The sequence below is a fragment of the Anabrus simplex genome, chromosome X (assembly GCF_040414725.1).
Source record: "Anabrus simplex isolate iqAnaSimp1 chromosome X, ASM4041472v1, whole genome shotgun sequence".
Classification (NCBI taxonomy): domain Eukaryota; kingdom Metazoa; phylum Arthropoda; class Insecta; order Orthoptera; family Tettigoniidae; genus Anabrus; species Anabrus simplex.
In genome coordinates this window covers 174,084,385-174,156,473 of record NC_090279.1, presented here as the reverse complement: position 1 = coordinate 174,156,473, position 72,089 = coordinate 174,084,385, and the positions used below count along the sequence as shown (strand labels likewise).

The following is a 72,089-nucleotide window of genomic DNA, read 5'->3' as shown; positions in this document are numbered from 1 at the left end:
CATCTTAAGGTTATTCCTGTAGCCACCTATGGATTAGAAAATATATGGATATATCTTGGAAAGAGGAAACTACATAGTATAGAGAAGGTGAAAGCATTCTATTTAAAGAAAGTACTTTGCCTGTCAAAGTACACTCCATCACGCCTCGTATACCAACTGTCGAGGGAATTATTCTTTGTGGAAGAGCTGCGTTTGAAACTACTGCTCCCGGCCACTCCAGCGTATAAGGAACTCCTATAAGAGCTTCAACAAAAGAGAGACAGCATATGGTGGGACTTTTACCAGTGTGATGCGATGATCAACCGCAACTGGAATCAGGGAGGCTATGAGCTGAGACACGTTGTGACCAGACTCTCAGTCCATGGGTTTCACCAACGCCTGTGTATTAAAGCGAGCTTTCATGAGCCAAGTCCGGACTGCAGGTGCAAAAGTTGTGGCGAACTTTGTGAACGCTATCACGTACTTAAGTGTAAACTGAGACTAGAATTCTTTACAAAATTCTGTACAGACGACTGCTCATAAGAATTATTATTATTATTATTATTATTATTATTATTATTATTATTATTATTATTATTTTCCATGCACATTTGTGCGCAATAAAACATTTATTATTATAAGTAAGCTCCAGGATGGAAGGCATATCTGCTGGTATAATTAGGAATATTCACTTATGTTTCCCACACATGTTTGTTGTTCTACTTAACAAATGAATCGATCTATATTTCTTTCCTACTTCATGGAAACTTGCAATAATTAAAATAATTTCCAAAGGTAGTTGCTTATTGTTATGTCCTCTTAAATCCTTCAGATCTGTTTGCCTACTCCCAATCCTAGCGAAAATTGTCGAGAAAGTGATAATTGAGAAACTTATAATTGATCGAGTTATGTATCATCATGGTCACTTAAGCCAAAAGCAATGTAGTCTCACGCCTCAAAGATATACTGAAAATGCTGTACTATATGTGGTTGATTGTATCGAAAACGTATTACAATTAGGAAGATAGCTATATCGATATATTTGGATATAACGCTTGGTTTTGACAATGCTTGGTGGCCTAAAGTTATATCCCACTTGAAAGAGAAAAGTGCGCAAGTAATTTGTATAGATTAATACAAGCCTACTCAATAATGGAAAAGTGAAACGTCTGAATGGAACTGCGATCTCTGAAAGAAAATGCCTACAAGGATCAGCTGGCAGCCCTGGTTTATGGAACATCTTACATGACGAACTTCTACAGTTACCTCTTCCGACGGGGTGTAATATTATTGTTTAAGCACATGATTCCCTTCCTTTAGTTGAATCTGTTAATGTACAGGATTTAAATTATCTAGCAAATTCAGCTATAAGCACCTTATCTTAGTGGGGCTCTGTAAAAAAAACTTCAATTCAGTCCTTCAACTAAAGCCATGATTGTCATAAGGAGAAGAGCAATTGAATGAAATGGAATTGTTATTAATAGTCAAAGAATAACACTAGATGATCAACTTCTATATTTAGGTGTGTGATTCATAAACAGGCGACTTTCAGGGCACATCTGAATTGATAAAAATTGGATTAAAATTGAAATCAAGCAAACTTTTACAAGGACTTGCGATTGCTTGTAGACATTCTTGTGGACGTAACTCTGAGGTTCTACAAATAATACTGTATACCAAAGAGGGTTTGCTCTAAGAATTTTCTGTGTATATCTCACTACATCTACGGATACAGATCTTGTAGTTGCTGGAATAGTACCCCTTTTCTTAAAAAGAATTGGCAAAGCCGAGCTGTCGTTACTGAAGGAAAAGAAAGTATTACCTTTGCCAATTTCCAATATAATTTTAGAGCACAAGTGTCCATTTTAGAAATCCGCTTATCCTAACCAATTAAAAAAAAATATGCGTAAAAATTGCTTTAACACCGATGACGGTACGGTATAATCTGATAGCTCCCACATACCAAGTTCTGATGGAACATACGGTGTTGGCTGTCCTTTTGTAGTCTATGAGAATGATGCTGAAACATTTGCAGCTCAGTATAAACATTCTCCCAACTGCTCAATTTTTCAGACAGAAATCTAGGCTTCAAAATGTGCATTATAATGCCGCGAAACAAATAAAAAAAAGAATACGAATATTCAGCAATTCACAAGGTGCGTTGAACTCATATGATTTAAATCCAACTGCTGTCAATATCAGAGCAATAGCTCAGGAGTGTTCTCACATCTGTATATCTTGGATTAAGGGTCACTCTGGGTTTATCGAAAATGATAAAAAGCAGAGTCATTAGCAAAATCAGCCGCTACGTCTTTTTTGGGTATTGCATACCCTAAAACTCCAAGATCCTATGTTCAAAGACAAATCAAGCACTATTTTACATTTCTGGAATATTTCAAATTCGACTATTGTGTAAGGCATTAGTGCCGAAATTTACTTTCACACAATTTTTAACTGGTCATGGAAAATATCTGGAAAGCTTTAGAATTAACGTTACGGACGGCTACGTACGTTTTTGTGGATCAATCAAGCAGTGAATCATTTGATATTTGAGTGTCTAGTGTTTGAAATGAGAAGATATTTTTACAATGACACCTGAATGTTTGTAACCTGGAAGTTTCTAAACCATAGTATCTACGATACAATGTTATTATGTGCTGTTTCTCACATTCATTAACAACTTTGTTGCAAACTAAATTTATAAGAACTACTTTTGTTGTTATTTTAAACTATAACACTAATATAATTTTGAAAAAATGAGTTCCCTATATTGTTTTTGAGTATTAAATAAATAAAAACTAAACCTGTCTATAACGCTTTCCCTCCTCGGTGGTTTCGTTAATAAAATCATCGTTAAATTATTTATAAATATATAAGTCTTCGTTAAAACTTCATATATATATATATATGATTCTGTTGTTTCGTTTTTTTTAACCGACATTTGTGTTATTTTATTGATTATATCCCACATCTTACCCGGTTATTTGTACATTGCGATTGATCAGATACCTACTGCGTAGTACTCCACTTTCAGAATTAGTTCATATAGTTAGGTCCTATATTTCCTGTACTGTTCTTTAATTTCCAAGTTACAATTTTTTTAAATATTGTTGATAAAGTCTGGCTCTTGTGTGAATAAATTTCACCAAACTGTAAGAAGTCTATTCTGTTCTTTCAACTTCTTTTGATTTCAATTGCAGAATGCACAGGCTCTTGCATATTCTAACCATGTTACAAATTTATCAATTTTAATATTTAAATCACTGCTATGAAACATGTCTCCCCAGTTTATTTTACTTAAATGCTTTTTAACTCAATATGATCTAATTTAAAACAGTTACATAGAGTATTTGGTATTATACGAGAGACGAAGGCACATTTTGAATGTCGAGGCTTACTACTATAGGATAATGATAAGAAATTTTGCTTTGAGAGATCTTAGTGAGAATGTCGTCATTTCTAAATCTACTTTCAATCACAGCATGATCAAGACTGGATTAAAATAATCAGATCATTCTCGGTCTACTTGTACCAGTTACTGTGATGGGATGGTATATTTAGGACTGATAATTGTATACTTGCCAAATTAAGAGATTTTCTTCATTGTCGTATGAATTTTAGAGGTCTATATTTGTGTCTCCTACTATCAGTTCGGTTTCAACATGGTATCTGGCAAGAATAGAATAATGTAACTCACTGAGAAACCGCTGTTTGTGATTTACTTGCGACCCATATACTCCTGTAATAGCGTCCGGCTCCACGGATAAATGGTTAGCGTGCTGGCCTTTGGTCAGAGGGGTCTCGGGTTCGATTCCGGCAGGGTCGGGAAATTTAACCATAGTTCGTTAACTTCGCTGGCACGGGGGCTGGCTGTATGTGTCGTCTTCATCATCATTTCTTCCCTATCACGACGCGCAGGTCGCCTACGGGAGTCAAATCAAAAGACCTACATCTGGCGATCCGAACTTGTGGTCCAAACCATTTAAAACTAATAATACAACACAATCACATTCTTATCCACACCCCCCCCCCCCCCCATTGTATAAACTTGTACATGGCATGGTTACTTATATTTACATTATTCATTGTCCAGCTTTCTGTTAAAATAATTACATCGAACCTAAGATTATATGCTTTGAAATCAAGTGAATACGAGACCGTTTATACACTTTATTATTGAGCGAAATACTATGAAGTTGTGTCACTATCGGAGGCTGTTTGCTGCTGACATAGTACACGCAGCTAATTCAAGAGTATGTCCTAAATTGATTCAAGCACATATGAATCCTAAAACTCCAGAAAAACAAAACTATGTAACATATAATCTCAATCATTCAGTAATTCAACTGACATTGAGTTATATTTTATTCAAGACTAGCTGTTACACACGGCTTCGCTCGCGAGGATGTGGAAAGTTGACAAAATTAATTGTTCCTCGGTTCTGCACTAAGACATTATCTGGAAATCCCTAAAGTATAAAAACTCACCGAAAAATTGTTGATCTAGTCGGTCTAAAGCCATATTGTTCTTCCTCTAACCGAGTTTCTATTGATTATGTAGGGTAAAATTTATGGACGTAGGGATCGCGATCGAGGGACGCACACTTGGCTGAGTAACGAACGGGATTGTACTGGACTAGATTCGACTAGACTGATGAGGACAGCCAAACATCGTAAAGACTTCGCTGATTGTGACCAACCTTCAGTAATGGAGAAGGCACTACAACAAGAAGAAGGAGGAGAATAGGATTTTTCACAAAAGGCTGTAAGAAATTTGTAGCGTGCTCTATGTGTGCATCCTGACAACAATGCTTTTTATAATGTTCCACAAACGAATTTTTTGAGTTGTTAAACTAGCGAATTCCTCTTTAAATTGTTGTCTGTAGCTGAATATTTCTTGAAGGGGAGCATTGTCAGTGCAAGCTGGCAAGAGTTTGCGTGAAGAATCTGTGTCCACACGTTTATATGTCTATAACCTTGCGCTCCGTGCATTAAACAGAAAAGAGAAAATACCACCAGAATAATTCATGACTCTAATTACGTGCAAGCCTTTCAGTATAGGGGCCATATACTGATTAATTTAAGGTAAGCTGTTGATTATATTTTTACAAATATAAAAATTAATTATATATATTATGTAATAATCAGACAACGAAGAGTTCAGTGGTAGCTGCAGCTCATTGCAGGTTTGTGGCGTTTCAATACTTTTTGAGCACCACAATGGCAGACAGTGTATCTGGGTGTCAATAAAGGCACAGTTTTTCCAAGCGCTTGCTTTATCACGTGGTGTTAGGTAAACAAGGAAAATAGAGGTATTTTATGAACACAGAAAATTTTTAAATTCTTCTTTATTTTTTGTTAAGATAAGCACAATTTTCTTTTATACTGAAGAGCTATACAAGCAAAGCTCTTCTCCAGTCCGAACAATCAACATAAATCATGATGTTAGTAGGTATAGGAAAGTTCTTCGAAAGTAGTGGATAATTCTTTAGACACTTCGATACTTGCAAGAGTACTGGATTCATTTAGTCTCCTCCCCACCCACCCTAGAAAGAAGAACAGTGAGAATATTATCAAATAGGTAAATAAATAAATAAATCAGCAAATCGTTAAATAACTAATGAGTAAATAAATAAACTAATTAACAACTAATGAAGTAATGCAATACATAAATAGTAGGGCCTACAGAACAATAAAACGGGCATTATGTTTAATAGATATAAATTACAGTAAAACCCCGGTGTGCGCCGATACTGAACAAAGAGAGTACAGTACTGTACTAGGTATATAAGAAGTACAGTATACTGGACAGTATTTATTGTGGTTTCTATTGCAGTATTTTCTAGTTTCATTTTAGTGGCACTTGTTTCAAACAATGACAAACGTTTATTCAGATGCGAGGTTGTATTCTCTTCGTACTAGCGATAAAATGTACAGGCCTTAATGTTTCAAACATTATTCCAAACAATTTATCTTTAAATTTGTTCGCTTTTGAGGACTTCTTCAAGAACTGCACCCATTCGATCCCGCTCAATTTACAGAATTGTTTATTGCTGGGCTGTAGAGAACGTAGGATAAAGCCGAGGAAAGTATTTATAATGGACCAGAAAAGAGAACTGCATACTGCTCTGATGGGTAGATGTGAAAAGGTTTGACTGTAATAGTCTGTCTCAGGACTGAACTATGTGTTCGGGGCGGTCATGAACGGCGGCTTAATTCAGCTCAATTTGTGAAATGTCTCTGACCACTGACCGCGGTGTGAGGTGACCGCTGAAGGTGGAGACTTTATTGGAAAATCTATTGGTTCCAGAGAAAAATATTTTCTTGCTGGACCATTGAAGTCTGTTTCAGTGTGTGTGTTAAATTCTATGAAGATACATTATGATGTATTTATAAAATGTAAAGATTTACTTTGAGTCTCCAAATTCACTGTGCTCTCGAGATGCATATCTACATTGTGTTTAAAGGTGTTTGTATGCAGCATATGATTAATAACATAATGCGACATGAACGAATATGGTAACAATGCTTAGCATTCAAAAATTAGCTTTATTTAATAAGGAACAGAGTACTGATAACGTTCTACTTCCATTGTAAGTTTTGTTTCTTGGGTGTGGTATCATAACTTACAAGAAAGGCACCCTATGTATTTTATGGTAATAATTTTAATTGGCGTAGTGTACTTACAGGGAAACCACAATTTGGCATCTGAAACAAGAAAGAGAGAAGTGTTTTGTTAATAACTATTTGTTCTGACGGCGGGCATGAAAATACTCTTTCAAACCATAAAAGTGTTGCACATAAATGAAATGGCAGATGACTAGTAGTTGAAGTAAATTTACAAATATATAAATATACAAAATAAGGCCAGGCCAGAAATCTCTCACCTTATATTTTCAATATATACATATATACATTATATAATCGCACAATACGTTAATGAGCGCATTTTGTTGTATACGTTGTATAAGGAACAAGTGGACCTATAATATAATGTTTGTTGTTTGTATCTGAATGAGAGGTAAATTAGATTTTGATGATACTTAAATATAATTCTAAATACATATTAGGGACACATGGCTGTGAAGACTGCAGTAAAGTAGAAGATAAAATTTTGGTCATAAGTTGGACAAAGGAATTATTTCAGGTCGATACAAATTATCACATTAAAATTAATTATGGCATTTACAGTAAGCTACAAACGTTGAAAACTAGAAAAGTAGCTGGAATTGATAAGGTTCCGGGGGATATATTGAAGACAATGGGTTGGGATATATTACCATATCTGAAGTACTTATTTGATTATTGTTTGCATGAAGGAACTATACCAAATGTCTTTGAGAAAGCATTCTTTCTGATTATATTAGACATGTTTGCGAAATTAATAATTGGTTAGATAGAAGGCAGTCTGGATTTAGGAAAGATTATTCCACTGAAGCTCAACTTGTAGGATTCCAGCAAGATACAGCAGATATCCTGGATTCAGGAGGTCAAATGGGTTGTATCGCGATTGACATCTCTAAGACAAATGATAGGGTAGATCAGGGGAGACTTCTGTCAAAAATCTGTGTAATTGGACTTGATAAAAAGTGACTGAATGGGTGTCTAGGTTTCTATAAAAAAGAACTCACAGAATTAGACTAGGCAAAGCTTTATCTGTCCCTGTAATAATTAAGAGGGGAATTCTTCAAGGCAGTATTTTTGGACCTTTATATTTTCTTATGTATATATCAATGGCATGTGTAAAGAAGTGGAACCAGAGAAAAGGCTTTTTGCAGATTTATGTTATTCTGTACAGAGTAATAAATAAGTTACAAGATTGTGAGCAACTGCAAAATGACGTCGATTATGTTGTGGGAAGGACAGTAGGCAATGGTATGATGATAAACGGGATTAAAAGTCAATTTGTGAGTTTCTCAGTTTTAATTACCACATTGATGTGGTGGTAGTTCCCTTTGGGGATCATTGTAAGTACGTAAATGTTAGTATAAGGAAAGATCTCCATTGGTGTGATCACATAAATATGATTGTTAATAAAGTTTACAGATCTCTGCACATGGTTATGAGGGTATTTAGGGGTTGTAGTAAGGATGTAAAGGACGGGGTAAGAGCCCAACTAGAGTATGGTTCCAGTTTATGGGACCCTCCCCAGGATTACTTGATTCCAGAACTGGAAAAAATCCAAAGAAAAGCAGCTCGATCTGTTCTGGGTGATTTCCGACAAAAGAGTAGCGTTACAAAAATGTTGCAAATTTTGGCTATGTATGGTGTGAAAATGTTGCTTATAAGGTCGGTTGGTGTATGCATTTCAGTGGGCTTGGCAGACTGATATGTAATAGCAACTCTGGCTCGGTGAGGAAAGCAATGGGAAACTATCTCACTCCTCATTTCCCTAGTACGCCTCTTAAGTGATGCCCAGGCCATCTATAACAGCTGATGGCGGAGCTGTTGAGGATGCAACCAGCGTTAGCGCTGACGGACTGAACATACATATATATTATTAATGATATAAGTTCACATATTTTCAAAAATGCACATTTAATAAATCGTCGTTAATGATTAACATCATTACTCATTTTTACAACATTCATGGATTTTTAATATTGTCTGTAAATTCATTTTTAATTAATTAATTAAATACTATTGTCAATTTCTTATTTATTTTTACTGACTTGATTATCAATTAAACAGTTTAATATTTCTTATATTTTCGTCAATAGTTATTTATCGGTGCTTATTATCACAATAACCAATTAAGAATTATTAGTTCAACAAATTATATCAGCCTTATTTATCTTAATTGATTAATAATTTCTCTCATATTCTTGGCTTGATTATTAAACTTATTTCGATGAATAAAAAATGTTATATTAATAATCATCGCCACCAAAATTTAATACAGGCTTTTCATTACCTTCAGTTCATTTTATTCTCATAGGAATATCGTCCGAATTTATCATTGATACTACCTATGTCCTGGTTTAAATACTACGTGGTTAATAATTTTCATTTTCTTTTACAATATTATAGAAGATTTAATTTTTCTCATTTTTCGTTGTCTTCACCTTTGTTTTCACTACACTGTAACACGATATTCAAATGCTCTAAATCTTACATCTCCAAACTCTCCATCTGTGTAACAATGCAATTTTTATAATTGGAATGCAATCAAATACTTTTCTCCGCAAATTTTCTATCTTCAACATGATCTGAAATCTTCCACCATGTCAGAACCTGTGAAGTTGAGAAATTCCACATATGAATACATATTAAATGCAACAACTGGATATGCGAAATCAGCACACTATTAGCATTCATTCTGCTCAAAGTTTCGGAAGATGCATGCATTTCAGTGGGCTTGGCAGACTGATATGTAACAGCAACTTCTGAATCGGCGAGAAAAGCAACGGGAATCATCTCATTCCCCACTTCCCTAGTACGCCTCTTCATTGAGGCATAGGCCATCTATGCCAGTTGATGGCGGAGCTATTGTTTATCGAAACAGACGTTGGGCTGACGATCGAACATACAATAGCATTCAGACACACACATATGCAAATACGCATATATTAACGGAGTATTTACGTCGACACTGGTTTCTATGTTTTTATTTATTTATTCTTCTTCTTATTCCAACCTGGCTATCTTAAAGATGACAATAACTTTTGTGTATCTTAGTAGATTATTTCGACAAATCATCTTGTGACTGAATTCTATATATCATTCAGTTGAACCAGTCGTTGAATCCCGAATATCATGACATAATAATTTATGAGAAAAAATATAATCTCCTTTTATTGATCATCATGCAGTTCTTCGGGATTAAACATCTTAAATTATTTATAGTTTTCAAGCAACATACCAAATGCTTTTTACATTTAATACAGAAAACGTTTCTGATGTCAACACGTGCTCATATATTCTTAATCCTACCAAAAATTATTGGGCTCCTAATTCCGCTTACTACGGGAATTGAGCACTCTTCGCATCTGAGTAAATCACTTCTATTAAAAAATTTCATTTATTACTTCAACAGCATTATTCACGCGCCATGTTCAGGTTATCCTGCATATAACTTTGAGTTTTATTATTAAATCCATAATATCCTCTAAATATCTACGATATTAATAAACGACTGATGTAATAAGTTAATACATTGATAAAATGTAATTGAAGAAATTCATTCACATCACATAAATGCAATAATAAAAAATGGCGCATGGCTTTTGTGCCGGGATGTGTCCTAGGACTTCGGCTCGCCAGGTACAGGTATTCTGATTTGACTCCCGTAGGCGATCTGCGCGTCGGGACGAGGATGAAATGATGATGAAGACGACACATACAACCAGCCCCCGTGTCAGGGGAATTAACCAATTTTGGTTAACCAAAGGCCAGCATGCTAACCATTTAGACATGGAGCCGGTAATACCGACCAGAATTGCAATGTGATTCGAAAAATGTAATCCTGTTATTATTTATTGAATAAATTTATTATTATACTAGCTGATGTACCCGTGCTTCGCTATGGTATTCTCAGAAAGACTGACTTTGTGGTTTTCCTAACTGAAATCAACATAGGTCATTACAAAATCGTCAGTAGGAATGTAGCGATTAAAAGCAATGTTATCACATACAATACTCGTTCAAATGAAAAACTGCTCATTTTCTCACTTTTAACAAACAGTACTACGGTGCCGATCTAACAGTCCAAAGTTCCAGAGATGGAATGACCCGGCCGCAGACAGCCGTGAACACTTCTCTGCCATTATTCCGTTAAATATGCACACTTCTCATTCCAATCAGTGCCTCAGTGCAGGGATTGAATAGCTCGAATGCTATTATGAACCAGTGTGTTACGTAGCATTAGTATCGGAAAATTTATGAAACAGAGGAACGGCATGCTAAAGAAAAGGTTACCTAACTCCCCAGCTACTTCCCGCCAATATTTTGGCAGACTGTTACACTCGTACGACTGGGTGAGTTGGCCGTGTGAGCTTGCGTCCAGGAGATAGTGGATTCTAACCTCACTATCGGTAGCCCTGAAGATGTTATTCTGTGGATTCCCATTTTCACACCAGGCAAATGCTGGGGCTGTACCTTAATTAAGGCCAAGGCCGCTCTCTTCACACTCATAGCCCTTTCCTATCCCATCGTCGCCATAAGACCTAACTGTGTCGGTGCGACGTAAGGCAAATTAAAAAATACTCGGTACGCAGTGGTAATCCTATCTATCGGAGATGAGTGGCAGCAGAAGACATAGAAACATCATCACAAACAATGGTCGATGTAATGTTATTGTTGAGCTTTCTGCGTATCCGTTTAGTAGATCGTCAATAAAGCAATGTCCCTCACGCTAAGGTCCAGTTGCCGAATAAATGCTCCAGTCGATCTGAACATGGTATTTCTTCGATGACGTTGGTTATATCGAACAGATTTCACAGGTTTAATCACGTTCATAGCTAAAACTGATAATTAATTTGCACATAAAAAGAACAAATTATGTTATTGAGTGTCGATTGAATAATACTCTACTTATAACTGATGAATCAAGTGTCAAATCGCCACATAAATTTTCGCTGCACACTTATATAGCACATAAGGATATCATCTTCATCTAACACACGTGTATTGTATTACGATGCCTTCATATGTTAAAGTTCCTCGTATAAATATCATAAATATCACGAAAATCTTGGCGACGTGGCTGCAAAATGTTCTTCAACAAGCGTTTCCGGCGTGGTAAATATTCACGCCGTAATTAACGTCGAGTATCAGAGTAGAGCCACAGAGTATGTAGTCATAAGAGTCAGAAAGCGATTCTCCTCTGCACACGTCTTATATTACATATAGCACAGGTAGGCGTGTATACTAATATGCACTATCATTGGTCAGTAAATTAATTCCAAATTACCACTAGTTCATTGCTGGCCTCCTTAGATATTTCTAGAATAGTATGGTTGGTTTACATGCGGGCACGCTCGAATCAGTAGCGTAATTATTCCTCCCTTACTTGTGGCGAGCTAGTTTAACAAAAAAGATACTAGCCTTAAGCGGGCTTGTTTTATCTCACCTCGAACACAGTCAAGGTCGGGCTTCCATCTGTTGGCTTCTCGCCTCACTCTCATACGAAAGCACACATTACTATTAAAATAATGAATAATGCAAGAAATATAATATGTTCTGTCTAAATGAACTATGTACCATTTTAGACGGGTACAATATATAACTATCACAATGAGGTGATATACGGGCGCCTTGAAATTTTTTTCAATATGAGCTATGTCCGGAAACGTACTCTTCCGCTTAAATAAATAAGCTACGTATGCTCCGTCCACGAGCTGAGTTTCCACGTCAGCTTACAAGAACGTGTGTACGTGGAGATAGCTCACTTCAATACAAACACTGTAGCTGAAGGTCATGCTCCGGCACAGTCACTGAGAAACACCTGGTAGTGCAACGTCCGCCCTTACAACCACCCAGGCAAGAAGATCTTTCTCTCACTCCAGGATGAGAATTAGAAACGTGACATCAGAAGTTCTCAGCTGTGTTCACTGAGGCAGTAGACGAGGGATATTTAAACTGTGCTGGCGATTTTTTTAAATCGTATGTAAGTAGTAAAGTGGTAAGATTTTAACAAAGCTTCCTATTAAAAATAGTTCCTACACGGTCTTCCTATAAGACGCCTAAGTGTCCGTAAGGAATTTAGATACACACAGTGCGTGCTTGAAATAATTTTAACGATTGCCAGAAAAGGTTATTACCCAAACACATAGGGGCGGTTTATTTCCTTTTTGCCAGCAGATAAAATACGACCTTGGGTGCTCAGAGCCATTCCCTTAACGCAAGATTAACATTCATTAATCTATTTCTTGGAGAACCTTAGTGTTAATTTTGATCTGTCACCAAATTGCCCCGTTCTTTCTCCTCTACATCCATACCTCTGGTGCTTCCAATCACTGTATTTCGTGTTTCTCCGGTGTGCAGCTTTAACATTCGCACGGAAGTACACTCCAAACATAGGTGTACACCATTGCACACCTTTTTGCAGTGTTTATGTACTTGGTGCATTGTAGATATTTCCTTGCATTTGAAGGCTTTCTCACCTCTCGGTTACTGGTGACAATAATTACCAGGTAATAATGTTGGCTAACGTGTTCAGTTTCCGTGATTCCAGATTTCATTTAAGAGCTATTTATTTGGGTTGTCATGCTTATAACAATTGTCTTAGCGTTTACTATGAGGTTCGACTTCGAGGGGATTTCACAAATACTCCACTCATTTCCTTTGAAATGTCAGCAACTATTACAATCACACTTACACATCATGGGCAATTCAACTGTTTTCCATTCATTTTTGCACTAGTTGATCTTTATTCCAACATTTATATCCATCATAATTTGGATGGAAACACTTATTCTAGGTAGACAGATATTATCATATGCAATGAATGAACAATGTAGTGTTATCAGTCCATTAGCTACTGGTTATACTTGATATTTAATTCTTACGACGGTTTAATCCTTGCTATGTTTTTAAAGGCTGGAGATTCACTCCGAGCTGTCGGAAGGACAAACTCGGAAACTTCTGATGCGATACATGAATTATGTTTTGACAGCTACTACCCACAGCATGTAGGTACACCAAAATCATGATATTTGGTGAAAAGAGCATTTGTCGGAAAATTACAAATTTAGCTATTCCTATTTTGTGAAATTTTGTTGTATATTTCATTACCTATTTTTCATAAAGAATGAGCTACTTTCATGATTGTAGTTCACGATTAAGACAATTCCACACCAAAACAGTGTGGCAAATTACATTCTTCTATCATTACCACCTGGTGATATACTGGACTTACATATTTTTGAGCTATATTGCACTCCTGTAAAGGTGTATTTTTAGAACATTCATTTTACTATCTTTGTAGCCATTAATAATAGACGAATTAACATGGAGCTCTGTTTTGGTGCACAATTATCTTAAACATGGTCTATAATCATGAACGTATCTTTTTTGTGGAAATAAGTTGGTCTAACATTTTCGATTTATGAAAGTTCAATAACTATTTTACTGATTATCACGATTATAGTGTACTTTGTACCTATATCCTGTGGGTAGTGTCTGTAAGCAAATTATTCACGTCACTGGAGTAGTTTCAGAGTTTACACTAGCTTGGAGTGTACTTGCAGTCACAAAATCATTGCATGGAATTAACTGTCATAAAAATTAACAATAAATTTTAACCAGTAACTAATAACATAAACCATTTTCCACAATGTTAATTCATTGCACATTTGTAGCTTTACTTAGTCTGTTAATAATTTCAATCAATCAATCAATCAATCAATCAATCAATCAATCAATCAATCAATCAATCAATCAATCAATCAATCAATCAATCAATCAATCAATCAATCAATCAATCAATCAATCAATCAATCAATCAATCAATCAATCAATCAATCAATCAATCAATCACCACTGATCTGCATTTAGGTAGTCGCCCAGGTGGCAGATTCCCTATTTGTAGTTTTCCTAGCCTTTCTTAAATGATTGCAAAGAAATTGGAAATTTATTGAAGAACTCCCTTGGTAAGTTATTCCAATCCCTAACTCCCCTTCCTATAAACGAATATTTGCCCCAAGTTGTCCTCTTGAATTACAACTTTATCTTCATATTTTAATCTTTCCTACTTTTGAAGACACCACTCAAACTTATTCGTCTATTCGTTTAATTAAGCAATGGTATTGCTTTGTTATTTAATAAATGTAAATTTTGTGTGCATTCATGTGTGACATTTGCCACGTACCTATCTTTATACACGTCTAGTGCCAAGAATTTACGACTCTAATAAATGCCCTATAATGTATTGGCAACTTTGTGCTTCAGTTCTGAAGCTAGTTTCTTGGGTGTCAAACCTTAACTTATGGGCATAGCGCTCTGTTTAGTATACAGTACGATTTTTATTGTAATTGTTGCACTGTACTTACACAGCCATAAGGATTCGCAGACTCTTGCTGAAACATTAAAACAAACAAACATTTTATTTATAAATTTCATACTGACGTTGGGTTGTACGACCTGTGACAATAAAGTTCGGTGAATAGTCCTGTACTATCAACATAGATGAACAATGCACGACAGTGACCTTACTGTCCTTCGAAATAGTCCCCTCCCATAAGTATGCACTGCTGAGATCGGCGATACATGCCCTGGAAACTTAGCAAGAAGGCTCCCTTCGGGATGGTGTTCAAAAGCCTCGTCACATTTTGTCGGATGTCAGGAATATCGTCAAATCTCTTTATTTTCAAAGCGAGTTTGAGCCGTGGAAATAGGAAGGAGTCCTGTGAAGCCTCTAAACGTGCCTGCTTCTGATCGTCAGTAAAGTGATGTGGTACAAGACGACAGCATAGTTAATCGCCGATCTTCGTGATTAATGTCCTCACCTTCTCAATGTTTCGCTACGGGATTTGTCAGAAACACTTTCCCGGATTCCTCGAAAACGGGCGAACCATTCGTACACACACTTCAAGGACAGTACTTTTCATCATAAACACGTACCAGCATCGCATGCGTTTCTTTCGGTGCCTTGCCAAACTTAAAACTAAACTGTACAATGATCTTTTGTTCGTTCATGTTCCTGTTCGCAGTTCAGAAACAAATTACTAAACACGCACTGTGTCAAAGAGGTCATACACGGCACACACGATGCTCAAATGAACAACGTTGGGAGCAGGTGGTCAAAACCTGCTGCTACGCCTGTGTTGTCGCATCGAACGTTCTGACTTTATTCACCGAACTTTATTGTCACAGGTTGTAAGATTGTTTTTCAAAACATTAAAATGGTAGCATCAGACTTGAAGGACAGATGATCAGTACTGAATGCGTGCAAACAACAGAAAACTAAAACTAAAAAGATCTGATGCAAAGAACGTACCAAAACAAGGAAAATACTGAAAGTTGTCACTTTAATTCCATATAAATGTAAAATAAAAGGTGTGTCTGTACATTGTTCAGAATTCCTGTATTGGCCGTGTACACAATAATAAGGAAATGCACTTTATAATTTTCCGTCATCGCTGTCTGTCTGTCTGTCTGTCTGTCTGTCTGTCTGTCTGTCTGTCTGTCTGTCTGTCTGTCTGTCTGTCTGTCTGTCTGTCTGTCTGTCTGTCTGTCTGTCTGTCTGTCTGTCTGTCTGTCTGTCTGTCTGTCTGTCTGTCTGTCTGTGCGGGAATCACGCGAAAATGGCTGAAGGGAATGTAATGTAAATCGGTATGTAAAGTCGAAAAATGATGCACTACAATGTAGGATATAAATAATATTATTCATGCTGAGTGAAATGGTAATCTAGGGGAAGGCCTTAAATGTAATTCTCAAATGTTTATGTTACTAATTGCCCTAAAATATATATTACATAACTACAGCTACATAGAATTAAATTTCTGAGCATTCATGTCTTATATATTTTTGCCGTACCGACTATGATAACAGGGGTATTAATGAATTCTTTTTTGTTGTTGTTGTTGTTGATGCTAAGTCCCTGTCAACGACGAACCGCGAGAAAAAGGGTGAACAGAATTTAATGAAATTTGGCATGTAAAGTCTGGAAATAAGGTACTAGAATCTTGGCCATAAAAATTTTCATTTACGCTGGGTGAAATAGTAATTTAGGGGAAGGTGCCTAAAATTTCATTGTTTAGAGACGTATGCTATTGGTCCTATCGAAAGGTGTTAATTCTGTAAGAAAGGTTCTAGGGAATATGTTTTGTCCCGATCATTTGTATTTCATACAGTTTTAACATACCAGCCATGATAATACAATGAATTTATACTTTTGTTGGTTAGTCCGTATCAACTCGGAGCATTGCTTGCATGGAAATATCGTTCAGTCATGTTAACTGGCGATCATTTTTGTCGTGATCATCTTAAGACGTAAATCCGCATGGTCATCGGTCCATATACTGCACACAAGGGGAATTGTGAAATTGATTATAAAAATGAGAAAAATGATGATAAAGGAACGATCACGTGAAGAATAATACAACAGAGAGTCGTCAAAGAAGGAAGGACTGCCTAATATAATAGAGTCGAAAGAAAACGAAATGTTAAGGGGTACAATAACGAGATCTCATAAAACAGATCAACAGAAATATTACATTAACCACTGTGGTGATGCGGTTTGTCCCTTCTGCTGCCACCCATCTCCGATAGATGGGATTACTTTTGTGGGTCGGGTAAAAAACGTGACTGAATATTGGCGGAAAGTAGCTGGGGATTTAGACATCTTTGCACATTCTATATGATTGTATTGCAGCTAGTAATTGTAGCGTACAGTTGCTCAGTAAGTTAATTAGCGCACGTTGTAGTATAAGTTGTATCAAGAACAAGTGAACCTGTAAATATAAAGTTTGTTGTGCGTATCCACTGGGCTGGTATCCACATGAGAGGTGAATTATATTTTGATGATAATTTAATAATAAAAATGCGAGGATCATCTAACACTTGGAGCACTATACCAAGATGAGGAAACTGCAGTGTTGAAACAAAAAAAAAAAAAAGTAATAAAATGAATGGGGAACATGAGAATTGCCTAAGATAAGCAAATGAAATTGTTACAGTTGATGACAATGCAAAGGCAATGAAGAGAATATCGGATGAAATCCTCTCTTTAAGTGGAACCTCAAAGTAAACACTAAAGCAATGTTCTATGTAACTCAAGTAAAAAAACGGCAATGAGAGAAATGAACAGGTTAGCGAACTTTATTATCTCAGAAGTGCCTGACCATTGACAACAGAAGTATCCAGGATGTGTGAAAAAGAAAGCCTTCAGAACCAAGGAAACATGTACAAGGCGGCAAATACCTAAAGATTAAAACAAGTAGATACCGTATTTGGAGCGTACTTCCATATGGATATTAAAGCTGTACACCGGAGAAAAACGGAAGACAGCAACTGGAGGCGTTAGATATATGGATTTAGAAAAGAATAACGGAGCTATCTGGACATAGATAAAAAGTAACACCCAGCTTCTCCAAGAAATAGGCGAATAAAGTTGATTCTTGCTTTAAAGAAGTGGCTCTGAGGAACAATGGTCTTAAATTCTCTAAAAGGGACATATCTTATCGCTGGTAGAACACACAGTCTCTGAGTCTTTCGGGAATATCCTGTGTGGCATTCGTTAAAATTCATTCAGGTACGCCCTAAAATTCCTATTACACCCTTTAAAGGCTTGTTGGAAAAGTGAGTAGAAACTACATTGAATAGGAGCAGTTACCAGACAACGTACCATTTCCCCGCTACAAAAGAATCAACACCACAAGTCTAAATATCCCCTTCTTCTGCCTCAGTGAGCAGAGTACACAACTTCTGACGTCATGTGTCTACTTCCCTTCCTGGAGGGAGAGGAAGTTCCGTCTGTGTAGGTTGTGTCAGCGGCGAATATTGGAGTAACAGGTGTTTCTCAGTTAGTGTGCCGGAGTATTACGAGCTCTGTGTGGGTTGTGACGGCGGCGGATGTTGGACTAACAGGTGTTTCTCAGTGAGTGTGCCGTAGTATTACGCGCCCTGTGTGGGTTGTGACAGCGGCGGATGTTGGACTAACAGGTGTTTCTCAGTTAGTGTGCCGGAGTATTACACTCAGGTACAGTGGGTGGTCTCTACTTGTAACTGGACGCAGCAGGACTGCACATGAACGGTGCAGACGGGATATATTTTAACACGTAGGTTTCTTGCTGTTGTTGAAAGGGGATCAGTACGTTTCCGGTCATAGTTCATATTTTATAAAGTATCAACTGAACCCTGCTATAAGTCCTGAAAGAGGTAGATTCACATTGTATAATGCATTTTAATTTGTATGTATAAGTTCATCTCATATATTGGTAACATTCTGCTTCACAACTGATCTCCGTTCATTGTGTGTCATAGACTAAAGTTTTTTTTGCTAGGGGCTTTACGTCGCACCGACACAGATAGGTCTTATGGCGACGATGGGATAGGAAAGGGCTAGGAGTTGGAAGGAAGCGGCCGTGGCCTTAATTAAGGTACAGCCCCAGCATTTGCCTGGTGTGAAAATGGGAAACCACGGAAAACCATCTTCAGGGCTGCCGATAGTGGGATTCGAACCTACTATCTCCCGGATGCAAGCTCAGACTAAAGTTTGAGAACTGTGTCGATTTCTGTCATAATTGAAGAAGTGTACTTACCGGCTTTGCATAACTCTGCTGCGTGGCAACTGCCTGAAATAACAAAAAAAGAAATATTTATAATATTTTTGCACTGACAAGATACTACAAATTCCCTTTCAAACCAAGAAATATAGAGAGGACTTGACTGTAAGAACAGACGATTAAGACAGAATCTGTTCAAACCAGCAAACTGGAACTGAAGTAATCGGCAGCAAAACAGGTGGAAAGATTTCGAAATATGTAAGACTGTGCCATTGCCGCTTTCCTTAACGTAACTAACTCTGTATGAATATATACGTGCTGTAAGTATTTTATTTGAAGAATGTCCGCTGTGACGTTGGAATCACTAGCAATTATGTATTTGCAATTCAAAACATTATGATACGATAATTCCTTTCGAACATTTGATTTATTCTAGCATTATTTTGTTAAGAAGGAAGCTATATTTTCCAGTTCGACTTTGTAAGGGTTATTTTACATGTTTTCAGTCTGTGATAAAGAAATAAATACATTGTAACACATACAACACTATTATAAACTTGTAAAAATACACACTAATAAACAAAGAATTGCATGTCTCATCAACTAGAACATTATCATATTCTTTGAAATCATTTGAAATCTAGAGTTGCAGTAACTTGCTCAAAATTTCACCAAATATACGCAACGTGCTACTGAGGAACGAGAAAGGTGTTTCTCATCACTAAATAGAGCGAAGACATTTCTGAGAAATATAATATGGCCTCAGCTACCGTGTGCAGACATTTCAATTTGACGCCATCTGGCTGTCTGCTCGTCAATTTCGACGTTCCGTTTTACTCTAGGCCCACTAGATGGCAGACCGAGTAAACCGAAACTCTCTTGGACGTCTGTGGCTGAGAGTTAATGAATTTTGTCGGGTAAACACCAAATGTGTCACCAGAGATCTTTTACATGCCGACATCGTACGACATGAAGTGTCGAATGGACATTTTTTCCGCCCTTCAAAATTCCGACCACCTCTGCCGGGTTTGAACCCGCCATCTTGGCATCCGGAGGCGGACACACTACCGTTGATCTACAGAGGCAGCTGTAATGACAACTGAGAGGTAGAGACGCCCAACGTAGGCCTATACAATAGTGTATTTACATACATATGATCTGATATATTTTGAGGATGCTGTTCTAGGACGAAACATGTCACTTTTATTTTAATAGTGTGTATTACTTACGGGTATGTTTTAGTGTTATATAATTATTTTCAATAGACTGAGATGCTTTAAAGTTACACCAGCATTATTTAGCAACTAGCTTGACTTGTTCGTGCAGCGCGACGTGTGATTAGCGCGAAGCAAGGTTACTTTTGTTTTCTGTTTTGAATTTAGAGTGGACTAGCCTCTCGGTCACAGACAGCGCGTTCTTACTTCTCAGTTGTCATTGATTTTCTCAGCAATGTCTTTCGTCTAATTAATAAAGTAAAACACCTTTCTCGTTCCTCATCGGCATCGGTATGTTAGCAATAGCACATTCAGGCATACAAGTCGGTGGAGTGTGTGGCTTTCTTCTTTTCCAGAGAACTACCTGCGACCCTTCTCGGTCACATTTTGCTTGTGACCGAGACTGTGCCTATGCAGCAGGCTTCTGCTTCAGGAAACATAGCCAACAGCATCGTTTGGAGTAACAGAATTTAGAATTATTGTTATTATTATTATTATTATTATTATTATTATTATTATTATTATTATTATTATTATTATTATTGAAATTGTTTTACGGCGCACGGACACAGATAGGACTTATGAAGACGATGGTATAGCAAAAGCATCGAAACGGGAAGGAAGCGGCCTTTGCATTTGCCTTGTGTGGAAATAGAAAACCGCGGACAAACATCTTCAGGGTTGCCGACAGTGGGGTTCGAATCCACTACCTCCCGGATGAAAGCTTATGTCCGCGTAGCCTAACCGCCCGGCCAATTCACCCGCTGTTATTATTACTCTTATTAATATTATCATGTGGCGGTATTTGAATTTTTCAATGTGATTTGTTTCTAATTTCATAGTTTTTAGTTATAAGGGGAGGATGTGCTCTGTCAATTTCCTCCGGCTCTTTGGGGATAACAAAACTCAATTTGCTTCTAGATTCGGCTGCGTTAAATTCGATGTCTTCCCTTTAAGTAATGCATTAGATTAAACTAGCTGCCGATAGCTTGTTTCTGTCAGGTTATTAGCCTGGCAGCTGGGGGGATCCTCAAGTAGCACCTTTTAAGGCTATGCTGTTATGAGGTATACTAGGCACGATGAGGTATAGGAGAGTTTCCCTTTGCTTTCCTCACTTGATCAGAAAGTGTTATTGCAGCACAAATGCGTAGTTCTGCTCAAGACCAACCCTACCTGAAAACTTTCATACTGTCAGAGCCATATTTAGAACATAACTAAAACACACGGTGTAGGAGTTAAATCGTTTTCTAAGTATCGACAAGCTCTTCAGTGTTTGAACACTCAAAGTCGTCCTGCAGTGAGACAGTACTCGTTAACTAGCCGCTAGAGGACTTCATATAGCAAGGAAAATTATCGACTCGTCAGCATTTCTACTGGTAGAGCTCATGAATCTTTATAATTATGTATAATAACATTTTGTTTGTACATTGCTCAGAATTTATAAAGAATGTTATTTCTGTATCGGTCGTGTCCACAGTAACAAGGAAATGCACTTTTTAATTTTCCTTCATGTCTGTCTGTCTGTCTGTCTGTCTGTACGGATATATGTACGCGCATCTTGAGAAAATGGCTGAAGAGAATTTGAAGAAAATCGTTATGTATAATCGGGAAATTAGGCTCTACAATCTAGTCCATAAATAATTTTATTCACGCTGAGTGAAGTGATCGTTGAGAGAAAGGCCTAAAATGTAATTCCCAAATATCTATATTATTAATGATCCTATCGAAAAATTCTACATTAATTATATAGAATTAAACTTTCGTCATTGATTCATGAAGCCATGTAAAATCGTAAGGACATGTAGTTATAGGTGTGGCCCTTCCATGTGGAATGGTTTTCCGCCCGTGTAAGGAGTCACATATTAATGTAGATTTTAAAGTTATTCATGCATTTAGTCATAAATCAACCCATGCATTTACCCTTCCATTCGAATGCTCTCTCCTCAGTTGGTGGTTATCCGTGCCTGCGAGAAGTGTTCATTCATTCATTCATGCATGACAATTCAGTCATGGAATAATTCATTAATTAACTCATTCATGCATTCATGTAGCCATACGCATAGTGTCTGTTGAATATGCAGGAGAAACTCTGTACAAACTTATGAAAAATAAATAAATAAATAAATAAATAAATAAATAAATAAATAAATAAATAAATAAATAAATAAATAAATAAATAAATAAATAAATAAATAAAACTTTCGACCACTTATGTCTTATACATTTTTAGGGTTTTGTCTATGATAACAGAGATGTTCATAAAATTCAATTTTCGTTGCTAAATTAGTGCCGGGATATCCCGGGACAGGTTCGGCTCGCCAGATGCAGGTCTTTCTATTTGACTCCCATAGGCGACCTTCGTGTCGTGATGAGGATGAAATGATGATGAAGACAACACATACACCCAGCCCCCGAGCCATTGGAATTAACCAATTAAGGTTAAAATCCCCGACCCGGCCGGGGATCGTAGCCGGGACCCTCTGAACCGAAGGCCAGCACGCTGACCGTTCAGCCAACGAGTCGGACACTAAGTCAATATCAACGCCGAACTATGGGAAAATGTGAGAACAGTATTTAATGAAAATGGGCATGTTAAGTCGGGGCATAAGGCAGTACAGTCTAGGCTATTAATAAATATATTCTCGCTGGCTAAAATTGTACTTTAGGGGAGGGTCCCTAAATTCTAACTTTAAAATACATTTATTATTGGTCGTATCGAACATCGTATCGAGAATAAAGTTTCTGATCATTTATGGCGTATACAGATTTTACCGTACGACAATCCATATCACCACCGAGCTTTTTTTTTTTAATGCTAGAAAGATCTTTTGCCCCTACCTGCACCACATGTGAGGAAACAGCGTGTATTTGGAAATAGCGGAAGTGTGAAGCATTGAATGTGAGGAAAGGAACGTTAAGGACGACACAAACACCCAGTCCCCAGGCCAGGGATATTAATAATTTACAATTAGAAACTCCTGACCCGGGATTCGAGCCCGGGGCTGCCGGGTGAGAGGCGGACGCGATGCCCCTACACCACGGGGCCGTACAACAGCGAGATACTGTTCAATTGTGTTATATAGCGACGGTTTAGTCATGATTACCTTTAGGTGTAAAGCCGTTTGGTCATCGGTCGATATCGACAAGGATAATTGTGAATATGATTATAAAAAATGAGAAAAATCATAAAAGGAACGATCGCATGAGAAGACAAGACAAGGAGGGAGTCATGAATGAAGGACGGATTCGCTTTGTATTAGAAGCCCTTATGTCACGGAGTCGTAAGGACACGAAATGTAGAGTCCTAAAGTATCGAAAGCCGGCCCCATGGTGTAGTTGTAGTGTGCCTGCCTGTTAGCCGGTGGCCCCGGGGTTGATTCCCGGCCATTCCAGTGATTAGATTTGAGGAGCTATCTGAGGGTGAGATGGCGGCCCCGGTCTAGAAAGCCAGGAATAACGGCCGATATGATTCGTCGTGTTGACCACACACCACCTTGTAATCTGCAGGCCTTTCTCGTCGTGCTGACCAAACAACACTTGCAATCTGCAGGCCTTCGGGCTGAACAGCGTTCGCTTGATAGGCTAAGGCCCTTCTGGGCTCTAGTGCCATGGGATTAGGGTTAAAATATCGAAATCTCATAAAACTGATGAACATTAATTTTATATTGACCATTGTTTGTTGAGTTGTGATTTGTCTCCTCTGCTGCCACTCGTCTCCTATAGATGAGTAAACCAGCCCACCTGAATATTGGCCGAAATTAGTTTGGGAATTACTGGGTATTGGAGCTAGTCATCATCATCATCATCTGTTTACCCTCCAGGTTCGGCTTTTCCCTCGGACTCGGCGAGGGATCCCACCTCTACCGCCTCAAGGGCAGTGTCCTGGAGCTTCAGATTTTTGGTCGGGGGATACAACTGGGGAGAATGACCAGTACCTCGCCCAGGCGGCCTCACCTGCTAAGCTGAACAGGGGCCTTGTGGAGGGATGGGACGATTGGAAGGGATAGGCAAGGAGGAGGGAAGGAAGCGGCCGTGGCCTTAAGTTAGGTACCATCCCGGCATTCGCCTGGAGGAGAAGTGGGAAACCACGGAAAACCACTTCCAGGATGGCTGAGGTGGGAATCGAACCCACCTCTACTCAGTTGACCTCACGAGGCTGAGTGGACCCCGTTCCAGCCCTCGTACCACTTTTCAAATTTCGTGGCAGAGCCGGGAATCGAACCCGGACCTCCGGGGGTGGCAGCTAATCACGCTAACCACTACACCACAGAGGCGGATATTGGAGCTAGTACAGTGCAAAATTATGAAAAGTGGCCAGAAAATTGAAAAACAAGGAACTAAGTTAAAAATCTTACCAGCACGAGCAGTAGGACACAGAAGGCAACGATGATCCTCATACTGATACAAGGCGTATTCTGATAATGCTTGGTGCTTCCCCTGATTAAATATGTACCTGAAGGTGTATTGCAACATGAGACATGTTATCGAGTCCTTGCAGAGTTAATAAGAGTCGGATATGCAAATATGTCGATAAGACAGAAAGAGAAGGAAAATATTAGGAAATTGCTTGAACATGTAGTTCATTTCTTTCCCTCGGTTTAATTTGATATGACACTGGACTAAATCTAGGTTTTATCTAGAAGTAGTGTCGTCAGCCTTCCAAGGCCATTGAAAGTACGCCAACCGGTTGTCGTCGTCCAAGTACAACTTGCTAGGAGCGCCATATATACGCTTCTATAAGAAGGCCAGTTCTTAGTTAAAGGTTGTTTATACGTTGATATCAGAGGCTTAGTTCAGTTACAGACGACAGCAAATTTCTACGCAAATTGTTTCTCGCAAAGAAAACACTCCATTGTGGAAGGAGGAAAATTATTGAAAACTCGTACCGGGCATGGGAAAGCGATCAGTGCGTTGTACGACGAACGGTGCGGAATAGCGTTCATTCCCAAGTAGCTACCTCGGTGAACCGCGAACATTTCACGTCGCTCCGTTTATGATGGCTACGATTGAAATTCGTTGACGACTCAGACGCGGAGTGAAGCCCGAGCATATCCATTACATGGCGATGCAGATTATGCGTGTCCTTTTGTTTGTTCGGTACGTTCAAATCCACCGGTGATACAACGAAACTCACTCGCGTCGACGTGAGATGTCCATCGTGCGGTATCCCTCATTCCTGCAATGGATTCCCGAGACGATACAGAACTGGATGGAGGGGAAGCAGGGCGTGTTTCCGATGGTCGTCAATTATTAGGGGTGGGGTGGATTAAAATATAAACGGGATATTATTTTTATTTAAATTTATTTATTGGAAAACACACGGCAATTACAATTTTTTTCTTCATATTTTCCTGCTTTGGATATGCATTTATTCCAGCGCATGAGCAGCTTTTCGATGCCCTCGTCGTAAAAAGAACAGGGTCGTGTCACCAGCCAGTTGCGCACGACATCTTCCACATTCTCGTCATCTTCAAATCGTTGCCCCCCTAGACCTTGTTTAAGCGCCCGAACAAATGGGAATCACAGGGCGATAAGTCAGGGCTGTAAGGAGGATGATCAAGTGTATTCCAATGCGTTTCCCGTGGCTTGTAAATAGTTAGAACTGCAGTATGGGGCCGCGCATTGTCGTGGAGGATGTTGACCTTTCGCTTTTGCGGCGATCTGCAACCCTCGCCTTGTTCAAGAGCTCGCAACAGTAAGCAACATTGATTGTGCGTCAATAATGCCTCCAACCGCACGAATGTTTTCGTCCGTAATGCTGGTCTAAGGACGGCGATCGTGTTGCTGATTTTCCACATGTTCTCGTCCTTCCTTAAGCTTTTTATGCCAGGCAAACACATGTGTCCTTGGCAATGGTTCATCAATGGTTCATGAGCAGGAAATTTTATAATTATGGGTTGCGCAGTGGAAGCGTGCACTTGTTGCTCCAACATCGTGAGCGTTACTGACAAAGATGCGGGAAGTATCTAACAGCACGCTCCCCCCACTCCTAACGGTCCCACCTAAGCATAGCAGAACCGCTGGGCCAGTCCTACCAACTGTTGTTGTTCAGGAACAAAAATCCCGTTTATATTCAATTGACCTTCATACGTAAATCTCCTGTTTTCTTAACTTCGAACATACAAACGTGGATGCTCGCTCTATCTTATTCTAATCCCAAAAATATATCCATGATACTGTACTATTCCGTGTAGCGCAGTAAATTCAAATTTACCTTTGATGCTTTCACGACCCGGAATTGTAGACATGAAGAAGTGAAGGGAAGTGCCACCTGCCTTACATTCACAATACCACATCGAATGTCCAAGGTCCTCCGCAAGGTCAATATAAAAGCCGTGTTTGGCGCCGTCATTTAAACTGCCCACAGTTTAGGTAAAACCGAGGACAAATTAACCCCAGTATTACACTCTGGGATGTATAAAACTCCCTGTATTTTCGGCAAGGTACATATTGGCCAAGAATGCCTGTCCATTCGTACCGTATCAAAGAATATGAACGTAATATTCGTCTCTACCATTCAGACAAATCGGCAGTAGCTGAGTGCGCCCTATCGTCGGCTCATGTTGCCGTGTTCCAAGATGTTCGAGCTCTTATCCACACTAAACAATACAGGCCTAGAATTATACGGGAAGCTGTGGAAATACATAGAAAGCCTAACAATTTCAACAGCGTCACTGGCTATCAACTAAGTCATACGTTTTAAACCATTAAGGATTTACGTAGGTAGTTCCCTTCCCTGTCCTTTCACTATTGTTATTTCTTTTCGGTGTTTTTCAAATTCGTACGTTCTTCATCACTAGATGTTTCATACTTTCATACGTATGTACACCTTATATTCCCCCCTCCCTGACCAAATCTGATGGTACCGTGAGCTGCCACTTCAAATGCTAGCGCAGTGCCATGGTCCGGCGAGCCATCTGGTGACGAATGAACGTATCAATCCCTATAACCAACGGCTGAATTCAAGCCTTCGTTATTGGAGATAGGGATATTTTTCTGAATACATGGAGCAAAGCTCTGCGAAACGTAAAGACTTCCACCTTATTTCCTTGACACAGCATAAGCCCAAAAATCTCGTATCATGTGAATAAGGTAATGGTTTTACTTTCTTCCTAGAACTGTGTAAAAAAGTATGTTTCAGGAAAGACGTGAAAACAGACAGGAATAGGGATTGTTCTACTCAACTCATCCAGACATGAAGCCTGGCACCTGAGAATCCAGCCTAAGGATCTAACACTATTACTGTTTACTGTGTTATTTATAGCTAATTTTACATGGTCTTATGGAGAAAATGCAGTCTAATTAAGATAGGTCACCAACCTTCGTTCGTACAACTGTGAAATTATTTATCTCTCTCGCTGATGAGACCCAATACAATTCCCTGAAAAGCTGACGTTCTGATGATGAACCCACATTTGCAACCATTAAGACACATTTTCATCCCATGCAAACCGGTGACCACAAATGGAGCCACAATCAATGCAGAGTCCTTGAAGACATCCAACTAGCGTTCTGGTTACGAACTGTTTTGAGTGCAAGTAATTGTCCACCAATAGTTGAGTCTTAGCCAATTGCCTGCTTGTCTTTTCCGAGCAAAGTTGTCACATTTTCAGCTTACACAAGACATGAAGAGGCACCCTGAATTTGATTTTTTGTGTTACATGCAAAGTACAGCGATGTTGAAAGTCGCCAGGTTATTTGTCTGCACTTTCTGGAACGCTTTAGAAACCTCTGTCGGTTATGTAATGCATGAAGCCTTGCGCAAAATCATAGGCAGAGGTTATGAGCTGCGATGGCCATGTCCTGCCATCGGCCTTCTTACCAAGGGACGATCGATTTGATGCCGATGCCCATATTTCAGGTGCACCACTAGAATGAGGGAGAACAGGTGATTCCAACGAAAGCCACCCGATCTCCGATTTATCCACCACAAATGTTACATTAAAATGGCGGTGAATGTTGATGTTGAAAATCTGCAAGTTCCTGACGAAAGTCATATAAATTTGATTTTTAATACCTTAAATGTAGACAAACACTAAAATATGAACCGGAGTGATATACTTTCTTCCATAAATGTCATTAAGCAAACACTAGACACATTCAAGGAAGAGTTAATTAAATGTAAATAAGACTCGCTTAAGCAGGCCTGTTACTCTGATTCAGTACGGAAATCTACACAAAAGCTACAGCAACAACTACCCGTATGTTTAACTAAACACGTTGTAGTGATTTCACTGAAATTCTCAATTTCAATGAAGGTTTCCGTGCAGGCATTGTAATTGCTGTTATCCACAACTTGTACAAGGACACTGCAGGTTGGAGTAAATCGGGTTAAGAAAACAAGAATTAGAAGTTTATTTGTAAAACTGAGAAACGAAAACGAATGTAATATAAAGGCGAATGTTAGAGAAGCTAGAAACCCTCACGTGAAAGCTAGCAATCTATGTAAAGAAATTCCCGTATTATAATATAATTGTAATGTAGAGGTTAGTTTGTCACAGAAGGAGCTCATAGATTGTATAGTACAGAAGAATGAAGTATGTAATTAAGTAATCACAGATGTTTCTACGGATAAAAAGATGTGTTTCATGTGAAGGACAAGAGATGGCAGCACTCAATCTGTTGTGATCGAAGTTAGTCCTATCATTTTCCAACCCTTTGCAGAACTGTGAGAAACACTTTGTAGGCTATACTGGGGCCTGTTCCACAAAAGTATGGTCTTGTACATCACGAGCACTGCCTCCGTAATATACAGGCCGTACTGTAGAAAGCGCGCTAAGCTCATCAGCTGATTCATTGAGGCGAGCTATGCGAATGTTGCAAATTGCACTTGTGAATGTAATTCATAATGATTGGGAGAATTCTTTGGATAATTGCTAATGCTGAAAGAATTTTATATTTAAATATATTGCATGTTTGTTCTTAAAATTTATCACACCAGGGTTTAGGTAAACAGCTGTTATTAAGATAATGAGACCTCATAGTTTAGGCTAGGTATGGCATCTTCACGTGATGAGTAATATAAATGCAAGGGACGTAATGCTTCTCATGGAATTTATTCATTTAATTGTAATCGTATAACACGCTCTCTGAAAATATTATGTGTTGCGAATTTAAATACAGTGTGTGAAAGTTCGCAGTTGCCACAATGCTAAAAACTTGTGGGTACCACGGCGAAAATACAACTATACAAGTAAATATACACTAATATTTACATTTTATTCACATGAAGGTAGGCTACCTTTGTAAAAGACCAAAATCCCAAGCGAAAAAATGCCTGTTACGAAGGATAAGGGAGTATGCTTCTTTCATTTTCCCGAGCTGATGATGAGTTCTGCCTTTGAATTTCTTGTCGCACAGATTTACAGCAGGGAGTTTTATTGTTGATGCAGAACATGCATAAAAGTGGACAGTAACAAATCGAACCTACATTTGGTTATTTCTTGGGTTAGTAATATTGAATACGTGTTCCATTTTCTCCTCAAAATGAATGCTAGTAAAAACAGAAACCAAGGCTAAAAAGTGTAGAACTAAATGCAGTTAATAAAACCTAACATTCTGCTAAATGATTTAAGCATTTTCATGCAACAATTTAAAATTGAACTATTTCTGGTAGATAACATTTACATGTTGGAAACAATGCACCTTAATAATTGAGTAACTAATACTTAAGTAATAATCAAGAATTATTCCTAGGTAATTTCCGTGAATGTGGGACGTAACTAACAGATCTTGCTAATCAGTACATCAATGTATGGGAAAACGTGGGCTCTCCCTAAAAAAAGGCACAAATATTTGTGTGGAATAAAGCGTCTCAAGAAAGTCTTCAAAGGATAGTGCCAGAAGTGTTAACAAGAAAAAGATAAAAACACAAGGAAGCTACTGCATGTATGGCCATCTAGAGTTATGGAGGTAAAGTCTATTATTATTATTATTATTATTATTATTATTATTATTATTATTATTATTATTATTATAATTTTATTATTATTATTGTTATTATTATTAAGTATTCACGAAACGAATAAAGAATCTGAAAATCCTGAAGGACAGTGTCCCACATATATCGGAGTACTCTAGACCTTTTACTGAGAATGAGATAACTATTGCAACTGCTGATATCAAGCCAGGCAAAGCATCAAATGTGGATGGTATTCACCCGGAATTTATCACGCATTGTGGGGGTAGAGCTACAGTATGGTTGTCCACCTTTTTCGCGAACATCCTACAGAGTGGGAAATTGCCAAAGCTATTCAAACAAACAAAGATCATAGCCATCTTGAAGAAAAGCAAAGCCAGCGATAAACCAGAGAGCTATCGAACTATTGCCCTGCTTAGTGTGACATATAAATTACTAGAAAGGCTCCTTTTCAATAGAATTGGCCCAGAGATCCTCGAGAAAATCCCAGTGGAGCAGAGCAGGATTCAGACCGAACAGAAGCACTACAGACCAAATAATGTCTCTTACAACTTACATAGAAGCAGGCTATCAGAGAAAGCTTAAGACATCAGTGGCTTTTATTGATCTGACAGCAGCCTATGATACAGTCTGGAAGGATGGCCTACTCTTCAAGTTTCTGAAAGTGACACCATGTAAGACGACACCAAAAGATCGCTAAATAATGGACTCCCTCAGGGTTCTGCTCTTGCTCCAATCTTATTTAGCTTATATATCTCAGACATGCCTGCCACATTTTCATGAAAATTTGGATATGTCGATGATTGGGCTGTTGCTACCAGAGATACAACATTCGAGAAATCCTAGTTGACTTTAACGGACGACATAAAAGTGTTGGTACAGTACTTTAAATTGTGGAGACTTACACTGAATGCCAATAAAACAGAAGTATGCTGCTTCCATCTGAACAGCAAGATGGCTAACAAACAATTGCAGGTGTACATTGGAAATCTGTTATTGAGACATAATAGATTCCATAAATACCTAGGAGTTACCTTGGATAGAACAATCTCCTTTAGACAATACCTTCGTAACGTCCAATCTAAAGTAAGAACTCGCAACAACGTAATCCAAAATTATGTGGTACAACTTGGGGTTCAACAGCAACATTACTCCGATGCACCGCTTTGGGATTTGTGTTCTCGGCTGCTGAGTACTGCGCTCCTGTTTGACTGAATAGCCCTCACACCAAACTCATAGGTACGCAGCTCAACACCACGATGCGTCTCGTCACTGGCACAATAAGGTCTACATCCACATATTGTCTATTTATTCTCAGCCAAATCTCCCCGCCAGACCTTCGAAGTAAAAACGCTCTCTTCATGGAATTTTAGAAATTAATAAATAATCCCCAATTACCAATACATGACGACATCGCCGATGTACATCTGAATCGTCTAAGGTTCCGAAATCCACCAATAAGAACTGCAATAGGCCTGAAGAATACCAACTTCAATATTACTAAGGAATGGCAGGGAAGACAAGATACTAGGCCTGAGTCAACTTTGCCACACATAGGATCGTCACTGCCACCTGGATTTGAGCTTCCTCGGAAAACCTGGACTACTCTTAACACGATACGATCGGGCCATGGTAAGCGCGCAGATTTCCACTATAAGTGGAAACGAATTCCTACGCCTAACTGCGACTGTGGTGCCTCTAAGCAGACTATCCTTCACATTATCAGCGAATGTCCAAAAAGAAAGTACAGTGGGGATATCAGTGACTTCGCTCATATGCTTCCAGAGGCAGTTAGCTATATAAATAACCTGGATATAAATATATAGTTCTTCAAAACCATCGTGTGTTGTATCTGTAAGCCATACGCTAAATAGATAAATAAATAAATAAATAAATAAATAAATAAATAAATAAATAAATAAATAAATAAATAATAATTATCATTATTATAATTGTATGTTTGTCGTCTCCTAATTTGTAAGAAAGAAAGAAAGATATTATTTTCGGTGCATTCAGCGACAGTATGAAAAAACAAGACAAAATAAATGGTTGGATGGATATATTTGACTTGGGATAAACTCATGGAGCTTTGGAGGGGAGAAGTTGGACTTATTGTAAGAGATATTCTGTTCATTAATGATTCCAGGAATGTCCTTCTTGGAACATGGATAATAATTATTTATTGGATACATTGACGAGTAAAACACTCAAGCTTTGACCGCATAGATCGCACTTCAAACCTACTTCTACCAACATTACACAGACCTGACTTACGTGTTACGGTGGGATTACAGGTGTTAGTGATCTTACCTGTAATGTGAATATTTCATAGTTACAAGGTACAGACTTATCAAGTCTTTGCATTGTACGGGTCGGACGAAGAAAACAGATCGCCTCCTTGCGTGACGTGATCGTAGCTACAGTACGGCCTGTACATCACGAATGCAGTGTTACAAGTTACTAGAGTGGGTTCTTGTAATGTATCGAGTTGTACGTTTCTGTTCCACAAAAGATTGGAAGTCTCTTGTATATTACCAGTGAATTGTTACAAGTTTTACAAGTGACGACATATCAATAAACATACTACGTCATAGCATGAATCAGCTGTTTATTTTGAAGGAAATAGATAGAAAGAAAGAAGAAAGAAAGAGAGAAATAAAGAACGAAAGAAAGAAAGATATTATTTTCGGTGCATTCAGCGACAGTATGAAAAAACAAGACAAAATAAATGGTTGGATGGATATATTTGACTTGGGATAAACTCATGGAGCTTTGGAGGGGAGAAGTTGGACTTATTGTAAGAGATATTCTGTTCATTAATGATTCCAGGAATTTCCTTCTTGGAACATGTTTGTTCAGTGTTTTTAGGCCAACGAACAATTTGAGGAAATTTTATATCCTTTATTGCAGCTACCACAGAATGTATTGACCTAGAGACCAAAGATTTTGCATTCCCATGCATATCTGCAATACCATGGCTCTAACCACCATTTCCTAGCCAATGTAGTGTTAGTAACTGTTGTTAGTAACTGTTGTTTAGCAGAGATATATTTATTTCTGTTCGGAGGATGTTTTATCTTACGCCCAATATCTATCAAACGTTCTTCCACTTGTATTGTGCTGAACCTAACACGCCCATTGCACACAAATACAGTGTTAAACTGGAAGTTTATTCTTTCCTTATACAGATGGCAGATTTCATTTTCATCACCATCGCTATCACTACTGCTAGACCACGTATTTATAAAAATGTATCTGAAATAAGTATATTTAAATATCACTATATATTTATATATTGTTGTCCTTTCACTGGTAGAGAATAGTTCCCAAATCACTTGTAAGTTACAAGTACTAGTACTTTCTTGGAACACACTCATAAAAACTCACTGGTAATTGGTAAGTATGGAGTAGTAAAGTGCAACTGTAGAAAATTCTTTTGTGGAACAGGAACTCTGGTATTTGTACTAGTTACTAAAGAATTTACTTGTAATGTACAAGACGATACTTTTGTGGAATAGGCCCCTGGATGCAACTTCTGGGAATATATTTCTGTTATCAGATGTTATAAATGCCTTGCTTTCGGATATTTCCCCTCTGATTGTGAAAAGCAGAAGTAATACTCTCAGTGTTCTGATAGTCATGATGTCAGTACATGTCCGAGAGGTAAAACTCAATGCGTGAATTGTAAATTTCATAATGAGAAAAATATTATGAGAAACATTTTGGAGATTTTCGATTTTCAACAATCTGGTATGTCATCAGACAGGAAAATATTTAACACCCATGAATTACCTTCACATTTTTATCATAATGAGAAGATAGTTCTGTGCATCCAAGAACCGAATGTTAGAAATAATAAACTCATTGGCTTCGGATTAGATTTTCACTTTTGCACTTCAAGAAATAATGCGCCTAAAGTGCAAATTCGTGCGGCGTTAGTTATTGCATCTAAGACTGTCGTTCTGTTGGGGTAATGCTTTCTGTTGACAGAGTAGTAGTGTGCACAACATTTAATAGCAGATATATTTATATAAGCAATGTGTACTTTGGCTCTACATAAACCAATAACAATGCTACATTTTTTGAACGTATATGTTAAGACATGAGAGGGGAACCACTGCTATTAACTGGTGATATTAATTCCCCGTAGGAAGACTATTTTAGGACTTATGCAGTTTTCATAATTTGACTCTCTTAAACAACAATTATTTACCAACTTATACGCGCTGTAATTCTCAGAGTTTTTTTGATGTTAGTGTTGTAGTTCTGCGATTCTTTAATTTATGATTGGAAAGTCCGTGCATTCCAATGCTGTCTGATCAAACTTAAATAATGATATATCTAGTACCTGCAGTAGAAATATCTACATTACAAAGGATATTAAATGGAATCATTTTATGCTATCTTCTAAAATGAATTTGTAGACGGTAATGAGAGACATAGTTTTCTGTAGTACATCGGACAAACTATATCAAGTTGTTAACAAATTAAATAACGATATAATTAATCTAGCTGAAACTAATTTACCTAAACTCTCTGAGAAAACTTGTAAGAACTTCTGGTGTAAAGGTGAACTTGATCTTGAGAGGAAACGTGTTCTTGCCTGTTATACAGGATATGTATAAACGAAGTCGTTGTTCTATGCTAAGTCAGAGGTATGAAGAAATATATTTGACAACTAAGGAGAAATACAAAGAAATGATGTCAAAAAGGAAACAAGAAAGTGGAAAGAATTTTGATCAATTCCAACCGACAAGAATCGCCCGATACTGCAGATGAATTACCATTCTCAGACCCGGAGCTTGAATGAGTCATCTTTTTACTAGATGATAAGTAAAGGCATATCTGCTGGTATAATTAGGAATATTCACTTATGTTTCCCACACATGTTTGTTGTTCTACTTAACAAATGAATCGATCTATATTTCTTTCCTACTTCATGGAAACTTGCAATAGTTCAAATAACTTAATTTTCAGACATAGTTAATTATAGTTATGTCCCGTTAAATCCTTCAGATCTATTTGCCTACTCCCAATCCTACGGAAAATTGTCGAGAAAGTGATAATTGAGAAACTTATTATTGAACGAGTTATGTATCATCATGATCACTTAAGACAAAAGCAATATGGTCTCACGCCTCAAAGATATACTGAAGATGCTGTAATATATGTGGTTGATTGGATCGAAAACATCTTACAATTAGGAAGGTAGCTATATTGATATATTTGGATATAACAGGCGGTTTTGACAATGATTGATGGCCTAAATTTATATCTCACTTGAAGGAGAAAAATGCCCAAGGAATTTGTATAGATTAATACAATCTTACTCAATAATCGAAAAGAGAAACGTCTGAATGGAACCGCGATCTCTGAAAGAAGAATTAGCAATAGAAGCCTACAAGGATCAGCTGACAGCCCTGGTTTATGGAACATCTTTTATGACGAACTTCTACAATTACCTCTTCCGACGGGGTGTAATATTATTGCTTATGCTGATGATTCCCTTACTTTAGTTGAATCTGTTTATTACAGAATTTAAATTATCTAGCAAATTCACCTTTAAGCACCTTCTCTCAGCAGGGGTCTGTAAACAAACTTCAATTCAGTTCTTCAACAACTAAAGTCATGTCTGTTGAAAAAAATTCTATTAATAAGAATGATACTAGATGATCAACTTCTGTATTTAGGTGTTGTGCTTTACATAAACACTCGACTTTCAGTGCACATCAGAATAGATTAAAATTGGAATAAAGCAACCTTTTACAAGGACTTGCGATTGATTGTAGACATTCTTGGGGACGTAACTCTGAGGTTCTACAAATATGGTATCAAAGGGTGATTGCTCTAAGAATTTTCCGTGGATATCGCACTACATCTACGGTCACAGCTCTTGTAATTGCTGGAATAGAACCACTCTTTTTAAAAAGTATTGGCAAAGTCGAGCTGTCGTTACTGAAAAAGAAGAGAGTATCACCTTTGCCACTTTTCAATATTATTTTACAGCAAAAGTGTCACTTTTTGGAATCCACTTATCCTAGCCAATTCAAGGAACTTATGCGTAAAAATTGCTTTAACACCGATGACTGTATCATATTAACTGACTGCTCGCGCATACCAAGATCTGATGGGACAGACGGTGTTGGCTGTGCATTTGTAGTCTATGATAATGATGCTGAAATATTTGCAGCTCAGTATAAACTTTCTCCCAACTGCTCAACTTTTCTGAGAGAACACTAGGCCTCAAAGTGTGCGTTATAATGGCGAAAAACTAACAACAGAAGAGTGCGAATCTTCAGTAATTCACAAGGTGTACTGAACTCATATGACTTAAATCCAATTGCTGTCAGTATCAGAGCAATACCTCAGGAGTTTTCTCACCTGTGTACAATGCCACCTGAATGGTTGTAACCCGGAAATTTCTAAACCATGGTATCGTGCGCTCAAGGGACAGAGAGGTTATGTGCTGTTTCTCACATTCATTAACAAATTTTGTAAACTAAATTTATAAGAACTACTTTTGTTATTATTTTCAACTATAATCCTAACATAACATCTAAAAATGGGTTTCCTATATTGTTTTTGGATATTAAATAAATTTAAAAATCTGTCTATAACGCTTTCCCTCCTCGGTGGTTTCGGTAGTAAAATAATTATTAAATTGTCTATAAATATTTAATTCTTCGTTTAAAAACTTCATTTATAGATCTGATTCTCTTGATCTCTTCTTTTCTAACCGACCTTTGTGATATTTCATTGATTATAACCCACACCTTACCCGTTAATTTGTATTGTGATTGATCATACACCTACTCCATATTTTTTGCACTTTATTAGTTCATATAGTTTGGTCCTATATTTCGTGCACTGTTCTTTAATTTCCAAGTTACGACGGCAGATCAAAAAATAAGTTACACTTTCCTGTTATGGCAATTTATTACACCACCTATACAACAGCAACACGACTATAACGACGTACACTGTAACGTCACTTTTCCACATAGTTTCTAAGAGACTCCAAACATTTCTACTAACGCACAACCAATTTGTCGATGCCGGATGCATAGTAATTTCCTCCAGCGTTCTGCAACCACTCAGTGACAGCGGCCTTCACCTCCTTATCGGTCTGGAAACGTCGACCACCGAGCTCCGTACAACATTGACAATACGACGCCGCGTTGATCGTCGTTCCTTTCGGCATGAATTCTACGTGCAGCAAACCCTCCATGTCAAAGATCACTGTCGCCATATCCTTACCGGCTGAAGGTTGAACATTGGCCTTCTTCCGTTGTGGTGATGAGGGGTGCACCCATTCCATTGATGTTCTCTTCGTTTCGGGGGTGAAGTGAAGTGGTGGACCCACGTTTCGTTGCCCGTGACGATTCGCCGCAAAAACACGTCTGCGGCATAGCGTTGCAAAAATGCCAGAGGGGATTGGAAACGTTGTCCCTTGTGCTCATCGGTGAGAAGACGTGGGACCCATCTTTGACACAGCTTACGATATCCAAGGTCCTCGTGAACATTGGCGAACATACTGCCATACGACATGTTCAGCTGCGTCGCGATTTCTCTCAGTTTAATGCGCCGGTTCTGTCTAATGATCGCATTCACACTGTTGACCTTTGCACGGGTTCTGGACGTTGCGGGCCTGCCTTCGCGATGATTGTCCGTGATATCTGTGCGTCCGGCTTTGAATTGCTGACACCAGTTTACGATACCTTGCCGAGAAATGGCCTGCTCCCCATACACAGCACTAACTTCACGATGAATGTCCGTGAAATTCTTCCTTTTGGTCCATAGGAATCGGATTGTCGCACGCACCTCATATTTGTAGTGAACGTCCAGTTGACGCGCCATTGCATTTGGCCGCTATTCACACAATACTAGACGAGACACCACAGCGACCTGCCTAACAGACGTGTGGGCAGTGTCTGTCTTTTTCTCCGCTGTGCCCACGTTTGTGACACACAGCGCGCTGCTGCGGCGCATTAGTGCAACTAACATTTTGATCCACCTACGTACAATTAATTTTTAAATATTGTTGATCAAGTCGGGCTCCTGTGTGAATAGATTTCACCAAACTGTAAGAAATCTATTCTGTTCTTTCAACTGGCTTTGATTTCAATTGTAGAGTGCACAGGCTCATGAATCCTCTAATCGTGTTCAAAAATTTATCAATTTCAATATTAAAATCACTGCTATGAAACATGTCTCCCCATTTTATTTTACTCAAATTATTTTTAACAATATATGATCTATTTTGAAAGAGTTACGTAGAAAATTTGGTATAATACGTGAGACGAAGGCATGTTGAATGTTGAGGATTACTGTTATAGGATGATGATAAACATTTTACTTAAAGAGATGATAGAGAGAATGTCATCATTTCTCAATTTACTTTTAATCAGAGCTTGATCAAGACAGGATTAAAATGACCAGATTATTCTACTTGTGCCCTTTGCTGTGCTGGTATGGTATATTTAGGACAGAATATTGTTTGCTTGCAAAATTAAGAGATTTTCTTCACAGTCGTATGAATTTTAGAGGTCTATATTTGCGTCCCCTACTATCAGTTCGGTTTCAACATGGTATCTGGCAAGAATATAATAATGTAACTCACTGAGAAACCGCTGTTTGTGATTTACTAGCGACCCATATACTCCTGTAATAGCGCCCGGCTCCACGGCTAAATGGTTAGCATGCTGGCCTTTGGTCAGAGGGGTCTCGGGTTCGATTCCGGCAGGGTCGGGAAATTTAACCATAATTCGTTAACTTCCCTGGCACGGGGGCTGGATGTATGTGTCGTCTTCACCATTGTTTCATCCTCATCACGACGCGCAGGTCGCCTACGATGGTCATATCAAAAGACCTGCATCTGGCGAGCAGAACTAGTCCTCGGACACTCACGGCACTAAAAGCCATACGCCATTTCATTTTTCCTGTAATAGCTACTTTCTTGCTGTCACAGTTAATTACTTCTGCGAAAAATTTAAAGTCATCATAGCCAACAATTACCATTTCATGGTCCAAACCATTTTAAACCATAATACAAAACCATCATATCTTTTATCTACCCCCCTCCCCCTCCCCATTGTATTAAACTTGTACATGGCATGGTTACTTATATTCACATTACTCACTTTCCAACTTTCTGTTAAAATAATTACATCGATCCTATGAATATATGCTTTGAAATCAAGTGAATACGATACCTTTTATACGGTTTATTATTGAGTGAAATACTATGAAGTTGTGTCACTCTCGGAGGCTCTTTGCAGCTGACATAGTACACGCAGCTAATTCAAGAGTATGTCCTAAATGGATTCGAGCACGTATGAATCGTAATACTCCAGACAAACAAACCTGTGTAACATACAGTCTCAATCATTCAGTAATTCAACTGTCATTGGGTCATATTTTATTCAAGACTAGCTGTCACCCGGGGCTACACACTGGAGGATTTGGAAAGTTGATAAAAATGAATTGTTCCTCTTACTGCACTAAGACATTATCTGGAAATCCCTAAAGATAAAACCTCACCGAAAAATTGCATTTCATATGACCGAGAACCTCTTTGTAAACCACGATTGTGGCATTGCCTTTTGGGGCTAAGATGTCCAGGCTACTGGCAGAGCTAAATATGGAACATGCGACATGGAACTCTACATGTAAGAAACAGCCCTCTTTCAAGTCGAAAATGAAAAAGAGTTTCTTTATTTCTGAAGGAGATTCCAAATACCGATTTTCACGTCTGTAACATCTTAGTCTTTGAGATATAAGTATCCTCATACTGATTTTTGATATGCTCTATTGGTGTAAAAATATATATTTCCCTCCAAGGGAATCAAGAATTTCCATTCGGAATTGCTTGGCGGGCATTAATTCCATAGTGGAGTTTTATCTCCCGTATGCAGTTATCAGACTGTGCCTCTTATAATGGACATCTGATAAGTTCACCTTCATACACCCCAGCTTCAGTGGGATGTGTCAGACCTAAGACGAAACGCTGGTTAATATAGCAAACGCCTCAAAAGCCATACATCAAATTTTTGATCTGATTTTTTATATGCGCTATTGGTGGAAAAATATCTAATTCCCTTCCAGGGAACCTATAATTTCCATTCTAATTCAACTCCTTCTTAACTTATTTTCGATCTCCAGCTTAAGATGATCTTCCAAAAACAAAGAGTAGGTACGTGTTTCTTTATCTTTAAAAGTGATTACAGGTACCAATTTTCACTTCTGTATCATGTTAAATTTATGAGATATACCGTAGATATACTCATTATAAAAACTACCCCACTCCTTGGCTGATTGGTCGCGTTGAGGCCTTCGGTTCACAGGGTACCGGGTTCGATTTCGGGCTGGGTCGGGTAGTTTAATCGCGTGTGATCAATTCATCTGGCTCGGGGACAGGTTGTTTGTGTTTGTCCCAACACTCTCCTCTTCATATTCGATCAAAACACCACATTAAGAACCATACCAGAAACATGGAATATTAATTATCTCCCTACACACGCGGTTGGCGTCAGGAAGATTATCCAGCCGTAAAACAGGGTCAAATCCACATGTGCGACACAGTTCACACCCGCGACCCCCACATGTGTGGGGAAAGCGGTAGAAGAAGAGGGTACTCATTTTAAAAATTCACCTGCTTCTTTATTATTTCATCCCCTTAAGTGGATTTTCCAAAAAAAAAGTGTGTTCATTTATTTTTAAAAGAGATTTGAAGTACCAGTTTGAACGTCTGTAATATCTTCAGTTACTGAGATACATGTATCTTCATATAAAAAATTCAACTCCTTCCTCACTTCTTTTCACCCCTTAAGTGGATTTTCTGAAAACAAAAAAAACAAAATGTGTTCTTTTATTTTTAAAGGAAATTACAAATACCAGATTTCATGTCTGTAACATGTTACGTTTTTGTGATATATTGTAGAAAATCTCGCTGCTGTAAGAATACTGGAGGTGACGTTACCATGGTTACGGCAGTTCATTTCTTTATCCGATTCCTAGAGCAGGGGTAGTGTGGTGCTAACATCTCAACAACGGTTGATTTTAGGGCCTTAAAACATGGCTTTCAGGCCCCTAGGGCTTACCGAGTTTTGTTCTTTCCGTAAAGGGGCTTAAAAAGAGCTTTGTCTCATCCTTGTTTGACAAATTCGATATTGCGCCCATATTAGCCTAGTATTTTATATCTCCCAACGTCGCCCAACCCCCCATCGAATTGTTTTGAAAATAAAATATAGCTTATACCACTCAGGAATAAGTTATATTTCTATTAGTGAAAATATTTTAGAATCGGTCCAGTAGTTTCTGAAATTAGCCATTAGACACAAAGAAACTTTATCTCTTTATATATTAGAATATAGATGACGGGGCAAGATTTTCGAGAAATCCGAGACCATCTTAATAATTTTATGAAGTGAATAAATATCCCCCTAATTAAACAGGAAATTAAGTGAAAACGTAATAAGAAAAATTAGCACACATTTTTCAATGAATTGAGGTGAAATTATAATGACGGAATTAGTATCGAATAAATTCACAAAGGGAACCTATGATAACCTCAATGTCAACGGTAGAAATTTCAGAATTTTTGCCAAGATGGTGTGGTATTGATGTATTGTGTGCTAAATTTAATTAAGAATATTTAGACAGCATTCTTTAGAAATATCAGCACACTGGGTACCAAAATTGCGGTAGTCTGATGCTGAAACACTGAAGAATGAGGATAAACGTCACATTACTGAGCGTGTTGGCTACGTGGATCGAGCTTTGAAACAGCTTGTATTCGGCAGATGCTCCAGAATAGGCAAGCTTTTAGGTGATTCTCCCTGTTTTCCCATTTTCATAGCAATAATTTCCTATAAGTCTATGTCGCAGTATGAACTGTCTGAATAAGTGTCACATAAACCAGATACTAAAAGGAAACATACATTACTTTTCGCAGCTACAAAAATTCTAATTCTGGTCACCAACAGATAATTTAAAGAGTGAAATGGACAGCCAGTTTACATGGGAACTTTGATAAAGCACTTTAAAAAACTATTTGGTGGAAGTAGATGTAGCCAATACCGACTAATTTTCCTCGTGAGTCAAGTTCTAAAATTCTTTCTAAATATAACAAATTTTACAATTCATAAAAGATGCGAATTGGACTACAATTTGATTTTCGTAAGAGGTTTGGAACATGTCAGCCCTTGTTCTGCCAGACTGACACTTTTACAAAGTTGTAGAGCCCAGTCTAAAGATGTGTATAACTGCTTCATGGATTATATCCGAGCATTCGATTGTGTCAAGCATACCGACATCTTGCGTAGTCTACGAATTTGCATGAACCTCAAGCAGCCTCCGTAAGAATCGGAAACTGCGAGACACGCGCTATTAGTATGTAACAGGGAGTACGGCAAGGATGTGTATAATTTTTCCTGCTCTTTAATCTGTACTCTGAGCAGAACTTCCGAGCAGCTCTTCAAGTGGCGTAAGATGGAAAAGAGTTAACTGTAGGCTGATCAACAATCTGAGGTATGTAGATGACACTGTTATCGAAGGTCGTCAACGTCTGGTAGACAGAATCCTAGCAGAAGGGGGTATGCTTGGACTCAGAATTAAAAGCGACAAGACCATGCTGATAGCAATTTCCAGAACTCGTATTACGTACAATCTTATGAATATTTATGGGGAACAAGTTGAACTAGTGCGGAAGTTTATGTACCTGGGCAGCTGGAATACTGAGAACATAGACCTGGATTTAGAGACCCGTGTACGTATAGAATTGGCTCGTATTAGCTTCCTGTAAAGGAGGAATCTACTGTGTGACAGATGCTTCAGCTTGGGGACACGTCATAACTCGTCAGATGCTATGTGTATACAGCGCTAAAACATGGACTAAATAATATAACACCTTTTAGAGAGTAAATGCCTTCCAGATGTGGGTGTTCCGAAGGATGTTACGGTTCTTGTGGACTGGCCACGTATCCAGTGCTGTCGAATTCAGATGCATCAGGAGGGAGCGAATGTTGATGTGTACAATCAAGTAAATGAAAACAGCCTACCTTCGGGCATAGTATGAAGAATGAGAACCACAACATGCTAAAATTGATTTTCATCATCATCATCTTCATGAATGTCCCACTCCAGTCGTCCGGGTGTGGTTAACAAGCCTCCTCCACTCCTTTCCGCCCTTCCACTTCTTCTCCATTACTTCCGTCACATCCAATCCAGCTCTAATGTCCTTCCAAATCTGATCCATCCACTTTATTCTCGGTATTCCAACTGGTCTTTTTCCCTTAAGTTCACTTTCCAATTCCGTTCTTGTTACCCGTTCCTTCTCCATTCTTTTGACTTGTCCGAACCATCTCAGTCTTGTTTCCTGCATGTTCTGTACTAACGGTTCTCTATTTAGCGCTTGTCTGATTTTAATATTTTGAATTCTGTCTCTTCTTGACTTTTTAACCGATGTTTATAAAAATTTCATTTCTACTGCTTGGATTTTACTATCTAGTTACCAGCTTTTCTAGTCCGTATGTTGAAATTGGTATGAAATAATGTATATATAATGTATAAAAATCAGTCCGCAGTAATAAGAATCGAGGGCTTTGAAAAAGAAGCAGCAATCCAGAAAGGAGTGAGGCAAGGCTGTAGTTTGTCCCCCCTCCTTTTCAACGTTTACATAGAACAGGCAGTAAAGGAAATCAAAGAGGAATTTGGAAAGGGAATCACAATCCATGGAGAGGTAATCAAAACCTTGAGATTTGCCGATGATATTGTTATTTTGTCTGAGACTGCAGAAGATCTTGAGAAGCTACTGCATGGTATGGACGAAGTCTTGGGTAAGGAGTACAAGATGAAAATAAATAAGTCCAAAACAAACGTAATGGAGTGCAGTCGAACGAAGGCAGGTGATGCAGGTAATATTAAATTAGGAAGTGAAGTCTTAAAGGAAGTAAATGAATATTCTTACTTGGGTAGTAAAATAACTAACGATGGCAGAAGTAAGGAGGACATAAAATGCAGACTAAAACAAGCAAGGAAGAGCTTTCTTAAGAACAGAAACTTTCTCACTTCAAACATTGATATAGGAATTAGAAAGATGTTTTTGAAGACTTTCGTGTGGAGCGTGGCATTGTATGGAAGTGAAACATGGACGATAACTAGCTCAGAAAGAAAGAGTATAGAAGCTTTTGAAATGTGGTGTTACAGAAGAATGCTGAAGGTGAGATGGATAGATCGGATCACGAATGAAGAGATACTGAATCGAATTGGTGAGAGGAGATCGATTTGTCTAAATTTGACGAGAAGAAGAGATAGAATGGTAGGACACATCTTAAGACACCCAGGACTTGTTCAGTTGGTTTTTGAAGGAAGTGTAGGTGGTAAGAACGGTAGAGGTAGACCAAGGTATGAATATGACAGGCAGATTAGAGCAGATGTTGGATGTAATAGTTTGATCTATTCGGTCTAAAGCCATATTATTCTTCCTCTAACTGTGTTTCTATTGATTATGCAGGGTAAAACTGATGAACGTAGGGATCGCGTTCGAAGGAAACACACTTGTTATCACAGGATAGGGTGGCTTGGAGGCTGCATCAAACCAGTCTATGGACTGATTACTCAAACAACAACAACAACAACATGATGTTAATTTCGTTTCTTGGGTACTTTCTCATCCCATAAAAGCTCTCTGATTTGATGATAAAATGTTGTATCTTTAATTAGCCTCTTCTCAGTTTCAGGATTGATTTCATTACTTCCATTAATAATGCTACCCAGATATGTAAACTGTTCTACATTCTCTAACCGTCCCCCTTCTTTGTTCACTTGGCATCTCTTTTTGCTCCTTTCCACAGTGCATGACTACAGTTTTATTTTTAATAATTAACATTCCAAACTCCAGATTTTCATTCCAAATGTCCAGTCTCCTTTGCAATTCCTTTTCTCACTTTCCCGAAATCACCACATCATCTGCAAATATCAAAGCATTCACTTCATCACTACTGATACTCTGTTTTTACGTTTTATGATTTCATCCATCAATATAATAAATAATAATGGCATCAGTGCACTTCCTTGCTTGAGACCTTTCATTGTATAAAATGCTTCAGAGTCATCACTCGCCACTTGTACACTGCTTTTATTCTCAATGTACAACATTTTTATCCTGTTAATTAATTATGTTTTTACACTTCTTTTCAGTAGGCATTCCCATACATGTTTTCTCTTAACTGTATCATAAGCTTTTTCCAAATCCAAAAGTAAGATGATTTCGTTGTTCTTTTCCAGATGCTTTTCCATTATCGTTCGCACTGTAAATATCAAGTCTATTTTTGATCTATTCGGTCTAAAGCCATATTGTTCTTCCTCTAACTGTGTTTATATTGATTATGCAGGGTAAAACGGATGAACGTGGGGATCGCGTTCGAAGGAAACACACTTGTCTGAGGAACGTTCGAGATTGTCCTGGACTAGATTCGACTAGACTGATGAGGACAGCCGAACATCGTACAGACTTCACTGATTGCCGACAACCTTTAGTAATGGAGAAGGCACTACAAGAAGAAGAAGAAGGAGAATGGCATTTCTCACAACAGGCTGCGAGAAATTTGTCGAGTGCTCTATGTGTGCAGAACAACAATGCTTTTTATAATGTTCCAGAAACGAATATTTTGAGTTGTTGAACAAGCGAATACTTACACAAATTGTTATCTGTAACTGAATATTTCTTGAAGGGGATCATAGACACTGTAAGCTGGCAAGAACTTGTGTGAAGAACCTGTGTCCACATTAAACACAAAAGGGAAATGATCACAAGAATTATTTATTACTGTAATTGTATCGTGTGAAACTATTATACTAACCGTATACACTAAAATAGGAGTTAAGTGCAAGCCTTTCAGTAAAGGGCCCATATACTGATTAATTTAAGGTAAGCTGTTCATTATATTTTTACAAATATAAACATTAATAATATATATTATGTAACAAGCAGATAGTGAAGAGTATAATCAAAACTTAGTGGTAGCTGTAGCTCATTGAAAGTTTGTGCCATTTCATAACATTTTTGTAATGGCAGATAGTGGATCTGAGTAACATTAAAGGCACAGTAATTTTTCCAAGCGCTTGCTTTATCACGTGGTGTTAGGTAAACAAGGAAAATAGAGGTATTATATGATCATAGATATTTTTTAAATTATTGTTTATTCTTTGTTAAGATAAGCACAATTTTCTTTATACTGAAGAGCTATACAAGCAAAGCTCGTCTCTAGTGCGAACAATCAACTAAATCATGATGTAGGTAGGTATAGAAATGTTCTTCAAAAGTAGTGGATCATTCTTTAGACACTTCCGTTCTTGCAAGAGTACTGGATCCATTTAGTTTTATCTTTGTCCCGAATTACCCTAGAAAGAAGAACAGTGAGATTATCATTATGAGTAAATAAATAAATCAGTAAATCATTAAATAACTAATGAGTAAATAAATGAGGTAATTAATAACTAATGAAATAATTAAATACATAATTACATTAAATACATAAATACCGCACAATAAAACGTGCACTATGTTTAATAGATGTAAATTACAGTAAAACCCCGGGGTGCGCCGGTACTGAACAACGAGAGTACAGTACTTTACTAGGTATATTAGTATTAAACTGGATAATATTTAGTGTGTTTTGTATTGCAGTAGTTTCTAATTTCCTTTCAGTAGCACAAGTTTCAAACAATGACAAAAGTTTATTCAGGTGCGAGATTGTATTCTCGTCGTAGTAGCGATGAAAGGTACAGTAAGAGGCCTAGATTCTTCCAAACATTATTCCAACCAATGTATTCGCTTAACTTACAACATTGTTTATTGATGAGCTATGGACAACGTAGGATAAAGCCGAGGAAGGTATTTATAGTAGACTAGAAAAAGAACTGCATACTGCTTTGATGGGTAGATGTGGAAACAGTTGACTGTAATAGTCTGTCTCAGGACTGAACAATGTGTTCGGGGGCGGTCGCGACCGGCGGTTTATTCAGCTCACGTTTTGAAATGTGTCTGACCGCTGACCGCGGTGTGAAGTGACCGCTGAAGGAGGAGAATAAACATAGACTTTATTGGAAAATCAATTGGTTTTCATGCAGGACTATTCAAGTATGTTCCATTGTGTGTTAAGTTATAAGAAGATACTTTCTGAAGTATTTATAAAGTGTAAAGATTTACTTTGAGTCTCGCGAGATGCATATCTATATTGTGTTTGAAGGTTTTTTTGTATACATAATATAGTTAATAACATAAAGCGACATGGACTAATATGGTAACGCTGCTTAGCATGGAACAATTAGTTTTATTTTATTACGAACAGAGTACTGGTAACATTCTATTTAGGCTCTGAGTTTTGTTTTTGGGTGTGGTGTCATAACTTACAAGAAAGGCACCCTATGTATTTTATGGTAATGATTGTAATTGGCGTACTGTACTTACCGGTAGATGGAATACACCACTTAACTGAAATAAGAAAGAGAGAAGTGTTTTATTTATAACTATTTGTTTTGACGGCGGGCATGAAAATACTCTTTCAAACCATAAAAATTTAGCAAATTAATGGAATGGCAGATGAGTAGTAGCTAATATAACAAAATAAGGACAGTTCAGATGTCTGTCACCTTACAATTCCAATATATATATAATCGCACAATAAGTTAATGAGCACACATTTTTGTATATGTTGTATAAGGAACAAGTGGACCTATAAATATAATGTTTCTTGTTTGTATCCACGTGAGAGGTAAATTAGATTTTGATGATACTCAAATATAATTCTGAATACATATTAAGGGCATATCCTTGTGAGGACCACAGTAAAGTAGATGAAAATATTATGGACATAATCTGGACAATATAATTATTTCAGGTCAATGCAAATTATTACATTACAATCAATTATGGCTGTACCGGTTGGTACACCTATACGCCGCACATTTGAATTTTCCGCCTCAAAGTACTCCTCTACAGCTGAAACTCTGAACTTTGAAACTGAATTAATTCAACCGTTTATCAGAAGATGTCACTGTGTTAATTTCGAATTGTTTTTTTTTACTATTATCAAGAAGTGTGGACATTCTCTCACAGATGTCTCTACCAAAAACTATGATCATGCACCCTGGTGCGAAGTGAAGAAACGTTTCTTGAAGATATTTTGTATGCATAAGTTTGTTCTTTACTGAATGTTGTTCTTTCATTTGTGGGTTGGCAATATTAATCTTTCTTTCCGCCAGTTTTGAAATTAGCCAATCGTAAATTTCTGTCATTAATTTTCAGCCAATGGCGTCTTCCTTTACCAATGTCGATGTGTAACTGTAAGCTACCCAATAAACGACTGTGGGTGTGTCTTAATTATTCATGAAAGGTCTCGAATCTTCCCCGAGAGTATAAAAACTGCTGATTTTCCTGGCTCTCGGCCACTCGTACTACATCTAGCTTTGTGTATGGAAGTATAGCAGGAGGCGGGAAGCGCCTCTTTCATCCGCCAGCAGCTCTTCTACAAGGTAATGGCCTTTTAACATCTTTAATTCTTTCTAGCTGAGCAGTTTAGCCCTCGGGAAAGGTCCGAAACTTTTTCAATGTAACCTACCTTTCGAAAAATGTAACTTAGTGCCGGCTTATGTAAAAGTTTGTTATTACTTTAACTGTAAATCGGGGATAGAGAGTGCTTTACCCTCTCGAGTTCCCCTTCATTTTGTGTTTAGGTGACTACGTTTTCACAACCGATTTTCTACTCTTAATGTATTAATTTTTTTATACGAGTCACCTCCCTTGTTTGTAGTAGTAGTGCCCTGTAGGTTTTATAAGGTTTCATGTAGGAGCGCAAGCTACGCCTCCATTCATATTGGTATTTTGGGCCATTTAAATAACCTATTATTTTTCCTTTAAGGCCCTGTACGCTGGGTATAAGATACCCCTGTTTAATTCTTGTAAGTTGCGCCTCGATGGCAAGTGATTCAGAGATGAATCAAACACAGCCATGAACCTGGAGCAAATTTACGATCAACTCACACCAGGAAAAACCGACAGAGAATCAACACCTTTCTGCTATGAATAAGTAAGAAATTGTACCATACTATTTCATATTCAGTACACTGTTGTATGATCTTGTTTCTCGATGTAATATGTTCTGTTAATTTGCAGAAGAATAGTATTCTTCTTCTCTTAATCTCTACTTGGTGATGGTAATTTAGAGTGTGTTTGTGCAGCACTGATGAAGTAATGGGTACAGTTCAAAACAAAGCAAAGCAAGGTCATCTCCGTACAGGCCATGAAGGCCCTTGGAGGGGTGGAAGGTAAAGGCTTCCACTATCCGTAACCTCGGAACTTGATGGTGTAGAGTGGTTAGCTCTACACCCGGTCTAATTTGCCCCCAGGAATTAACCTGGTACTCATTTCTGGTGTGGACTGAGTGAACCTCAGAGCCATGTGCACCTGTGGAAGTGGAAATGTCGTTTCTTAAATTTTAAGACTTCCTAACGGGGATTTGAAACCACGTCCTTCCGGGAGAACCAAGCACGCCTTTATTGCCTCAGCCAGGCAGCTCCTAATGTGTGCAGTGATCATCTAAAATGATAAGTTCCTATTATTTTGGCAGATAAGTATCATATTACAATAATAAATTTATTCAATAAATAGTAACAGAATTAAAGTTTTCGAATGAGATTGCAATTCTGGTCATTATTACCGGCTCCATGTCTGAATGGTTAGCATGCTGGCCTTTGGTCACAGGGATCCTGAGTTCGACTCCCGGCAGGGTCGGAAATTTTAAACAAAATTGGTTAATTCCCCTGGCACGGAGACTGGGTCTATGTGTCGTCTTCATCATCATTTCATCCTCATCCTGACGCGCAGGTCGCCTACGGGAATAAAATCAGAAGACGTGCACCTGGCGAGCCGAAGTCCTCGGACATATCCCGGCACAAGAGCCATTCGCCATTTTCTTATTATTACATTTATATGATGTGAATGAATTCCTTGAGTTACATTTATCAATGCATTAATTTATTATATCAGTCATCTGTTAATCTCGTAGACATGGATTTAATAATAAAAGTCAGTTTGATTCAGGATAACCTGAATATTGCGCGTGAATAACGCTGTTGAACTAATAAATTCATTTATTTGATAGAAATTATTTACTAAGATGCGAAGAGTGCTCAATTCCCGTAGTGTGCGGAATGGCAGAGTCCATTTGTGAATTAGGAGCCAAATAATATTGATAGGAATTAGAATATATGAGCACGTGTTGCCATTACGAGAAATGTTTTCTGTATTAAATGTAAAAAGCATTCCGTATGTTGCTTGAAAAGTATAAATAATTTAAGATTTTTAATCCCGAAGAACTGTATGATGATAATTGAAAGTAGGTTGATTCCCTTTTAATAAATTCCTATACCATGATATTCGGGATTCAGCAACTAGTTCAACTGAGTAATAAGTAGAATTCAATCATAATATGATTTGTCGAAATAATCTACTGAGTTACACAAAAGTTACTGTCATTTTTAAGATTAGCCAGATTGGAATAATAATAATAATAATGAGAAAAAGAATAAATACATAAAAACAGAGAAACCAGTTTACACTTAAATACTCCGATAATACAGTATATGCGTATTTGCATGTGTGTGTCTGAATTCTACTGTATGTTCGATCTTCAGCACTGCGGCTGTTTGGATCCTCAACCGCTCTGCCATCAGCTGTCATTGATGGGCTAGGCATCACTGAAGAAGCGTACTAGGGCAGTGGGGGAATGAGGTAGTTTCCCGTTGTTTTCTTCGCCGATTCTGAAGTTGCTATTACATGTCAGTCTGGCAAGCCCACTGAAATGCATACATCTTCCGAACCTTTGAGCAAAATGAATTCTATTAGTGTGCTGATTTCGCATATCGAGTTTTGTATTTGACAGGTATTCATGTGTGGAATTTCTCAACTTCATATGTTCTGACATTGTGGAAGATTTCAGATTATGTTGAGGACAGGAATTTTTGGGAGAGAAAAGTATTTGATTGCATTCCAATGATGAACATTGCGTTGCTACACTGATGGAGAGTTGGAGATGTCAAATTTAGAACATTTGAATACTGTGTTACAGTGTAGTGAAAAGAAAGGTGAAGGCAATGAAAAATGAGAAAAATTAAATCTTCTATAATGATAAAAGAAAATGTAAATTATTAACCACGTGTTATTTAAACTAGGACAGAGGTAGTAAGCAATGATAATTTAGGGCGATATTCTTATGAGAATAAAATTAAGTGAATGTAATGAGAAATCTGTATAAAAAGTTGGTCGCGGTGATTATTAACATAACAATTTTATTCACCGAAGTAAGACTAATAATCAAGTTTAGAATATTAGAGAGATTAATAATCAATTATGATAAATTAGGCTGATGTAATTTGTTGAAATAAAGAAGTAATGAATTCATAATTGATTATTATGATAATAAACACTGACAGTTAACTATTGACACAAATATAAGAAACATTAGAATGTTTAATTGATAATCATGTAAAATAAAAATAAATGAGAAATGGACAATAGTAATTAATTAATTGATTGATTAAAATGAATTTACAGACTATATTAAAATTTCATTAATGTTGTAAATATGAGTAGTGATGTTAGTCATTAACGACGATTTATTTAATTTACAATTTTGTAAATAAGTGAACTTATATCACTGAAAATATCAGGCAGATAAATTTAAATTATCACATAGGCCTACTTGATTTCAAATGTAGGAATGATTCGGTCGAGAATCGAAGATTTAATTTATTTATCAATTCTGATACAGTCAAACATCATGCTGTAATGAACTGAAACAATTATTTCTTATAATGCTGAAAATTTGTATGAAAATCAGGAGCATTTAGAATCTTAAGAAAACTTAATCTGTTATTTAGGTAATTATCCAGTAAATGTCATTTTAATTTGAATTCCAGTTCGTAATCTCTCGTATGGTAATTCAAGGGGAGAGGAATCGTCGACAACATAAATGAAAAATTTGTACAAGTGAGATGTCAAAGGCAAAAAAAAATATATATATATATAAAAAAATAATTAACAGCCATTAATTTGTAAATAAGCAATGGTATTGCTTTGTGATTTAATATATGTGAATTTTGTGCGGATTCATGTGTGTCATTTGACACGTGTCTATCTTTATACTCGTCTAATGCCAAAAATTTATTACTCTAATAAATGCCCTATAATGTATTGGCAACATAATGCTTCAGTTCTGAAGCTAGTTTTTCGGTGTCATACCTTAACTTACGGGAATAACGCTCTGTTTATTCTACAGTACGATTTTTATTGTAATAGTTGCAGTGAACTTACTTGGTCAAAAGGATTCCAAGACGCTTGCTGAAACAGTAAAATAAACACATATTTTATTTATAAATTCCGTACTGGCGGTGGGTTGTACGGTAAGATTCTCTTTCAAAACACAAAAACGGTAGCATCTGACTTGAAGGACAGATGATTTGTACTGAATGCATGCAAACAATAGAAAACTATAACTAAATAGATCTGATGCTAGGAACTTACCAAAACAAGGAAAGTCTGGAAAGCTGTCACCTTAATTCCATATGCATAAAATAAAGGCTGTGTCTTTACATTGCTCAGAATTCCTGTATCGGCCGTGTGCGCAGTAACAAGGAAAGACACTTTTTAATTTTCCGTCAATTCTTCTGTCTGTCTGTCTGTCTGTCTGTCTGTCTGTCTGTATGTCTGTCTGTCTGTCTGTCTGTCTGTCTGTCTGTCTGTCTGTCCGTCTGTCTGTCTGTCTGTCTGTCTGTCTGTCTGTCTGTCTGTCTGGCTGGCTGTATGTATGTACGTATGTATGTGGGGGCATCACGCTAAAATGGCTGAAGAGAATGCAATGAATATCGGTATATAAAGTCGGGAAATGGTGCACTACAATCTAGGATATAAATAATGATACTCATGCTGAGTGAAATGGAAATTAGGGGAAGGCCTAAATTGTAATTCTCAAATATTTATATTATTATTGGTCCTATCAATAAATATTATATAACTAGAGTTACATACAATTAAATTTCTGATCATTTATTTCTTATGCATTTTTGCCTTACCGGCTATGATAACAGAGATATTAATACATTTTTTTTTGTTGCTAAGTCCGTATCAACGACGAACCGCAAGAAAGAGTGTGAACAGAATTTAATGAAATTTGGCATGTAAAGCCTGGAAATAAGGTACTAGATTTTAGGCTATAAATAATTTTATTCACGCTGGATGGAATAGTAATTTAGTGGAAGGTGCCTAAAATGTAATTGTTTAAAATTGCTCCTACTGTAAGGTATTACTACCGTAACAAAAATTCTCGAGAATATATCACGTTCCGAACTTTTGTATCTCATACAGTTTTAACACACTAAATATGATAATAGACTTCATGAATTTAGACATTTGTTGGTTAGTCCGTTTCAACATGAGCACTGCTAACACGGATATATTGTTCAGTCATGTCAACTGGCGATGATTTTTGTCGTTATTCTCTTAAGGCGTAAAACCGCATGTTCATCGGTCCATATACTGTAGACAAGGGAAATTGTCAAAATGATTATAAAAATGAGAAAACTGGTGAAGGCACGATCGCTTGAAGAAGAGAGAGCCGTCAAAGAACGAAGGACTATCTTTGCATTAGATACCCTAATATCATACAGTCGAAATAAAACAAAATGCTAAGGCCTACTATAACGAGAGCTCATAAATCTGATCAACAATAATATTACATTGACCATTGCGGTGATGAGATTTGTCTCTTGTTCTGCCACTCATCTCCGACAGATGGGATTACTGCTGTGGGACGAGTAAAATTGCATGCCTGAATATTGACGGAAAGTAGCTGGGGATTTAGATAACTTAGCACATTCTATATGATTGCACTCCAGCTAGTATTGTAGCGTACATTGTAGTATAATTTGTATCAAGAACGAGTGAACCTGTAAATGTAAAGTTTGTTGTGCGTATCCACTGGGCTGGAATCAGCATGGGAGGTGAATTCTTTTTGATGATAATTGGCCATTATAATTAACCAATTAAGGTTAAAATCCCCGATCCGGCCGGGAATCGAACCCTGGACCCTCTGAATCGAAGGCCAGTACGCTGACCGTTCAGCCGACGAGTCGGACAAGCAAAAAAAAAAAATAAAAAAAATAAAAAACGGCAATGCGAGAAATGAAAACGTTAGCGGACTATATTATCTTGGAAGCGCCTTCACCATTGACACCGGAAGTATCCATGATATGAGAAAAAGAAAGCCTTCAGAACGAAGGGAACATGTACAAGGCGGAAAATACCTAAAGATTGAGACAAGTAGACATTTGGAGCGTACTTCCATGTGGATATTAAAGCTGCACACCGGGGAAACACAGGAGACAGCAACTGGAAGCATTAGAGATATGGATTTAGAGAAGAATAACGATGCAATTAGGACACAGTTGAAAAGTAACCCCCAGCTTCTCCAAGAAATAGGTGAATAAAGTTGATTCTTGCTTTAAGGGAATGACTCTGAAAACCAATGGTCTTATTTTCTCTAAAAGATATTCTGTAAGAAGGACGTTAGCTCCCAGACGAAACTATCTTTACATCGGTCTGTTTTCAGACCAACTTTGCTTTACGGGAGCGAAAGCTGGGTGGACTCAGGATATCTTATTCATAAGTTAGAAGTAACAGACATGAAAGTAGCAAGAATGATTGCTGGTACAAACAGGTGGGAACAATGGCAGGAGGGATCTCGGAATGAGGAGATAAAGGCTAATTTAGGAATGAACTCTATGGATGATGCTGTACGCATAAACCGGCTTCGGTGGTGGGGTCATGTGAGGCGAATGGAGGAGGATAGGTTACCTAGGAGAATAATGGACTCTGTTATGGAGGGTAAGAGAAGTATAGGGAGACCAAGACGACGATGGTTAGACTCTGTTTCTAACGATTTAAAGATAAGAGGTATAGAACTAAATGAGGCCACAACACTAGTTGCAAATCGAGGATTGTGGCGACGTTTAGTAAATTCTCAGAGGCTTGCAGACTGAACGCTGAAAGGCATAACAGTCTATAATGATAATGTATGTATGTATATATATCTTATCGCTGCTACATATAAATATTCTCTATGGGTGGCGTGCACCAACCAAGAGTAAGTTCTACTTCCGTAGTAAAGTACTCTTGAAGTCAGCATTCGGCGACTTCCATACGAGAGTAAATTACTTCCGAAGTATTTTAGTCCTTTCAGATACTCCTGGACTAAATTACTACAAGAGTAAAATGTTGAAGAGCACCATCTTGTAGTATATTACTAAAGAAGTAAATAACGCACGAATATAGGTTAGAATTTACTCTCACGTCGTGCATGGAGTAAGCTAAGTTTAGACTTGTTGACTAATGATAATATCGTGCCGTATATGAGAGGAAAGACGTTTCAAACGTGTTTATGGATTACTTAGATTATATTGACGATCTCGACGCAGTAAACGATGGGAAATGTAATAGTGCGTAGGCCTACAGTGCGTGAAAGGCGAGAGCCGTGTAATGTGAGCACGGCGAGTTTCAGGAACGTTTTTGGTCTTAGGAAGGAATCCTTTACTTTCCTTCTATATCTACTTGGAGATCACTTACAGCTGAATTATTGTCTTAATTTTGTTGTATCGCTAAAATTGCAGTTGCTGTGTGCCCTACGAGTGTTTCGTACCGGAACATTTCAGTACAGTTGCTGGTGATCTAATTAACGTTTACCGCACAACTGCTAGCCGTATCTTTCATCGCGTGGTTAAAGCAGTAGTTAAGGCTAAGAGGGAGGTACGCCTGCAAATGATGATGATCGTTCGGAAAGTAAAAGGATATTCTTCACGTTGGCAGGTTTCCACACGTCGTGGGTGCAATTGACTGTGACTGCGCGCATATTCCCATTTATTGCCCTCTCGGTGACAACGGTGAACTTTTCAGAAATAGGAAGAGGTTTTTTTTTTCAATTTGCTTAACGTCGCACCGGCACAGATAGGTCTTATGGCAACGATAGAGCAGGAAAGGCCTAGGGATTGGAAAGCGACCGTGGCCTTAAGGTAGGGCCTACTGACCCAGCATTTGCCTGGTGTGAAAATGGGAAAATTTCGCTGTGGATGTAGGCCATCTGTATGAAGAAACCGCCATCAGTTTTAATTTTTCCCGCGTGTCCATGACTTTCTGCTTTGCTTCCGTCTTCGCTTTTAAGTCCTTCTACAGAATCTTAACTTGCTTTTCACTGCGTTTTCCGTCACTCGAAGCATTGAATTCTTTCGCCACGACTTTCCATGAATTTCCTTTCTTATCCAGCATTTTTATGTTGTGTTTCTTACACCTTATATCCTTTGCATAGATCGTCATTATCTCTATTAACAAGCATTTATCTTTTTCGCTTACGTTTTTCCCCCGTTTCCTATCGCACATAACCTTATCTATTTGGATTCTTTAAAGAAGATACACGAACACAGCACTACTCCGCGAGTAACGAACGCTACTTCTGTAGTAGTAACTAAAAGAGTAAATTGTACTTCAACTCTCCGACGTTACTTCCGGAGTAAATAACTACCGTAGTAATTTACTTCTGTAGTATGGACTTCTTTAGTAAACATACTTCCGTAGTAATTTACTCCAAGATGGTGCACGCCACCCTATGTCTTTCAGTATTATCCTGTGTGACATTCGCTAAAATTATTTCAGGTACGCCCTAAAATTCCTATGACACCCATTAAAGGCTTGTAGGAAAACCGAGTAGATACTACATTAAACAGGAGCACTTATCAGAAAACGTACCATTTCCCCGCTACAAAAGAATCAGCATCACATGTCTCAATATCCCCCGTCTTCTGCCTCAGTGAGCAGAGCAGACAACTTCTGAGGTCACGTGTCTGTTTCCCGTCTTGGAGGGAGATGAAGTTCCGCTAGTGTACGTTGTGGCAGTGGCGGATGTTGGAGTAACACGTGTTTCTCAGTGAGTGTGCCAGAGTATTACACGCTCTGTGTGGGTTGTGGCAGCGATGGACGTTGGACTAACAGGTGTTTCTTAGTGAGTGTGCCGGAGTATTACACGCCCTGTGTGGGTTGTGGTAGCGGTGGATATTGGAGTAACACGTGTTTCTCAGTGAGTGTGCCGGAGTATTATACGCCCTGTGTGGGTTGTGGCAGCAGTGGGTGTTGGACTAACAGGTGTTTTCTCATTGAGTGTGGCGGAGTATTACACGCCCTGTGAGGGTTGTGGCAGTGGCGGATGTTGGATTAACAGGTGTTTCTCAGTTAATGTGCCGGAGTATTACGCGCAGGTAGAGTTGGTGGGCTCTACGTAGACATGTTTTGTAAATGGACACAGAAGGACTGCACATGGACGGTGCAGACGGGATATATTTAAACACGTAGTGGCTATTTTTCTTGAAATGGGATCAGTGCGTTTCTGGACATTGTTCATATTTTAAAAAATATCTACTGAACCCCGCTATAAGCCTTGAAAGAGGTAGATTCACATTGTATATGCATTTTAACGTGTATATATAAGTTGATCTCTTGTATTGGTAATATTCTGCTTCACATCTAATCTCCGTTCATTGTGTGTCATATACTAAGGTTTGTGAACTGCGTCGATTTCTGTCATGTTCATGAACTATACTTACCGGCTTTGCATAACTCTGCTGCGTGGCAACTGCCTGAAATAACAAAACAAAGAAATATTAATAGTATTTTTAATATTTTTGCACTGACAAGATACTGCAAATTCTCTTTCAAACCAACAAAATAAAGACACTTGATTGGAAGAACAGATGTTTAAGACAGAATCTGATCATACCAGCAAACTGGAACTGAAATGTTCCGCAGCAAAGCAGGTGGAGAGATTTTGAAATGTGTAAGTCAGTGCCATTGATGTTTTCCTTCTCCTAACTTACTCTGTATGTATATATACGTGCTGTAAGTATTTTATTTGAATAATGTCCGCTGTGACGTTGGAATCACTAGCAATTATGTGTTTGCAATTCAAAACGTTTTGATGCGACGATTCCTTTCGAACATTTGAATTATACTAGCATTATTTTGTTAAGAAGGAAGTTATATTTTCTAGTTCGACTTTGTAAGTGTAAATTCTCATGTTTTCAGTCTGTGACAAAAATTAAGTACATTGTATCACATACAACACTATAATAAACTTGTAAAAATACACACTAATGAACAAAGAATGGCATGTCTCATCCACTAGAACATCATCATGTTCTTCCAAATCATTTAAAATCATGTATATATATATATATATATGTGTGTGTACGTTCCGTAAACTTGTTAATGATTGAGAGTTGAAGATATTATGAATAAGTAATAAAAGAAGATGTCACTTTATTATAAACAGAAATGTTCCTATTATTATCCAAGCTGCTGATCAATTGTCCGTCACCATCAGCAACTGCGTCCGTTCTTGAGTTGCAGTTACTTGCTCAAAATTTCACCAAAATCTACGCAACTAAGAAACGAGTAAGCTGTTTCTCTTCATTAAATAGAATGAAGACATTTCTGAGAAATGTAATGACAACTGAGAGGTAGAGACGAGCAACGTATACAATAGTGTATATACATACATATGATCTGACAGATTTTGAGGATGCTGTTTTAGGACGAAACATGTCATTTTTGTTTTAATAGTGTGTATTCTTCACGGATATGTTTTAGTGTTATATAATTATTTTCCACAGACTGAGATGCTTTAAAGTTACACTAGCATTATTTAGCAATTAGCTTGACTTGTTCGTGCAGCGCGACGTTTGATTAGGGCGAAACAGTGATACTTTTGATTTCCGTTTCTAATTTTGAGTGAACCTGCCTCTCGGTCACAGACAGCACGTTCTTACTTCTCGGTTCTCATTGCTTTTCGTATGAATGTCTTTCTTCTAATTAATGGAGTGAAACAAGTTTCTCGTTCCTCAGCAGGCATCGGTATGTTAGTAATAGAATATTCAGACCTACAAGTCAGTGGAGTGTGTGGCTTTCTTCTTTTCCGGAGAAATACCTGCTGCCATTCCCGGTCACAGTTTGCTCGTGACCGAGACTGTGTCTACGCAGCAGGCTTCTACTTCAAGAAACATAACCAACAGTATCGTTTGGAGTAACTGTACTTCGAACTATTATTATTATTATTATTATTATTATTATTATTATTATTACTGAAATTGCTTTATGTCGCTCAGACACAGGTAGGTCTTATGGCGATGGTGGGATAGGAAAGATATAGAAAATGTGAAAATAAGGAACCACGGAAAAACACCGACAGTGGGGTTCGAATCCGTTACCTCCTCACAGCCGTGCTGCTCTAACTGTTCGGTAAACTCACCCGCTATTATTATTATTATTATTATTATTATTATTATTATTATTATTATTATTATTATTATTATTATTATTATTAGGCGGTATTTGAATTTTTCAATGTGATTTGTTTCTAGTTGCATCGTTTATGGTTGTAAGGGGAGGATGCGCTGTCTGCATTTTCCCTTTCTCTTTGGTGATAACAAAACGCAATTTCCTTCTAGATTTGGCTGCGTTAGATTCGTTGCCTTCCCTTTAAGTAATATATTAAATTAAATTAGCTGCAGATGGTTCTGTCTCTGTGAAGTTATTAGCATGGCACCTGGGCAGATCCTCAAATAGCATCTCTTAAGGCTATGCGGTTATGAGGTATACTAGGCACGATGAGTTATAGGAGAGTGTTTCCCTTTGCTTTCCTCACTTGATCAGAAAGTGATATTGCAGCACGAGTGTGTAGTTCTGCTCAAAAACACCTCAACCTGAAAATCTTTCATACTGTCAGAGCCATATTAAGAACATAACTAAAACACACGATTGTAGGAGTTAAATCGTTTTCTAAGTATCGACCGGCTCTTCAGTGTTTGAACACTCAAACTCCTCCTGCAGTGAGACAGTACTCGTTAACTAACCGCTAGAGAGTAATTCATACAACAATGAAAATTATCGACTCGACAGATTTTCTACTGGTAGTGCTCATAATCCTTATAATTATATAAAATAACAGTTTTGTCTGCACATTGCTCAGAATTTAAAAAGAATGGTATTTCTATATCGGTAGTGTCCACAGTAAGAAGGAAATGCACTTTTAAAATTTCCGTCCTCTCTGTCTGTCTGTCTGTCCGTCTGTCTATAAGTATAAATGTACACGCATCGTGAGAAAATGGCTGAAGAGAATTTGAATAAAATCGTTGTGTATAATCGGGAAATGAGGCACTGTAATCTAGTCCATGAATAATAGTATTCAGGCTGAGTGAAATGATAGTTTAGAGGAAGGCCTAACATTTAATTCCCAAATATCTATATTATTAATGACCCTATCGAAAAATATAACATTAATGATATAGAATTAAACTTTCGTCATTTATTCATTCATTCATTCATTCATTCATTTATTCATTCATTCGTTCATTCATTCATTCATGTAGCCATATAAAATCGTAAGGACATGTAGTTATAGGTGTGGCCTTTGGATGTGGAAAGATTGTCCGCCCGTGTAAGGAAGCACAAATTAAGGTAGATTATAGAATTGTTCATGTATTCATTCATAAACCCACCCATATGTTTATCCACAGTTCAGTCAGGGAATCATTAATTAAATAATTAATTCATTCATTCATGGAGCTATGAAAATCGTAAGAACATAACCGAGGGTGGACGGGTTAGGACGGGCCTATCCCAAACGAATGGGGTGCAGTGTCAGCAAATGCAACAGGGGAAATGTCGAGATAGAAGAAAGAGAGGGGCACATGTGGAGCAGGATTTCCGCTTACATGTGCCCTGCTGAAATATGGATTAGTGAGAAATTAGTGTTTGACAGTGTAGGTGGGGGTATTTCTTTTTGGGCCTCAGGAGAAAGGGCTGGGCGTGTTATCCCTGGGAAAGTGGCTCTTTTTCTCACCAGGGATGGATAACACGACCGGGCAGTAGTTATGGCCGTGGTACTTGCATGTGGAATGATTTTTCGCCCGTGTAAGGAGGCGCATATTAAGGTAAATTATAGAGTTATTGATGCATTCATTCATAAATCCACACATGCATTTACCCATCGACTCGAATGCTCTCTCTCCTAAGTTGGTGGTTATCCGTGCCTGGGAGAGAAGTATCCATTCATTCATTCATGCATGACAATTCAGTCATGGAATCATTCATTAATGAACTCATTCATGCATTCATGTAGCCATACGCAGTGTCTGTTGAATATGGAGGAAAACTCTGTACAGACTTATGACAAATAAATAAATAAATAAATAAATAAATAAATAAATAAATAAATAAATAAATAAATAAATAAATAAATAAATAAATAAATAAATAAATAAATAAATAAATAAATAAATAAAACTTTCGACCACTTATGTCTTATACATTTTTACGGTTTTGGCTATGATAACAGAGATTTTCATGAAATTCGATTTTTGTTAGTAAGTCCATATCAACGCCGAGTTTTGCTAACATGGAGAAACTCTTCGATTGTGTTATATAGCGTTTCTTGTCATGATTATATTTAGGTATAAAACTGCTTGGTCGTCGGTCCATATCGACGAGGAAAATTGCGAATATGATTATAAAATGTGAGAAAAAAATCGTAAAAGGACGATCGTTTGAGAAACAAGACAGGAGGGAGTCTTGAAAGAGGGACGGATTTGTTTTGTATTATAAGCCCTTATGTCACGGAGTCGCAAGAAAACGAAACGTGAAGGCCTAAAATATCGAAAGCCTTCCCCGTGGTGTAGTTGTAGTGTGCCTGCCTCTTAGCCGGAGGCCCCGGGTTTGATTCCCCGCCAAGTCAAGGATTTTTACCTGCATCTGAGGGCTGGTTTGAAGTCCGCTCAGCCTACGTGATTAGAATTGAGGAGCTGTCTGACGGCGATATAGCGGCCCAGGTCTAGAAGGCCTTGAATAACGGCCCAGAGGATTCGACGTGCTTACCACACGACACCTGGTAATATGCAGGCCTTCGGGCTGAGCAGCGATCGCTTGAAAAGCCAAGGTCCTTCAGGGCTCTAGTGCCATGGGATTAGGATTAAAATATCGAAACCTCATAAAACTGATCAACTGTAATATTATATTGACCGTTGTTTGTTGAGTTGTGATTTGTCTCTTCTGCTGCTACTCATCTCCTATAGGTGAGTAAAACAACCCGCCTGAATATTGGCCGAAATTAGCTTGGGAGTTAACTGGGTACTGGAGCTAGTACAGTGCAAAATTATGAAAAGTGGCCAGAAAATAAAATAAAAAAAGAACTGAGTTAAAAACTTACCAGCACAAGAAGTAGGACACAGAAGGCAACGATGATCCTCATACTGATACAAGGCGTATTCTGACAATGCTTGGTGCTCCCCTGATTAATATATACCTGAAGGTGTATTGCAACGTGAGACTTGTTATCGAGTCCTTGCAGTGTTAATAGGAGTCGCATATGCATATATGTCGATACGACCGAAAGAAAAGATTAGGAAAGTGCTTGACCATGTAGTTCATATCTTTCCCTCGGTTTTATTGGCACGTGGAGATTTCTAACTTGGATATGGCACTGGACTAAATGTAGGTTTTATCTAGAAGTAGTGTCGGCAGTCTTCCAAGGCCATTGAAACCACGGTACTCGGTGATCCTCGTCAATGTACAACTTGTTTGGAGCGCAATATATACTTTTCTATAAAAAGGCAAGTTCTTAGTTAAAGGTTGTTTATACGTTGATATCAGAGGCTTAGTTCAGTTCCAGACGACAGCAAATTTCTACGCAAATTGTTTCTCGCAAAGGAGACTCTCCGTTGTGGACGGAGGAAAATTATTCAGAACTCGCACCGGGCATGGGAAACCGATCAGTGTGTTGTACGACGAACGGTGCGGAATAGCATTCATTCCCAAGTACCCACCTCGATGAACCGCGTACATTCACGACCGAGCACGGCGCTCCGTTTATGATGGCTACGATTGAAAATCGTTGACGACTCAGACGCAGAGTGAAGCCCGAGCATATCCATTACATGGCGATGCAGATTATGCGTGTCCTTTTGTTTGTTCGCTACGTTCAAATCCACCGGTGATACAGCGAAACTCACTCGCGTCGACGTGAGATGTCCATCGTGCGGTATCCCTCATTCTTGAAATCGATTCCCGAGACGATACAGAACTGGATGGAGCGGAAGAAGGGCGTGTTTGAGGTGGTCGTCAAATACGAGAGGATTCGAATATAAACCGGATATTATTTTTATTTAAATTCATTTATTGGAAAACACATGGCAATTACAATTTATTTTTCCGCACATTTTCCTGCTTTGGATATGCATTTATCCCAGCGTATGAGCAGCTTTATGATGCCCTCGTCGTAAAAAGAACAGGGTCGTGTCACCAGCCAGTTGCGCTCGACGTCTTCCACATTCTCGTCATCTTCAAATCGTTGCCCTCCCAGAGCTTGTTTAAGCGGTCCGAACAAATGGGAATCACAGGGCGATAAGTCCGGGCTGTAAGGAGGATGATCAAGTGTATTCCAGTGCGTTTACTGTGGCTTAGAGACAGTTAGAGCTGCAGTATGGGGCCGCGCATTGTCGTGGAGGATGTTGACCTTTCGAATCGGTTGGTTTCACTTTTGCGGTGAAATGCAACCCTCGCCTTGTTCAAGAGCTCGCAATAGTAAGCAACATTGATTGTGCGTCAATAATGTCTCCAACCGCACGAATTGTTTCGTCCGTAATGCTGGTCCAAGGACGGCGATCGTGCTGCTGATTTTCCACACGTTCTCGTCCTTCCTTAAGCTTTTTATGCCAGGCAAACACATGTGTCCTTGACAATGTTTGATCACCGAACTGTGCAGTCAATATTTGGCAAATTTCCACCACTGAGACTCCTTCATGAGCAAGAAATTTTATAATTATGCGTTGCGCAGTGGAGGGGTGCACTTGTTGCTCCAACATCGTGAGCGTTACTGAAGAAAAACGCGGGAAATATCTAACAGCATGCTCTCCCCACTCCTAACGGTCCCGCCTAAGCATAGCAGAAGCGCGGGGCCAGTCCTACCAACTGTTGATGTTCAGGATCAAAAATCCCATTTATATTCGATTGACCTTCGTACGTAAATCTCCGGTTTTCTTAACTTAGAACATACAACTGTGGATGCTCGCTCTCTTATTCTAATCCCAAAAATATATCCATGATACTGTACTATTCCGTGTAGCGCAGTAAATTTAAATTTACCTTTGATGCATTCACGACCCGGAATTGTAGACATGAAGAAGTGCAGGGAAGTGCCTACCTGCCTTACATTCACAATACCACATCGAATGTCCAAGGTCCTCCGCAAGGTGAATATAAAAGCCGTGTTTGGCACCGTCATTAAAACTGCTCACAGTTTAGGTAAAACCGAGGACAAATTGTCCCCACTATTACACTCTGGGGTGTATAAAACTCCCTCTATTTCGGCAAGGTACATATTGGCCAAGAATGCCGGTCCATTGGTACCGTATCAAAGAATATGAACGAAATGTTCGTCTCTACCATCCAGACAAATCAGCAGTAGCTGAGTGCGCCCTATCGTCGGCTCATGTTGCCGTGTTCCAAGATGTTCGAGCTCTTACCCACACTAAACAATACAGGCCTAGAATTATACGGGAAGCAGTGGAAATACATAGAAATCCTAACAATTTCAACAGCGTCACTGGCTATCAACTAAGTCATACGTGGTAAACCATTAAAGATTTACGTAGGTAATTATCTTCCCTGTCCTTTCACTATTGTTATTTCGTTTCGGTGTTTTTTCAAATTCGTACGTTCCTCATCACCAGATGTTCTATTCTAGGTTTTTGTAAGTGTCATACTTTCATACGTATGTGCACCTTATATGCCTCTCTCCTTGACCAAATCTGATGGTACCGTGAGCTGCCACTTCAAATGCTAGCGCAGTGACAGGGTACGGCGAGCCATCTGGTGACGAATGAACGTACCACTTCCTATTACTAACGGCTAAATTCAAACATTCATTATTGGTGAAGTCTTCCACGTTAACAGCCGAGATTTTTTCTGAAGACGCGTAAAAATGCTCTCTGCCAAAGGTAAATAATTTGACCATATTTTACTGACACAGCATAATTCCAAGAAGCCTATATCATGTCCATAATGTAATGCCTGTTGCTCACGGTAAAATTTTCTGTCAAATTTATTGTACAATAATTTAATTTTATAAAATTTCTGTTGCTCACGGTCAAATTCAAGTTTTATAAAACCTTTGATAAAACTTTTCATTGCATCCGGGAGATAGTAGGTTCGAATCCCACTATCGGCAGCCCTGAAAATGGTTTTCCGTGGTTTCCCATTTTCACACCAGGCAAATGCTGGGGCTGTACCTTAATTAAGGCCACGGCCGCTTCCTTCCAACTCCTAGGCCTTTCCTATCCCATCGTCGCCATAAGACCTATGTGTGTCGGTGCGACGTAAAGCCCCTAGCAAAAAAAAAACTTTTCATAAAATAGGACATGTTCTATTCCGTAATATTAATTTTACGAAACGAGCCAATCAGTGAAACTGACATCACGATGATGCTGGCGCTACGTCGTGAGAAGATTGTGAAGCTCGATTGTAAACAAACACTTCTTTCTAAAATGGCAGGATCCGGGTGGACTAAGGAAGCTGTTAGTGTTTTACTGGACGAATACTAGAAATATCCTTGTTTGTACAAAGTTAAAACGCCACTTTACCACAACAGAAATGCAAGAAAGGGCCGATGACCTACGATGTTAGGCCCCTTAAAACAACAAGTACCATCATCAAATGCAAGAAGAGAGGCAGAAAACACATTCGCCGTATTCCTATGTGAATGCTGGTCTTCTAACCTCAACTAATTTTCGACCAAGGACTGCAATCCTCTACCTTCTTCTCTTCTTTTGATCCAATCCCGAGTCCAGCATTTATTTTCTTCTTTTTTACCACTGTACAACATATAATTGCAGCTAAAGCAGCAAGTTTTGCTTTGTTTGTTGGAGACATACTCTCAAACACAGCCTAAGTTGAACTGCAGATTCTTGGTTTAAAAGTGTAGCGATAGATGGCAGCACATACACATCTTAGTTCAGAAGTGAGTTCATAGATGGTCATCCCGATGCTTCCACGGATTTTATAAAATAATTTTACCGTGAGCAACACAACTTGTTTTCACCCAAATTTTTATAAAATTAATTGTACAACAAATTTCACGAAACATTTTACCGTGAGCAATAGGCATAAGGGTTTTATTTTCTTCTCAGATTATCGTATAAAGTATATTTCAGGAAAAACGTGCAAACAGACAGGAATAGGGGTTGTTCTACTCACCATACCCAGATAGGAATCCTGGCGCCTAGGAATCCATTTTAAGGATCTAACACTATTACTGTTTACTGTGTTATTTATAGATAATTTTATATGCTCATGTGGGGAAGATGCAGTCTAATGAAAATAGGTCACCTACCTTCGTTTGTCAAAGGTAGTTATTACTACTGTGAAGTTATTTATCTCTCTCGCTGATGAGGCTCAATACCATTCCCTGAAAAGATGGCGGTCTGTCGATGGATCCACATTTACAACCAGTAAGACACATTGTCGTCCCATGCAAACCGGTGACCACAAATGGAGCAACAATCAATGCAGAGTCCTTGAAGACGCGTTGCAGAAGCTGAGGCGCACCATAAAGTGAAAACGCCCGGGCAACTTATCGAACAGCTTGACAATGCCCGCCCTCACACTCTGTGTGAGGAATACCCTTAAGGTAATTGGGTGTAAAACTTGCTACAGCCTAGATCTCTCTATGAGGTTTTAACGCCTTTATGGAGCTGAAGGGGGACATTTATGGACCATCTCGTCACCCTGTGGGACATACGTCCTAATCATTGAGGTACAAAGTATTCTCCTGTATTTTTGGGCGGGTGACTGGCTCTTGTAAATTTAACTTGTACATTATTAAAATGAAATGTAATGGCGTATGGCTTTTAGTGCCCCGTGCCAGCGAAATTAACCAATTATGGTTAAAATTCCCGACCCTGCCGGGAATCGAATTCGGGACCCCTGTGACCGAAGGCCAGCACGCTAATGATTTAGCCATGGAGCCGGACGTTATTAAAATGAATACCAGGTAGTAACCTCGACATGTTTATAGATAACATATTTCTTTGCGGGAAAAGTCTTCTTTTTTGTCGGAGGAAAAATACACGGAAAAAATTAAATGTATATCTTCATTGTTCATAATTTACAAAGTGCTTGCATATTTGCAGAATCTTGTTGAATACTGCGCAGTGGTACGAATAGGATGTTATATGTGATTTACAATAAACATGCATGATTCTAAAGAATGTAAGGTTGATATTAGCGTGGTACAGTGTTGTTCCGGGTTACTGGTATTGTTGTAGCCGCTTTGAGTTTTCATCATTCCCGAAACTTTCTGGGACATTCCATGGAAGATTAAATTCCATGATTACAGTTAAAATTATTTACTCGAAGCTATGATCACCTGTTTTCAAAACAAGTGCATACGAAATCATTTACACAGTTTAATACTGAGCGAAAAATTATAAAAGTGGTGTCATCAACCAAGGGTGTTTGCTACTGACATAGTACACGCAAATCATCCAAGAGTATGTTCTGAATGGATTCAAGCAGATGTGAATTATAAAACCACAGGGAAAAAAAGCTCTGTAAGATATAATCCCTATCATTCAGTAATTCAACTGTCATTGGGTCATATTTTATTCAAGACGACGTGTCAAATTATTCGAGAATTCTGAGACCACTGTAATTTGTTTTTGGAAATTATGAAATTGTTCGACTATGTAAGCATAGAAGTAGTGTAGCAAGAGGTCTGAGAAACAATGGAAGCTGAATTAGCATTTTCCCACGAGGTTATTGACCCCTGGCAAGGTCATTGACCCCTAGTACCACGTGCGATTGTTTACAAAGAAGACCACGTGCTTTTGTTTATAAAACAAGACTGTATGCTCTTGTTTGACAGGTGTGTGGCGCGGAAGAGTGCAAGGCTAACCTCAGGAGCTAGGTTAGGTTAGCGAACCGAGGATTGTTGCTTTGTTGATTTCGGTGGGGTGGGGGGAGGTTGAGTGGTTGTTCTCTCCTCCCAGCCTCTCTTAAGTCATCTCGAATTTCGATTGATGGAAAAATATCGATTAAGGTAGGGATGCGCGCGGATCCAAGCTTGCAGATATATTATGCGCTCTCTCGTAGGGGAGATTGTAATGTCTCTCGATTTGCGATTGATGGAAAATATCGATTAACGAAGGGGTGCGCGAGCATCCATGCTTGCGGATATTTGTAAACTCATCTCGAAATTTACGATAGTCGATTAGTTCACACACAACAGCGCACGCAGTCTGTTGGGAGAGTTGTGAAGTTATCTCTCGCAATTTTCACCGCAGTCTGTTGGGAGAGTTGTAAAGTCTTCTCGATTTTTTTCGATAGTTTACGCACAACAGCGCTGTTATGCGAATGACAGTTTGGTGAAGTATCTCGAATTTTTTTTTCGATTGTCGATTAGTTCTCGCAACAGCACTGTTATGCGCGCGCGCAAACCGTGTCTGCAGCGCTGTTATGAGTGTGTGTTAGGAAGTTACTATTTTCTGTTGTGCACACGCAGGGTAAGGTGCGTGCACAACCCCAATGACGTACTAGCCGCTATCTTGACAGATCTCTCTCACTTTTCTTCAGCCTACATGTAACTATCTAACCTGCTTTTTTCTATCTCCCCTTAGAGGCGGTTAACTAGTGAGGTGTGGTTCAATCAATCAATTAATCAATTAATATTGATCTGCATTTAGGGCAGTCGCCCAGGTGGCAGATTCCCTATCTGTTGCTTTCCTAGCCTTTTCCTAAATGATTTCAAAGAAATTGGAAATTTATTGAACGTCTCCCTTGGTAAGTTATTCCAATCCCTAACTCCCCTTCCTATACATGAATATTTGCTCCAGTTTGTCCTCTTGAATTCCAATTTTATCTTCATATTGTGATCTTTCCTACTTTTATAAACGCCACTCAAACTTATTCGTCTCCTAATGTCATTCCACGCCATCTCTCCGCTGACAGCTCGGAACATACCACTTAGTCGAGCAGCTCTTCTTTCTCTCAATTCTTCCCAACCCGAACTTTGCAACATTTTTGTAACGCTACTCTTTTGTCGGAAATCATCCAGAACAAATCGAGCTGCTTTTCTTTGGATTTTTTCCAGTTCTTGAATCAGGTAATCCTGGTGAGGGTCCCATATACTAGAACCATACTCTAGTTGGGGTCTTACCAGAGACTTATATGCCCTCTCCTTTACATCCTTACTGCAAACCCCAAACACCCTCATAACCATGTGCAGAGATCTGTACCCTTTATTTACAATCTCATTTATGTGATTACCCCAATGAAGATCTTTCCTTATACACTGACTGACAGAGCAAATGCAACACCAAGAAGGAGTGGTTCGAAAGGGATGAAAGTTGGAGAAAAAACAGAGACGGCACGGACGAATAATTGATGTTTATTTCAAACCGATATGCAGGTTACACAATGCGCACGGCATCGACTCAGTAGGATGTAGGACCACCGCGAGCGGCGATGCACGCAGAAACACGTCGAGGTACAGAGTCAATAAGAGTGCGGATGGTGTCCTGAGGGATGGTTCTCCATTCTCTGTCAACCATTTGCCACAGTTGGTCGTCCATACGAGGCTGGGGCCGAGTTTGCAAACGGCGTCCAATGAGATCCCACACGTGTTCGATTGGTGAGAGATCCGGAGAGTACGCTGGCCACGGAAGCATCTGTACACCTCGTAGAGCCTGTTGGGAGATGCGAGCAGTGTGTGGGCGGGCATTATCCTGCTGAAACAGAGCATTGGGCAGCCCCTGAAGGTACGGGAGTGCCACCGGCCGCAGCACATGCTGCACGTAGCGGTGGGCATTTAACGTGCCTTGAATACGCACTAGAGGTGACGTGGAATCATACGCAATAGCGCCCCAAACCATGATGCCGCGTTGTCTAGCGGTAGGGCGCTCCACAGTTACTGCCGGATTTGACCTTTCTCCACGCCGACGCCACACTCGTCTGCGGTGACTATCACTGACCGACTCACCGGAGAACACGACGTTCCGCCATTCCCTCATCCAAGTCGCTCTAGCCCGGCACCATGCCAGGCGTGCACGTCTATGCTGTGGAATCAATGGTAGTCTTCTGAGCGGGCGCCGGGAGTGCAGGCCTCCTTCAACCAATCGACGGGAAATTGTTCTGGTCGATATTGGAACAGCCAGGGTGTCTTGCACATGCTGAAGAATGGCGGTTGACGTGGCGTGCGGGGCTGCCACCGCTTGGCGGCGGATGCGCCGATCCTCGCGTGCTGACGTCACTCGGGCTGCGCCTGGACCCCTCGCACGTGCCACATGTCCCTGCGCCAACCATCTTCGCCACAGGCGCTGCACCGTGGACACATCCCTATGGGTATCGGCTGCGATTTGACGAAGCGACCAACCTGCCCTTCTCAGCCCGATCACTATACCCCTCGTAAAGTCGTCTGTCTGCTGGAAATGCCTCCGTTGAAGGCGGCCTGGCATTCTTAGCTATACACGTGTCCTGTGGCACACGACAACACGTTCTACAATGACTGTCGGCTGAGAAATCACGGTACGAAGTGGGCCATTCGCCAACGCCGTGTCCCATTTATCGTTCGCTACGTGTGCAGCACAGCGGCGCATTTCACATCATGAGCATACCTCAGTGACGTCAGTCTACCCTGCAATTGGCATAAAGTTCTGACCACTCCTTCTTGGTGTTGCATTTGATCTGTCAGTCAGTGTATTAACACCTAGATACTTACAATGATCCCCAAAAGGAACTTTCACCCCATCAACGCAGTAATTAAAACCGAGAGAACTTTTCCTATTTGTGAAGCTCACAACCTGACTTTTAACCCCGTTTATCAACATACCATTGCCTGCTGTCCATCTCGCAACATTTTCGAGGTCACGTTGCAGTTGCTCACAATCTTGTAACTTATTTATCACTCTATAGAGAATAACATCATCTGCAAAAAGCCTTACCTCCGATTCCACTCCTTTGCTCGTATCATTTATATATATAAGGAAACATAAAGGTCCGATAATACTGCCTTGAGGAATTCCCTCTTAATTATTACAGGGAGTGATACTGACTGGAGGGTGATTAGGGATTTAAATGAGACTATGGAGTGGGTATGTGGGAAACTAGAAGTGAAATTTCTAGATCCTAATGGGTGGGTAGGAGATAGGGGTCTGCGCTCAGATGGTCTTCTTTTAAACCGCAGTGGTACGTATAAGTTAGGAAATTTGTTTGGAAGGGTAATAGGAAGGTACATTCAGGGAAACGGGATGGCCTAGGGAGCGGTGATAAGGGAACAGTGAACTGGAAATCAAGTAGGGATGACATAAAATTGTTAGTGTTGAACTGTAGAAGTATCGTAAAGAAAGGAATAGAAAGGAATAAATTTCCTTAAATCTTTTCTTATTTCCTTGCGAATGGTCTTGTTAAGATTTTTGTATTCTGCTGTATCCCTGTCCATTGTCTTACTGTCCTTAATGAGCTGTATGGTATTAAGTGAAAGCCGGCTCCTCTTATTGGTTTTCTTCAATGGGATCCTCTTTGCTGCATTTTGAATACTGACTAATTTTTTCATGAAGTTCGTTCACGTCCAAGTATTTCAAATTTTCTAAAGGGTTTCGTTTTTTACGATAC

The 72,089-nt window shown here is 38.6% G+C and overlaps 1 long non-coding RNA gene across 1 annotated transcript; it reads right to left on the bottom strand.

Moving 5' to 3' along the window:
• Window positions 1-46,458: 46,458 nt before the first annotated feature.
• Window positions 46,459-62,736, bottom strand: LOC137503066 (uncharacterized). The gene is made up of 5 exons (XR_011019033.1): window positions 62,635-62,736; window positions 57,980-58,012; window positions 52,650-52,676; window positions 47,748-47,771; window positions 46,459-46,678 (listed from the first exon to the last, which is right to left on the bottom strand). It is a non-coding gene; the product is annotated as an uncharacterized lncRNA (long non-coding RNA).
• Window positions 62,737-72,089: the final 9,353 nt, after the last annotated feature.